Genomic DNA, 72089 nt, shown 5'->3' on the forward strand with positions numbered 1-72089 from the left:
GATAATACCAAAACATAAAGACATTCAATAAAACAAAAGACATAAAGGCCCAAAGCCATCATCCCTTCACCACTTCGCGTAGGATTTTATTTTTAAGGGTGTTTATGCCCGCAATCAGAATTTTTGTTATGTACTTGGTCCTTAAGCTGATTAACACCTTCTTCTGCTTTACTGACTCATCACCGAGGCCACATCCACAGTTGATCCCCCCTGAATGTCTCCATATGCCTCATTGTAAACAAGCCAGACTCTTTATGACCTTTTGTGGAACATTTTAGTTTCAGCCACTTTGATTCTACCACCTCCATTGCAATCGTGTTTCTATGATCAACCATTCGTAGATAACTAACAAAAAACTCCTTCTGCATCCATCATAAATCACAAATATTAGAATTTCTAATCATAACATCCTAACTCAGTCCAATACACTAGTTCAAAGACACTAATTTCAAAACTTTAACCTCATAATTTCAAAAAGTTTACATTAGAATGAACTTACCAGTTTCGCGACTGTACTCTTGCAAATACCATAATATTCCTCATCATCTTCTTCTCGGCTCTCGACCTATGCTTCTTTTTTGATTTATCAACACTATCTAACACATCAAATTACAGATTCCTCACATCAAAGCACACCAAATAGTAGTGATCACCAGACAAAATCGACAAGAAAGCCATGTCATATGGTGTTAACTTCATGTTAGTCACGTCATTATTCACTGCCCGATTAATATTCTTCTTCAACATGCCCACACCGGCAGTAAACGTGAAATCTTGCAAAGGTATCTGACTTTTATTCTGTATTTAAAAAATATTACAACCACCAAATATCAACAAATGAATAACTCTATTCAAACATCATGGAAAAATAGCTTCCACCCACACTTCATGAACCTTACAACCCACCCAACATATTCATACACATTGTTTTTCCTACACACGGCTACTAACATATAGAACATCCTAAACGAAAGTACACATCAACAACATTCTGCTTGTTGTACCATGCCTATAAAGGTTTTGCATCAACGACCTCGGGACTTAACATACGCAAAACTAACATTCCCTACAGTCACTATATCATTAGTTTAAACATACACTTGTCTATTGACTACTTGTTTCATATTTTAACCCCTACACAACTACTACCACACTTGCTTACATGAAAACGAAATCATATTCCCAAAATACTTACAAGATAAGTGGGCCCGAGATACAACCAATTAAGTAACTTGGAGGATAAGTTTGTGATAAAATGGAAAGGTAAGTTCAATGAGCAAGACCTAGATTAAAGAGGGTCTTGAGTTAGTAGATGAAGTTAAAAGCTTTAAAGTAAAATAACTTGCAAGTAAAATAAATAATTCAAGTTTGACGGCTAAAATGTAAATACATAAGTGTGACATTCGTCAATTTCGGGTCACTTTTGTTATGTAAACCCGACTCGTTTGTAACCCGAACATTTCAAATATTTAAAATATTGGATTTTGTCATTTAAAATATATAAAATATTGGATTTTTGTATTATGCATTGTTTGACCATTTAAACATACCTATTTTCATGCAAACCATAAAAAAATCTTTATACCCAACCCTTCACTCCTTCCCTATATATACACACCCATCTTCTTCATTTTACTCTTGCTACATCTCCAAATTCTCTCTCAAACTCCATAGATTCAAGGTTGTGTTAATTTCTTAGTGTTCTTGAAGGTTTGACTTCCAAATGTCAAACCGAGTTTAATCTTTCATTCTAATTAGATTATATAATCTTATTAATACTTGAATATGGTGGTACAACATATATATATAATACACACCCCTTGTTACCTTTGGTAGTTACTTCTCCGACTCCGATTAGTTAAGTTTCGGACCTCGTAAGGCAAGGCTTCATGGAGGACTTCGAGTTCTTGATATATATACACTCACATAACTTGTTTGCACATATTATTTATGCTTAACTTCTTCTCATTTTAGTTGTTAGTCACATTTACAAGTCTTGGGTATGTGGAGACCATTTATGAACTCATTGTGAGATGAAAACCGAACCAAACCGAACTTTTGTTAAAAACACTTGTTGTTGACTTTTTAGTTGTAGAACTTAAATATTTTCATTTGTACATTGTTATACAAGATCTATGATATATGGGTATGTGGAATCCATCTATGAACTTGTTGTGAGAGGGAAACCGAACCGATCCGATTTTTACTCGCTTAAGACACACAAGTGTGTTTTTAGCTATCAAGACTTGTATATTTCTTTAAAAATAGTTTACAAACTGATTTTAATTATTTTCTTAAGTACTTGGAAATGTTGGATCCAACTTGATCTCATAACAAAGTTTGGACCGACAAAACCGAACACTCGCTTAACGTACGTTGCTAGTTCTAAAACAATAGATCTACATACTTGGTTAAGTATTATTATATTATAATGAGTTATCTCATAACTATTAATATTTTGGAAAGTTGACTTTGGGTTTGACCATTTATCAAGACACGAACCAACAACCCGAACACTCATTAAAGACTCGTTTTAGTATCTTTATCCCAATAGAACTTGCATTTTAGCATTTTCCCACCTTATTACTTAAAATTGGTTAAGTAAATATTAAGGTTAGATTCTTTCACCCAGTTTCGAGCAAACTTAAATTTTTAAAGGGTTATTATTATAAATTCTTAAATAGTTACATTTTAAATCTTGAACTTTAATTGTTTACTTTTTGCAACAATTATTTTATTTAAAGATCTTCAAGACATCCTTTCTAAATCCAAGACTTTTTTTATTTAGGCTTCATATGTTAAACCCGTCGTTCTGGAAAATCTTCAAATTACCAACCTTTCAAATTTATTACTTGAATGTGAGTACATTCATCCCCCGTTTTCTATCATTTGTTTTGGGGGTGATATTTCATATTTATTCAAATTAAATGCTTTATACTTGAGTCTTAAACCACAAACGTTATTGTATACTTTACTTAAATAAATGCTCGATTTGGTGTTCTATGCTAACATGATTACGTGCTTATGTGTTTACCGCTTTTGGAGGGTTGAATCATAAATCTGTGAACTATATGGTATTCTCTTATAGCATGGTGTCGTTCATGTATTATTATTAACGACCTCACGAAATCCGAATCTATTTGGTATTCTTTTATAGACGGTGCCGCTAATGTATTCTTATTAGCGACCTCATATTATCCAAATTATTTGTTGTTTTGTATACATGATTGTGGCTTTTCTTATTATATACATATTTTTCAATATCTATGAAGTGTTCACCAACCTTTGTGTTGATAAACTTTATTTGTTACAGGTTTGCATCTAGGTTGATTACGGAGTTGGAGAAGAAAACGTCACAAATACCTCTAAGATATTAACAAAAATGAACAATATTTGATTTGCTACATTTTGTTATATGTTGTTGTATTTGACTTATGAACCTTGTTATGTGACATTTTCGATGTCGTGAAATGAAATGAGTTTGTTAAATATTGTCGCCTAAATAGTGTCATGCGCTTATGAGCAATCGTTGCACTCCTGCATGTTCCGCCGCCTTTGGTCGGGATGTGACAGATTGGTATCAGAGCCTTCACAATAGGATAGGTGGTTAGACGTAACGACCTAGTATTGTTATGCTTAGGGTCCTATACGTGTGCTTATACGTGTTTACTCTATAATTGATTGTTCTTATCGCGTGTAATTTATTTATAAACTTGTTTAAAATTCACCAATATCCTAAATGTTCACATACACACACTTTCATAGTATTTCCCAGGTATCCTTACCTTAAAACGCAAAAAGTAGATTTTCATTGTGTTTTATGGATTACAAGATTAACTTGGATCCTGTTGTTTCAAATCCATTAAAGGTTGCGTTTATATCGGCTTTGTAGCCATCAGAGAAACGAGACATTATAAAACGACCATTTGACAAAAAGATTCCAAGAATCAAAGGTGATTTACTTACCTGGGATGGTTGAGTTATAGTGCTCGTTTTCCAAGCCACAAATCGCTATGTATATGTCAATTCTCTAAGTAGTCGAATGTGAGCGTTCTGGTCGCCATCCTAATTTTCGGTGTTAAAACAATAGAACTACGGTGGTTCGTGGACTAGTGTTTTGACATGACGTTGTATCTAGATTTAATGTGTTATTATCGTTATTTGAGTCGAAAACATGAAAAAGTCGCGGTGGTTCGTGCACATGTTTAGACTCCAACGTGGTGTTTTTATAAACTTTTTAGTGTTGGAATATCAAGTCATAGTGGTTCATGCACGATTTTCCGACTCTAGAAATCTCAAAATCTCAAATTTTCAAGCTTTAACCATCTCAAAATAATTTACTTTTGTCTTCGGTTTTGCTATTTATAAACAAAGTTTTATATTTTATCTAACACTAACATCATCTCCTCACTAACTCTAGGATTCACAATCAAAAATCTAAACTTCATCTCATTTTACTTTATATACCCTCATATTCATTTCTTTTTACCCAAAACTTATCCCATTTTCTTTATAATCTTTTAGCATGTCTCCACTAAGACCGCGCAAGAACTCCAACCTGGTGCTTTTATCTGCAACTAAATGGCCACTGTGATTCCCAAACTTGTAACCCAAATCCAAGCTACCCAACCCACACCCTTTGTTGCACCCGTTGAACCCAAACCCGCATCCTACTTGTACAAGCAATTTACTAGTGTCAACCCGTCCGATTTCCTTGGAACCAATTGGGCGACTACCTTATTTCAATGGTTCGAATCAATCGAGACTGTGTTTCGACATAGCAAATGCCCTGAAGCGAAAATTACAAATTTCGTTTCAAGCATGTTTAGAAAGACGGCTCTAACATGGTGGGGTAGTGTCATGCACCTCCAAGGTTTGGATACGGCTATGGCTCTTCCATGAGCCGATCTCAAGGCGCTTATGATGAAGAAATTCTGTCCCAAACACGAGCTTCAAAAGCTTGAGGAAGAATTTTGGAACCTAAAACAAGAAAGTGGTGATAACGCCGCCTACTCAATTCGTTTTCACGAGTTGAGCATCCTCGTACCTCACTTGGTTACCCCTACCAAACGTGAATGTGACAAATATATTAGGGGCCTACCAATGCAAATCCGGACTCAGTAATGAGTAGCAAACCCATGAATCTTGAGGACGCTATCAGTCTATCCGGTGCGCTATCGGAAAACCATGTGAAAGCGGGTACTCTAACCCTCAAGAAACCAAGTGAGAAAGCTACGCCCGAACCCGCACCTCAAGCCAAGGTTGAACCCACACCACAAGCCATCAATTACTTCAACTCATCCCGTCCCAACAACACCAACAAGAAACCCAAAAACAACTACCGAAACTTTGCCGTAACCCAACCACAACAACAAACCCAAGCTCCACCACAATCACGAAGACCCAACACCGGTACCCTCCCATTTTGCAATAATTGCCAACGTCACCATCCATCACATTTTCCATGTCGCCAATGCACCATTTGTAACTGTTTTGGTTATCTCAATACCTCATGTCGATGTGCACAACCAACCCAAAGCAACCAACCAAGAACCACTCCCCAAAATGACCAAAACCGTTATGCACCCTACCCACCAAACCAACCTCAACCACCCCGAGCTTGCTTCAATTGTGGAGATCCAAACCATTTCTGCAACAATTGCCCTCGCTTCACTTTTGCTTACTAAACTATGACCGTACCTTACTACCAAACCCAAGCTTACCAAGTCCAAACCTACCAACCCCAAATCCCTCAACTCAATGCACCACTCATCCAACCCATCCAAGCAATCCAAGCACCACCTCCACCTCCACAACAAGCACCTCAAGTCAACCATGGCAACCAAGGGCGAGCTTTTATGATGAATGCAAATCAAGCTCAAGTGTCAAACGATGTCGTGAACGGTATGTTTTTGGTGAACTATCATTTGGCTTCTATTTTATTTGTTACTGGTGCCGATAGAAGTTTTATTTCTTTGAAATTTGAGTCAAAACTTGCGATGACTCAAACTAAGCTTTCCTGACCGTTTTCTGTTGAAGTCGCCAATGACAATTCTATTACCATCAATTCCGTCGTTCGCGATTGTTCTCTCATTCTGTCCAAGCATAAATTCTCCATCAATCTCATCCCGATGCAAATGGGAAGTTTTGATGTCATAGTAGGCATGGATTGGTTATCTTTGCACCGTGCAAAGTCGTTTGTTTCGATAAATTCATTCGCATTCAGCTTGTAAACGGTAAAATTCTTAAAGTCTTCGGCAAAACTACTTCTCGAAGGTTAAATCTTATGTCGTGCGCCCAATCGCAAAATTACTTACGCCAAAAGTATGTTCCGTTTCTAGCTCTCGCGGTGAAAAAAGACAAAAAGGAAAGGAAAATCCAAGATATTTCCATTGTTCGTGATTTCCTCGACATCTTTCCCGATGATGTCACCGATCTTCCTCCCGTTCGTCCGATTGAATTCTGTATCGATCTTGTGCCCGACGCAATTCCCGTGGCCAAGGCTCCTTATCGTTTAGCCCCGTCGGAAATGCAAGAACTATCGAACCAACTCGAAGAACTTTCCTATAAAGGTTTCATTCGTCCTAGCTCTTCTGCTTAGGGCGCTCCCCTTCTCTTCGTGAAAAAGAAGGATGGTTCATTTCGTATGTGCATTGATTATCGAGAGCTTAACAAACCCACTATCAAAAATCGTTATCCTTTACTACGAATCAATGACCTATTCGATCAACTTCAAGGCGAAACTTTTTTTCCAAAATCGATCTTCGATTGGGTTATCATCAATTGCGTGTTCGCGAAGAAGACATTCCTAAAACCGCTTTCCGTACTCGATATGGACATTTCGAATTTTTGGTTATGCCCTCCGGGTTTACAAATGCACCCGCGATATTTATGGACCTCATGAACCGCGTTTGCAAACCATTCCTTGATAGATTCGTTATTGTCTTTATTGATGACATTCTCATCTTCTTTAAATCCAAAGCCAAACATGAACATCATTAGCGTTCCATTCTCGAGCTCCTTAGAAACGAACGACTTTATACCAAGTTCTCCAAATGTGAATTTGGCTAGAGAAAGTTCAATTTATAGGACATATGCTAAACGACAAAGGTATTCATGTTGATCCCGCTAAAATTGAGGCGTTAAGGATTGGAAAACTCCAACGACTCCCACGGAAATTCGATCATTTCTTGGTTTGGCCGGATATTATCGGCGTTTCATTTGGAATTTTTCTAAGATCTCCTTGCCTCTTACCTCTCTCACCCATAAGGGAAAACCATTCGATTGGGGTTCGAAGCAATATGAAGCCTTTTGTACTCTCAAGAACATGCTTTGCAGTGCTCCCGTTCTAACACTTCCCGATGGAAACGACGATTTTGTTGTATTTTGTGATGCCTCTCATCAAGGTCTTGGTTGTGTTCTCATGAAATGAGGTCAAGTCATTGCTTACGCATCAAGGCAACTTAAGGTCAACGAGAAGAACTACACGACTCATGATCTCGAACTTGGTGTCGTCGTTTTCGCTCTCAAAATCTGGAGACATTACCTTTATGGTACAAAATGTGTGCTTTTTATCGATCATAAAAGCCTTCAACATATTTTTGACCAAAAAGATCTCAACATGAGACAACGACGATGGGCCGAATTACTTAGTGATTACGATTGCGAAATTCTCTACCATCCCGGTAAAGCGAATGTTGTCGTCGACGCCCTAAGTCGAAAGGTTAATGTTAAATCAGTTCTGCTTCTAAGCGTTGTTGTTCAAACCGATCTCCAAATTCGTATACTCAACGAAGCTCACAATTTGCGGTATTCCGTTCATCCAGGTGCAGATAAGATGAATTTCGATCGTCGTGCTCCCTTTTGGTGGCCGGGTATGAAAAAAGACGTAGCGTTGTTTGTATCTAAATGTCTTACTTGCTCAAAAGTCAAAGCCGAACATCAAAGACCTTTTGGCCTACTCAAGCAACCATCGATTCCCGTTTGGAAATGGGAAGACATTGCTATGGACTTTATCACTAAACTACCCAACACCCAAATAGGCAACGATAGCATTTGGGTGATCATCAATCGTTTGACCAAATATGCGCATTTCATTATGATTCGCGAGAAGTATTCTGTCGAGTAACTTGCTCAAATCTATGTTTGGGAAATCGTGTGCCCGACACGGTTTACCATTGTCTATCATCTCCGATCGCGATGCCCATTTTACCTCTCATTTTTTGGCGTTCACTTCAAGAAGCTTTGGCGTTCACTTCAAAAAGATCTCAACATAAGACAACGACGATAGGCCGAATTACTTAGTGATTATGATTGCAAAATGCGTTACCATCTCGGTAAAGCGAATGTTGTCGCCGACGCCCTAAGTCGAAAGGTTAATGTTAAATCCGTTCTGCTTCTAAGCGTTGTTGTTCAAACCGATCTCCAAATTCGTATACTCGACGGAGCTCACAATTCGCGGTATTCCGTTCATCCCGGTGCAGATAAGATGAATTTCGATCTTCGTGCTCCCTTTTGGTGGTCGGGTATGAAAAAAGACGTAGCGTTGTTTGTATCTAAATGTCTTACTTGCTCAAAAGTCAAAGTCGAACATCAAAGACCTTTTGGCCTACTCGAGCAACCACCGATTCCCGTTTGGAAATGGGAAGACATTGCTATGGACTTTATCACTAAACTACCCAACACCCAAAAAGGCAACGATAGCATTTAGGTGATCATCGATCGTTTGACCAAATCTGCACATGTCATTCCGATTCGCGAGAAGTATTCTGTCGAGCAACTTGCTCAAATCTATGTTCGGGAAATCGTGTGCCGACACGGTTTACCATTGTCTATCATCTCCGATCGCGATGCCCGTTTTACCTCTCATTTTTGGCGATCACTTCAAGAAGCTTTGGGAACACGTCTCGATCTTAGCACCGCTTATCATCCTCAAACGGACGGTTAATCCGAACATACGATTCAAACGCTTGAGGATATGCTACGAGCGTGTGTTCTTGATTTCGGTGGGAATTGGGATTCTCACATTCCGTTCATCGAGTTCTCCTATAATAATAGCTACCATTCTAGCATTGATATGGCTCCTTTTCAAGCTCCTTACGGTCGTAAATGTCGATCTACGATTAGTTGGAACGAAATCGGTGAAGCTCAAATCACAGGACCCGAACTGGTCCAAGAAGCTACCTATGTGATCGATCGAATCCGTAAGAACCTCCTAGCCGCTAGAAGTCGTCAAAAGAGTTACGCCGACAAACGGCAAAAACCGATCGAATTTAATGTTGACGATCTTGTCCTTCTAAAAGTATCTCCTTGGAAGGGGGTAGTCCGTTTCGGAAAGAAGGGTAAGCTAGCTCCTCGTTTCGTTGGTCCTTTCAAAATCCTTTAGCGTGTTGGGAAGGTAGCTTATCGACTCGAAGTACCGCAAGAAATTGCCGGTGTTCATCCGACATTTCATGTTTTGAATCTTAAAAAGTGCTTAGCCGAGGGTAATCTCCATATACCTCTCGACGAAGTACATGTCGATAAGTCGATGGTCATGGTTGAACGACCCGTTGAGATCATGGATCGCAACGAAAAGAAAACCAAGCGTAGTCGTATTCGGTTAGTCAAAGTTTGATGGGAATCATAGCGTAGCGAGAAATTTACTTGGAAATGAGAAGACACAATCCAATATCCACATTTGTTTGCATCATCGTCGTCGTCTTAATTTTGGGACGAAATTTCCTAAAGTAGGAGATACTGTGACATTCTTCATGTAAACCCGACCTGTTTGTAACCCGAATATTTCAAATATATAAAATATTGGATTTTGTCATTTAATATATATAAAATATTGGATTTTTATATTATGCATTGTGTGACCATTTAAACATACCCATTTTCATGCAAACCATAAAAGAATCTTTATACCCAACCCTTCACTCCTTCCCTATATATACACACCCATCATCTTCATTTTACTCTTGCTACATCTCCATATTTTCTCTCAAACTCCATAGATTCAAGGTTGTTATTTTTTTAGTGTTCTTGAAGGTTTGACTTCCAAATGTCAAACCGAGTTTAATATTTCATTCTAATTATCTTATATAATCTTATTAATAATTGAATATGGTGGTACAACATATATATAATACACACCCCTTGTTACCTCTGGTAGTTACTTCTCCGACTCTGGTTGATTAAGTTTCGGACCTCGTAAGGCAAGGTTTCATGGAGGACTTCGTGTTCTTGATATATATACACTCACATAACTTGTTTGCACATATTATTTATGCTTAACTTCTGCTCATTTTAGTTGTTAGTCACATTTACATGTCTTGGGTATGTGGAGACCATCTATGAACTCATTGTGAGATGGAAACCGAACCAAACCAAATTTTTGTTTAAAAGACTTGTTGTTGACTTTTTAGTTGTAGAACTTAAATATTTTCATTTGTATATTATTATACAAGATCTATGATATATGGGTATGTGGAATCCATCTATGAACTTGTTGTGAGATGGAAACCGATCCGATTTTTACTTGCTTAAGACACACAAGTGTGTTTTTAGCTATCAAGACTTGTATATTTCTATAAAAATAGTTTACAAACTGATTTTAATTATTTTCGTAAGTTCTTGGAAATGTTGGATCCAACTTGATCTCATAACAAAGTTTGGGCCGACAAACCGAACAATCGCTTAACGTACGTTGTTAGTTCTAAAACAATAGATCTACATACTTGGTTAAGTATTATTATATTATAATGAGTTATCTCATAATAATTAATATTTTGGAAAGTTTACTTTGGGTTTGACCATTTGTCAAGACACGAACCAACAACCCGAACTCGTTAAAGACCCGTTTTAGTATCTTTATCCCAATGGAACTTGAATTTTAGCATTTTCCCACCTTATTACTTAACATTGGTTAAGTAAAAATTAAAGTTAGATACTTTAACCCGGTTTCGAGTAAACTTAATATTTTAACGGGTTATTATTATAAATTCTTAAATAGTTACATTTTAAACCTTGAACTTTAATTGTTTACTTTTTGCAACAATTATTTTATTTAAAGATCTTCAAGACAACCTTTCTAAATCCAAGACTTTCTTTTATTTAGGCTTCATACGTTAAACCCGTCGTTCCGGCAAATCTTCAAATTACCGTCCTTTCAAATTTATTACTTGAACGTGAGTATATTCATCCCCCGTTTTCTATCATTTGTTTTGGGGGTGACATTTCATATTTATTCAAATTAAATATTTTATACTTTAGTCTTAAACCACAAACGTTATTGTATACTTTACTTAAATAAATGCTCGATTAGGTGTTCTATGCTTACATGATTACGTGCTTATGTGTTTACCGCTTTTGGAGGATTGAATCATGGTATTCTCTTATAGCACGGTGCCGTTAATGTATTCTTATTAACGACCTCACGAAATCGGAATCTATTTGGTATTCTCTTATAAATGGTACAGCTAATGTATTCTTATTAGCAACCTCATATTATCCAAATTGTTATTATTTATTTGTTGTTTTGTATACAAGATTGTGGTTTTCTTATTATATACATATTATTCAAAATCTATGAATTGGTCACCTACCTTTGTGTTGATAAAATTTATTTTATGAAATGTTACAGGTTTGCATCTAGGTTGATTATGGAATTGGAGAAGAAAACGTCACAAATACCTCTAGGATATTAGCAAAAATGAACAATATTTGATTTGCTACATTTTTTTATATGTTGTTGTATTTTACTTATGAACCTTGTTATGTGACATTTTCGACGTTGTGAAATGAAATGAGCTTGTTAAATATTGTCGCTTAAATAGTGTCATGCGCTTATGAGCAATCGTTGCACCCCGACATGTTCCGCTGCCTTTGGTCGGGGTGTGACAATAAGAAATTATAGTAACGGTTTTTGAAAAGTATGTTTACTCGACATCGGGTCTCGGTATTCTATTCATTTGTTTTACTTAACCTTTGTTAAGTAAATATTTGGGTAAGGTTGTAATATTGCAAGATCCTTTGTTAAATTGATACCAAAACGAGATTTTACGAGTGTTCGGATTTGTCGGTTCGAGTCTTGATAATTGGTCAAGTTCGAAGCCGAGATTCCAATGTATTAAATGTTATGAGATGAATCAAAAGAAACTTAACCAAGTGTGTAGTTGTATTAAGAAGAACCTCGACGTCCATTAAGCGAGTGTTTGGTTTTGCCGGTCCAAACTTGTTATAAGATCAAGTTGGATCCAACATACCAAGTGTTTTGAGAAAACAATTAAAATATGAGATTCGGTGGCCCAAAACACAACTAATGTGTCTTAAGCGAGTGAACTCGGTTTAGTTCGGTCTTGGTTCGGTCCTTGACTTGGAATAAGACCGAGAATTGTTACCACATACCCAATACCATAAAATTATTAAAATGAACTTAGAATTTATAATATACAAATCTTACATGTAACATATTATTAACTCATTTTAAATATAAAGCATCCAAACGAGAGTTCGGTCTTGGTTCTGTTCTTGACTCGGAATAAGACCGAGGATAGACCACATACCCAATACCATAGAACTCATTATAACAAACTTAGAAATGAAAAAACTCAAGTCTTACATACAATATGTTAACAATAAAGTATTTACACAAAACTTCGGTTTCGGTTCGGCTCTTAACTCGGGATGAAACCCAGAATGGTGGCCACATACCCAATACCATAGAACTCATTAAAATGAATTGGAAACTATAAACAACATTAGTAAGCTTGCATAAATTAAAGTGTTTAACAAGGACTATAATAGTCCTTCATGAAGTCTTGCCTAACAATACACATAAACCGATATGGCCGGAGAAGGGAAAGCCAAGGAAACAAGGGGAGTATGCTTTAGACAAGTTATAATAACAAGCTTTAATTAACAAGAATTAGTTAGAAATAAAGATTAGTCGTGGTTTGACCTTGAAGAGTCAAACTATCACGAACTTGAAGAATGAAACACTTGGATCTTAGATTGAAAGAGTTTGGAGAAGAAATAGCAAACCAAAATGGGTGCATGTTTTTTTTATTGTGGAAAAAGTATAGTTACTCATAAGGGGTATACTTGCATTTCATTGGTTAAAATTTGTCAAACAATGCACAAAACAACAAGAGGTGTTTGACACAATTAGTCCTTTTAGTTTGTTTTAGGTCGTTTTTAGCCATAAAAAGGTGTTTTAACGTACCGAAGATGATGTTTTCTTGATCCGACATTTGTGTAACATAAACGAACATAAAACCCAACATTTTATTAATAATGAAGTATCCGAAAGACCAAAACGGGCCGGGTTTCCAATACAAAAACAAATATAAGTGAAGCCGAAAATGACGAATGTCACATATGTATCATTTAATTTTTACTTCCAACGAACAAAGCTCGTATAACCGGGATAACCTAATGACATTGTGTTAAAGTCACTCTTATACGCCCGCAATTGTAGATAACATTGGGTAGCCTATGTCCATTATCCATTTCATAGTAAAACCCGTCAGCCAAAGACTCGCTACAGTAAAAACCTGGATATGATCTTATTCGAATTTGAGATATTACGGGCTTAAGGCCTCAAGCCTAAATCTTCATTTATTCTTCAAAGTCAATTACTCTAAAACTCATTGGACACCTATGTACCATTAAAATTTTTTACTTGCAAAATGACAATAAAGAAGCTCTTTAATTATTTTTTTGATTAAAAAAGCAACGATTCAATTCGTCGCGATGATTCCAAAAAGCCCCCACACAATAAAAACGAAATGGAAAGAAAAAAAAAAAAAAATCACTAAACATGCCTTTTACATACCGAGCCTCATGTGAAAAATAACAATATATCATGCCTTTCTCACCAGGAGGATGCATTTTCTTCATATTTTTTCAAGTGGATTCGAAAAACGACTAATTCATGCCTTGTTTTGAGCAACCCCACCACGACTATAGAAACAAGTACATTAATTAAATACAAGAAAAAGATGTGTTAGGGTGAGACTATATGTTGGAGTTAAAGACTCTCGATGAATTCATTATATCATATTACGGCACATGGAACTTGTTAAATTCCCGACTCTTAACCCATTCTTTTTAGCGCCCTCGTCACTTGAGCCGGTTATGGTCTACCATCCGTTTGCGCCGCCTATCCCTTCACCTTACTCCCATTTGCGGTCGCTAACAAGCTTGCACTTGGCCCATTGCGGCCATGTTCGATGGTTCACGTTATGGCTCGCGTGAAGGATGTGGCAGCGCCACCCTGGCTAGTGCCATGGGTGACGCCCCACACCCGATAGTCTAAATTATATAATAAAAAAATGGTTGCCTATATAACTCATACTGTGTTTAAAATTTTAGGTATGATTTTTTGGATTCTTTTGGCATGGTATGATACAGACAAACACCGTACGTAATAATTTAAAACACAACGAAATATAATTTAGGCATAAAATTTAAAACATAACGAATTTTAACACACATTGTGACGTTTTAAATTTAAGGACGTTTTAAATGTCATGCCTAGAATACATATAATTGTGTTTGAAACCCATGTTACTCGTTTACAACTTCATATAACATGATTATAACTCATCAATCCATTTACAACTCATTAACTTGCTTACGATTTTACTACAACCCACTGTTTAACCAGCCAGTGCCGATAGGCAGGTTAAATGTTCATGTTTCGATTGCATGGTCCTAAATTTGAATTAAAAGTTAATGACTTTGACACGATATCATGGGCGAATTCGTTTTTATAAACTTCAACCGATCAACCCGACATAGCCTTAGACTTCAGTCACACGCTTCCTTTATACGGTCAACCCTATGCATTTCTTGGAAAACATGACCATAATCAAATTGAAAACGAACTTTTAATTTTTTTTATTCTATGGAATAGATTATCTATTTGTTTGTTTGTTTTTTTTATTTTTTATTATGTATATAACATATATATATAATTTACTATAAAACGACTACAATAAAGCGGCAGGTAAACGGGCAACAAGCTGCGCCGCAACCCCCCTTTTGGATAGCAAAACCAATCCTGCTAAAAACGAAGCTTTGGGACCTAGAAGCTAAAGAGGTTCCATTTACGACACGCTGAACCCTACTCAAAAATTTCACCGTCTCTGGAGCCAAAAAACCAAATGTATCAAAGGCAAATGGTAGAAAAACATGTTGATTATCTAAATAAGCTTTCTCGTGTTTAACAACTTTGTCCGATTCAACCTTTAATTAACCATATTAACCAACACTGGCTTTTATTCTTCCCTTACTACTAACATGCATTATTCTTTCAAGTGAGCACGTCTAGTTTAAACAGGGGCGTCTCCGAGAATTTATATATCTCGGCCGAACCGAAATAAAAGGCCATATGCCTTAACGAATAACAAAATACGTAAGCTAATTTTTTTATAGAGGACGGTTAATGTTATAACAATAAACATAGTAAAAATATAGTAGTAATATAATGCCCCAATTTTAAGGGTAAAGTTTAATTGAAACAAAACTAAAAATGGTGAGTATGTAAATAATAATTTAATAATGAAATAATGAGCATAAACTATTTTTATTATTCCTTAAAACTTCATTTTGAAATCATCCCAACCTCGATGTCTTTTTTGGATTAGTAGGTTTAGGAAACAACTTATAGATACTAGGTGTATGAATACGTTAATGATGAAAACTAGGTATTTCGCAATCTCAAATGGTGGAATATGACACTTTATCACGTTTTAATGCTTTCAAACTAGTAATGTTACTAACAAAAATTATATATGAATTAACAGCATCTCTTAATTTATAAAGACACAATAATTACGCATTAATTGGTTTCAAATGTCATCCATTTTAGCGTGGATTCATATGTAAATACTTGCTACAAATCTATACTATTGTTTTTTTAGAAATCAAGTACAAGGGTTAGTAAAATAAGTTGTAAAATTTGAAGGTTAATGCTTGTTTTGTTTAATTAATATTTATTGTATGTTGAGATTAGAGATTAATATTTACTGCATGTAAAAAAAATAATAAAATAAAATTATTGTATATCTAGATTAGCGATGACAATATATTAATATTAAAATAAATCAGGGACCAGTTTTTCCATTTCTCTTAATTTGATTTGCAACAAATTCAACATTACGTGTGCCTCGTCTTCTCCGGCCGGGCCTCTAATATTCCGGCGCAAATGAACTTTTCTGGCGAGTTTTCTACAACCAAAATTAAAGGCCAAATCGACCAATAGACAACATCTTTTAACTTAGGAACATTTATCGATAAATATATATATACATAAAAAAGTTTTGGCCCCCAAAAATTATGTGCTCCGGCCGAGGGTGCGACTCGCGCACCCTCCGGGCCGGCCCTGAGTTTAAACCCTAGGACTAATTAAACCGTTGAATGAAAGTGATAATAACGGCTATTCGCAAGGAATCTAGTATACTAGCAACAAGGGTCCGTAAACCATTTATTCATCACCCCTTTCTCAATATTCAAAATTACTAAGGATGTTGTAGGAAATTTGAATTTGACAACTATATATGGTGTGCTGGATTTTCTTGTGATTTCGTGTTTTGAAATAAAAATGCAAAAATTAATGTAACATTAGGTGCTGAAAAACATAGGAAGCATTAGGTGTTCATGTCAACAGGAGAAACGAAATTTTGAAATTTGCTACAATATATGACGTAAGTTACAAATAATATAAATGAAGAGATAATGGTTTTGTTTGTATCATAGATTAATTGACCTTTTCTATATTCAATTTGCGATTGCAACAATACCAAATGGAAACGAAGAACAAAGTGATGGTGAAATCGTTAATAATTGCACAATGTTTATTTTCTGTTTATGGTTGTAACTTTTGGATTTTGTGTTTTTTTTCCAAAGAATTATTTAGGACGTACGTTTTATATCAATTGACCGTAGTATATGATCAACAAAGATTTGAAATCACCATCGAAAGACTCTAAAAATGATGCTATGTTGCTTGATTAAGCTTTCTTTAACAACACAACACTCGGGTGATTAGTGTGTAGAATAGGTTGTTGATCAGTTTTTCATGTAAGTAATAGAAAACATAATAAATATTAAACCTATAAACCTGTTATAGCATGGAGAGTAGTAATCACAGCAGAGTATGGATGTAGACGACATAATTGTCAGCTTGATCGAGTTCCCCTTTAGGATGTATAGTTAAGGATGGTGTTAGGGTTCTTGAGAGGAACCCTGTTTAGGAGAGAGGAGGCACACAAAATTATCATGAGTGTGTGATTAGGTTATGATCGATGTTATTATCTCTCTATATATATACACCCAGGGGAAACCCTTTATTAGTTAAATTATAGATAATATGACCCATCAACAATTACCAAACTAATATATAATAATGTATAGTTAATATTTTGATCTATTATAATATAAATGATTATAATGGCCATATATAAATATATATTATTATATATTATTCTTACATTCTCCCACTTGGCCGAGTAATCATTTATTATGAGTATTAGATAAGCCTGATCAGGAGTTTACAAAACACTCATTTTAACTTTAAACTTAAACTGGAGCAGAAAATACAGTCATTGAATTGAACATCAGCTCCAGACCCCCATTAATCATACTGCAATATTTATTTATAACCTAAGTAGTTATGATCAAAATTGTCAAGTAAGCCCTTCAGAACGTTTGATTTGTATATTAATTCGTCTATATGTCATTATGCATGCAGAACATAGTAAGAGACGTACAATTCAAAGCAGATGAGGAATTTTAATAGTTAATCATTCATAGTATGATATGCAGTTGCGCATAGTCATCAATAACCCGTCATTATTATAAGCGCTTACATAATATTTATGGGTGAGACTTTTAGTTATCGGATCCTTAAGCATATCTTGAATGTATTCGATACGAAAATTTAGATTCCTCAATTTGTTCATAAACGAATAATTAGTTTCATATCGGAATTTAATGCAGCACTTCTCGAACTGTTACTGTTTGAGAAAACATGGTAGCTGACTTTATCACAGTAATTCTTCAATATATAATTTATATGGAGTTAATAAACTTATGAATCCACTGATAAATTTCAACAACATTTATCGCTAATTGCGTTGTGATTGATCAACATATTATATCATTATAACTTAGATTGTTGTTATCAGTTTATTATGACTCCTCCATTGGATAGATTTATCTGCTGACATAATAATATATCCCGAAAATTACATTATGTTATCTTTTAATATAGCAAAGTTTAGAGTAATCAACGGTTTGAGTTCTCACTTTTCTTTTTAAATTATCTCAAAATGTTATGATATCTATCCTGTAAGGGATATCTCTAAGATTTATCATACCAAAGTATGTATGAATAATGCTTTGATTTATGTAACATATACTTGTCAAAATAATGTAATCTATATAAGGCACTACTAGAAAAAACGTCTTTAACGACACGCATTGCGTGTCCTTAAAGGATACAGATGACAAGCAAATGTGTGTCGTTGAAGCCCCAGTCATAAATTGAAGATGACACGCATGTGCGTGTCATCTTTTAATGACACGCATTTATGACACACATTTACGACCAGCGTTTATGACATAGAATTACGACAAGCCATTATTCGTGTCATGGTTTTAAATGTTTTAAAAAAAATAAAAATCAGTATTTTTATTTAAGTCACACTAAATAATAATTAAATTATTATAATACAAAATAAAATACATATATAGAAAAACATTCCATTATAAAATGTAGACATCATAAGTCAAATATGTTAACAAATATTTCAAAGTTAAGAAAAATATTGTTAGTAGATACAAACTATCACCGGAATATAAGAGTCGCCGCAAAACTTGACCATTCTTTGCAAATAATATCAAAATCAACATCCTTGTATCCATCCTTACTTTTCCCAACCTGAAAAAAAAATTAACAAAGAAAATGTTAGAACTCGTGGCAAACAAAATCAATTCCTTTATGTCAACGCATGACATCATTAGAGTTTTAAATATAAATAAGCTATAAAGCGTGACATTAACACATTTTTAAAGCAAATTAACTTAACAAGAATGTCAGCTCTCAAAACAATTAGATATTATTTACCTTTTTTCTTCTTTCTTCGATTTCATCTTCTTCCATGGAGCCAACGAATCATCATATTCAACTCTTGCAATATCTTCTTCATTGTTGCCTTTAGCCTAATTTGGGGAAATTATTTATAGACCTCACATTTGGTATTACCATGGTGCATAACCATTGTGTATAATATAATAATTAAAACTTTATCTTACCTGTGTTTCTCCCACCGCCCTTGGTTTCCCACGAATTGTTGGCTCAGGAAATGAATCCACCCTTTGTAAGTTAGGAAGGGAACATGATGATAGTTTGCCCCCTAGAGTTGCATATACAATGTGTTGCGTGTCTTTTTTATCCCTTTCCTTCTTTGCAATAGCAGCCTTGAGATTGGCAATCTGAAACAAGACATAATTTTTAATCTAAACAGTTTCTTAAATCAAAACAAAGATACACAAAATACGGGGAAAAGACCATGTTCTTCGCAGGTCTTTCACATCTGCACTATCTTTATGTACTTGCGTAGCACCAAGTTCAACAGTCGCCACCAACTCATCAAACTTAAGTGTAATGAGTGTTTCTCCAATAGCATTCAGTTATGGGCTTATGTGAACAAACATCAGAATCTTAGCTTGCCCGCCTAACAAAGATATAAAAAACTTAAAGTTCGCAATGAAACCATAATAAAGATAAAAAAGGGTTTGAAGCTTTACAGAAAACTTTTACTCGAGTGAATCTTAAGTAACTATGTGAGTTTGTTGTTTCTATTATGCATATGTGAATTCTTTTTATCAAGTGAACATAAAAACTCTAATTTTGATGCTGCACTTTCTGTACAGCAGCTGCTTAAGCTGGGTTTTGACCCTTTTTAAAGCTGAGTTAGATCAGCATGTTCAAATATAAAAGGTAGAAAACTCAGAGAGCTTTCCGACCATATAAAATTCACATTTATTGGAGCTACAGTTAATTTTATACAAATTTTATACACGCATATAAGAAGCATTCAATGTTGTGAAACAGCTTGCTGAACTTTGACATTTTCGAATCCCCTTACATTCCGAATTAGATTCTCACTTTCAAATATGAAACACAGCAGACTCGAAATGCTTTTTAGCAATATAAAATGCAACATAAACTGAGACTAGCTTGATTGTCAATATTTTTATTTTTATTTCTAACAACTTGTTATCTTAGATTTATCAACTTCAAAACGTTGTTTTACATTCAACGACCACTACTATGACCTGAACCACTTTTTCTAATCGTATTAAGCTCATTATGAAGACAAGTGTGAGGTTTTACCTAGCTAGTCAACTTGAAAATAAACATATTTTTACAAATAACTAAGCAACGGCTAATCATTTAAGCATACACTTCACTACTTATTTGATTGAGGCATTTACACAAACACCTTATGTGCGCATTCAAAATAATCATCATTTCCTAAGCTGGAATGTATTCTCGATTGACAACAAACACAATTAGAAATTAGAATAATGAATATTTGTAACAAAGAAGCTCATATTGTAACTAAGCTCTAAACATCAGTCTCTCAAAAATGCTCTTAAATCACGAATCAAGCCCTAAATTATAATCAACAACACCACTAGTTAAAAAACGAGATTCAAAAATCAAAATTGTGAATAATCGCACTACTAATTCAACATTGTTATAAATTTAGGGTTTAACGACTAAACAAAACCTGGATCAAGGGTTTGCCGAGAATCTCAACAAGGGGTTTCCCCTGAAATCGGGAAGAAGAAAACCGGGCTGGGATTATGCTGACTGCTCGACTCCAAAACATGGTGGCAGATCGGCTATAATAAAAGGTGCTTTCTGTTGTGGTTGATGACGGTGTCGATTGTCTTGCAGGTCTCTCCATTTTTGCCTCTTTGAGATTCCAGGGTTTAAATTTGGGGAAAATGATAGTTATGTTGTTAAAGTCCTTCCTCTTTAACCTTTTAGATGATGAATCAAGAGTTTGAATTTGGGGGAAATGACATGGCGGTATTTGGAGAGAAATAGGGCAGGGTTGAAATCTATTATTTTGAAAAGATGACTCACATACATGACACGCACACTTACTTTTTTAATTTATGACACTAGTTTAATGACACACAAAAATGGGTGTCATAAATCTTCTAATTTTTTAAAAATATGACTTTTTTTAACGACTTGCGCAATTTCACGTTATAAATCAACGCATGTCATTGTGAGCATGTTAATGAAACCCTTTTTTCTAGTAGTGAGGACAAGTTTGATTTAACCACTCCCACTCATTTTAAGGTAGGTACATTAATCCACTTGGTTGTTGATTAACATATTGTATTAAGATTTCATCATATTATGATGTTGCATAACCCATACACGGATTTTATTGACTTATAGACTAAATGTTCTTTGACCTTCAGTTTATAACTCTTAGTTTGTTTTATGAACATAAAATATGTAAGCCAATTGTTATGGAAAGTTGTTTTAATGTTCATCTAATGTAGTTCCAAACTATTTTAAGCTACTTGAACAATGACGATGCTCAAAGAAATATTTTGTAATATAGGTTAGAATATTCTTTGATGATTTATTCCCACTTGAATATAACTTTTAATAATCAATCATGCTTCTTAGTGTCTTAACATTTGTGTAATGATTTAGTTTAGTTAGGAACACCCTTATGTGTTTCAACAAAATCTCAAATGTTATTATGACTTATGGAGTCAATTTTGCTAATAATAGCTTTATTCCATTTAGAAGATTGATTGATATTAATGGTTTAATTAGAAGAGGCCTGATCAGTAAGCTTTCCAACATCCATTTTAACTTTAGTTAGGGAGGTTACATAATCATCAATGTTAGTAGGTTTTAAAACCTAAATGTTCTCCTGAGTTGATTATTGGGTAATTTTAAAAGTCTTAGTTTTATGGATTAGCTCTCTGTTAGGTTGCTATCATTTTTAGGATTCTAAGTGTGTAAGAGTTGGTGCAGTATGGTGTACAAGAGGTGTAATTGGAGTTAAATTTGGAGTAAAATTTAATGACTCTCTCCCCCCTGCCGCTTGTACTTCTAACAAGTCATTAAAAGGACTTTTACTGCTCCCACAGACCTTAGAAACCTTTAGAAAATTAGCATGCTTAGGGTCAATATTTCTGTTAGGTTGCTATCATTTTTAGGATTCTAAGTGTGTAAGAGTTGGTGCAGTATGGTGTACAAGAGGTGTAATTGGAGTTAAATTTGGAGTAAAATTTAATGACTCTCTCCCCCCTGCCGCTTGTACTTCTAACAAGTCATTAAAAGGACTTTTACTGCTCCCACAGACCTTAGAAACCTTTAGAAAATTAGCATGCTTAGGGTCAATATTTAAAGACCAACAGATTCTAATAGAGAAACAAGTTATTGATGTAAGTCGGCGTAGTTTCTCTTGTGAGGAATATTTTAGTAAGGAATCAGAGTATGCAGTATGCCCACATTTAAGAAACAATGAAACTTTTGTAAGAGTAGTAATAAATTCTAAAGAGATAAGTTTTGATGGAATAGTGTTGTGATGGAGCGGTGTCTTGTATATGAGGTGTAATTGAGATAATATCAAGTTTTCACTCCCCACCTCTTGCAAATCTTGCAGATTATGATCAAGACACTTAATGCTCCCACTAATCTTTAATGTCTCTAGACAAACTACATAAGGAGTTTCAATGATGTACGTGATGTGGGAATATGTCATATATATGTTAGACTTGATTTGATTTCATTAATGTCCAGATGTCATAATAAACTTAGGTACATATTAGAAGAAATCGTATTAGGTATATATGAATGGATTTCTTTAAAAATCATGGACCATATAAGTCAGATTAGATAAAAGTAAATAGCTTTTTAAATGAGAAAAGAATTATGTCTGAATATTCCGTTTTGAATAAGTTCCACGAATGTCAGTAAAATGTAACTTATGGTGGACCATACTTATCCTTAAGCCAAGTAATGTTTAGGGCATCAACACATGATTAAAATCACTAAGAATGAGATTAGATGAAATTCACCCTCATCAACCATGTCATGATTTCTGATGAAATTTGGTTTTAATGGATGAATTTTATAAGTCTCATTTGTCTTTTATTAAATTTTTATTTGCATGATAACAAAAGTTGTGAAAGTATGTAGTATTATCTAATTCTATTTAATAAATGTTTCAATCTAGATATTGATAACAAATAATATGAGATTTTAAGGTAAGAGTGACTTTATGTTGGCTATGCAAACCTCACAACTGTCATAATGTAGCTTAAGTATTGATACTAAATTCTGAATGATCTCCAGAATATTTAAGGTATCACAAAACATAATTAGAAGACAGTTTTTCATGGTTATAATAGCCTTATCATTTAAATTTTGTCACCAACACTCATGTTAGTTATTTGTTGATATTAGTAAAGAAACTTATAGAACTAGACTTAACCTATCATGTTAATTTGAATATTAGGATTAGCAGATTTAAATATCATTAATATACGACTACTGTTTTAGCCAGATGTTCTTTTGAATTATGGATAGCCTTGTTACTTATGCCTAATATAATGACATATTTTTTACAACGAGACTTCTCTTTAGAGAACTTAAAGTTGGAGGTAATACTTGTATTTTGTCTATGAACCTTAGAATTATCCTCTTTAAGGTTTTAATGGTGGTGAGTTGAATAAAATCTTATGTTCCACTGCCATATTCTCTTCTTTTACATGTGTTGCTAATCAACATACTCGTTTTCCTTTTGTACTTATGAGTATTATAGTTGATACTTAAGGCAACAAATTGTAATAATAAAAACTTTTAGTATGTAATGCATTAGAAAAGTGTAGTTATTTCCATGTGTGAGTCCTTAAATTTATGGGTCATGGTATTGTATATTATGATGTATTCAGTAACGTCATTTAACCTTATAGTTAAAACTTTTAAGGAGTGCATGAATCTTAGGAGTTATTTTGATTAGTCTTAGGAAAAACTAAATCTAGAATAACTCTAGTGATAGCATTTATTTATATAAGTTCTTAATTATCATTATCGTAAGAGACATTTTGATTGACTCATTCTATTTGTTATGCTCCAGTTTTCAATGGAATGATTGTTATTATAAAGAGCAGTAGGATAGTCATATTATGCCTTAAGGGATAACTAAAACTGAGAAGAGCTAAATATTATTGAAACTCTTTATGATGTAAAACTTATATTATGTTTTAATATTAGAGTGGATGATTTAGATGAGATAGTTATTTATAGAATAAAATTATAGTGAGTAATGTTATGGGATATTAAATAATACATATTAAATTTATGATCATTAGCTTAATGAAGGATCATTAATGTGAGGATCATTATATTTTATTGAAGATGTGATATGTCAATTATTAACATCAAACAGTTCTACTTAAACAAAAAATAAATCACCTTTGGGCAGAATTAAAATTTATTTAAGTATGTGTGCAAATCACTTGTATCCCACACCTTTGGGAAGAAGTGATACAATTATTTTAATTATGCACATGCTGGTTTTGCTTGATAAAATGTAACACATCACCTTTGGGAAGAAGTGAAACATTTATATCATGTTAGGCAAAAAACTAACAAAAGCTTTCAGTTAGACTTGAATGATATGGTAAATGTAACTCATCACCTTTGGACAAAAGTGTTACATCAAAAGTTCATTCAAGTTAAGACTTTATGTTTTGTAAAATTTTATAATATTTAATGTTTACAAAACATTTAATTAGTTAATAGCAGAAAAATGTTTAGAGTAAGAATTTTTAAGTTTCTGGTAAAACCTTTTTTTTCGGAATTAGTTCTCGGAAATTTTGGGATCCCGAGAATTGCCTGTTTCCGGCTTTTAGCGGGTTTTTTAGTAATTGGGTGCTTACATGATTTTATGGAGTTTTTAGAAAAAATGTTGATTCCGGTATTAGTGAGTTTTCGGGTTTATGGGTTATGACCCCAAACCATTTTAGAAACTCATAAACTCTTAGAACACATAAGCTATTTTAAGCCCATAATACATGATTTTTAAATAACCCGTGAACCCGTAAACTGGTTTAAGCCCTTAACCCATGATATTTTTAAACTAAATTAATAATGATAAGATTTGGTTCAAATCTTCTTAATGATTAACAATTATATTTCTTTCCTATTTTAGGGGAATTCAAATCTTTTAAGAAAATATTAAAACTTCTAAGTTATCCAAGATTTGAATAAATATATCACTAAATAATCATTAACAAATTTTAATCTAAATTTTGAACCAACATATGTATAAATTTCGATAATAATGATGAACACGAAGAACATCATCGAAAATTTTAACATTTAAACATACAAAAAACCTGGAATCGAAATCTTTAAAGATGAATTTAACAGATTTCGAAAATATTAGGGATTACTAAATATGAATTTTAGCAATTTTAAACAGTTTAATTTATTGTTTCCGTAATAGAACATGAAAAAGAAACAGAAAAAATTAGGGTTTATCAAGTTTTAGTCCATGTCTTCTGGTTCAATTCCAGATTTAGGGAAAACATGAAGAACTGATTAATCAACATCACTCTTATGCCACATGTTGATCAGTTCTTCATGTTAGTAATAGAAAACATAATAAATATAAAACCTATGAATCTGTTACAGCATGGATAGTAGTGATCGCAGCAGAGTATGGATGTAGACGACATAATTTTCAGCTTGATCGAGTTCCCCTTTAGGATGTATAGTTAAGGATGGTGTTAGAGTTCTTGAGAGGAACCCGGTTTAGGAGAGAGGAGGCACACAAAATTATCATGAGTGTGTGATTAGGTTATGATGTTATTATTCTCTCTATATATATACACCCAAGGGGAAACCCTTTATTAGTTAAATTATAGGCAATATGGCCCATCAACAATTACCAAACTAATATATAATAAGGTATAGTTAATATTTTGATCTATTATAATATAGATGGTTATAATGGCCATATATAAATATATATTATTATATATTATTCTTACATAGGCTTCAATCCCTACGGAGTGCAACATTTAGTCGTTAAAAGAAAAACATCTAGAGTCGGGTCTCGCAAGACGCTAGTCTTGACATCACCAAAACAGATCCACCCCAAAGTACATACATAACCCAATTACAAATTAAAACCCGCCCAATCGTCCCATGATAAAGAAGGGCCACTCGATCGATTCTTAAGCCAAAGATAGCTTAATGCGTTGATATCTCCTATTAGGTTCGTCACCGCCACCGCTTTTTCATTAGAAGCCATGTCGTTCCTAGCTTTCCATGCCCTACATATTCTCCTAGTTCCACTTCTAAACTCAGCAGTCTTAACCACTTCCATGCCATACATATTGCCCGTCCATCATGAATAGCCGATTAGAAACATCACACCTTTTTTTCCCCTTCAACCTGTACTGTGGGGGGGCTATGGCAACAACAATTTGTCTCTGATCCATTGGTCAAGCAAGATCGATATTTTGAACCCCCTTATACAGTCTGTTTGAAAAGCGATCGACTCCAAGACCATCAAATTTCCTTTGTAAGACCCAAGAATGGATCAATTACTATATGATATCAAGATAAACACAATGATTAGACGGAAGCTACGCATTATAGTGATTCAAGAATGATCTATTGTCTGTCTTGATTTTATCTTTGATTACATATTAAGCATTTGATTATACTTATTCTTGTTCTTATGATTTCCATACAACTGATCACTATTTTTGGTTGAGAATATAACAAATGCCATTTGTGACTTAAGTAATTACTAGTGGGCTTACCCGTGCTCCGGGACGCGGGCATGGAATTCACAATTTTCGGTACATGTCATTGGGTTATTATGTTACATTTGTGACTAAATTTTACAGGCTCGTTATGTTCTATTTGTAGCTAAATTTCGCGCAAGTCCATAGTGCATATTTCTACTATAACACCATTCCCATATATGGAATAATCACTAACATTGTGATGTATGTCCCAACATACTCCATTTCATAATCAATCATCAAACACCAAATAGTCTCCTTGTATCACTATAATAAGAGTAAATCAACATCCTGGAAAAAAATTCAATCTATTCATTTGGTGTTAGGTCACAACTAAGCAGAGGGCATGTATATCAAACAGACCACCTATAATATAAGAAACTAAGAATTAATATGCTGCAGGTAACCATAAAAATGCCAAAAATTAACAAAAAAAATAATAAAATGAAATATTTGTTTCAAAAACGTAATTGAATGCAAAAATAAATGTTGTCGCCACGGACAGCCGGAGCTGCCGGCAACGGCAACGCAAAAGCAAGATGTTCAAAGACAGTCAACATAGACTGCCGGAGCCAATGACAACGACAACCAAACATCCACTTCTTTGTTTCTATCTCTAAAATCACCGTTCAACCGCTAACGTCAACACTCACCGGAAAAGGACTAGACATAAGACAGAGATACAGAAGGCGACATAGACGTAATTACGCCGTCGCCACGAACGGCCAGAGCCGTCGACAACAGCGGTGACTGTTGGTTTCTCTCTCTACCATCACCATCCACCTAACCAAAAGGTTCACAGCCAAAAACAGAGGACAACATTGCCCACCGCCGTGACAGACGTCCGAAACCGTCGGCAACGACAGACGATCGTCCAAATGTTCGTTCTTGCTATAGAACCACTGTTCAAGTAATTTGTCTCTAGATTCAATGTGGAGATAAGATCTAGATGGGTGAGAGAAACAATGTTAGTGGGTTTGTTGCAACAACATTTAAAAAGGACAGATGTGACATAAGCTGACATATTAAAGATGCTTTAAAAACTTGTAAATTATGCATGAAATGTAGGAGCAGTAGAACAGTAGTGAATTGTGAGTGTCTAGCCACTTTCAAATTAATATATATATAATTTCCTTTTTTTTTACTATGTGAGAGCTTTAGAAACAAACCGAACGTTGTCCTCAGGGAATTTAAGATGAATGACATATGATACACTAATATGATTTTTTATAAGTTCCAAAGCAAAGAATTTGGAAGGAAACAAGTGGAATAAATGGAACTTGCCACATTGGTGGTATATAAACCTTCAACTGGTTTATAAGGAGGATCAGTCCTTAGTTATCATTTTCCTTAGATGATAGGCATAAGTAAGACCTAAAGGGTGCGATCATCTAACCTGCACATATGTCATATGTGCGTGGAAAGTGGGGGCACTTGCACATAAGATTAAGATGTTTAGTGTGTGATCGCAAGGCACAAATGATTGCTTGATGATTTAATGCATTTTTGAGGAAGTCAATACTCATATTATTGTTGTAGCCTTTAACAAATAGACATGTTATATACAAGTATAGTACTAGTGGAGTTTTAAATTGATATTGAATTTAGCAAGTTGCATGATATCATTTAATTGACTGGCTTATCAGATGTGGATTTTTTATTGACAATGATTTTAGAAAGTTGCATAATATCACTTAATTGAATAACTTATAAGATGTTGATTTGAAAAAGGGTAAAGGGAATCAACTTGCACAAAGCATATATTCGATAAAATTGGGCAATGGTGACCTTAAGACGCAAATGATTAGTTGGTGTTTTAATGCATTTGGTTTTTTTGAACAACCAACAAAATTAATTTTATAAAAAAGAGAATAACCCGTACTAGCAGGCCACTAGACCCGGATTAAGCCCAATACACCAAAAATATAAACCACCAAAGATTCTTCCAACTCTAATTCTAAAAAAAAAAAAAAAAATACAATGTCACTCCCAAAAATCAAATCTAGTCGAATCATTCCATGAGAGGCTTGACTTCTTAGCCCTATTCTGAAGCCACAGAAAGTTAAGTCCTTTGATTTCACCAAATACACTTTCCAACTGAACCAGCTTCCCTTCAAACACCGCCTCATTCCTCGCCCTCCATATACACCACAAGGTAGTTAGGCATATCGCATGAAATACCTTTGCCTTGTCTTTAGGTATGTAAGCTTCCAAAAGGTCCCGAATTGAAAAGGCAAAAAAATTCGGTACCCGACACCAATTAGTAACCTTACCCCAAATTTCTTGTGCGAACCTGCAAGAGTTTAACAAATGTTCCGCCGTCTCCTCCTCCATACCACAAATCAGGCATACGACCGAATCAACCGCAACATTCCTCCTAGCCAACGAAACTAACAATGGGACCCTTTCCATTTCCGCTCTCTAAGCGAGAATCTCAAATTTTCTTAGTACAAAATGACTCCATGTGAACACAAACTCACTGACCGGTTCCCGCCCATATTCCAACCTCTTTTATAAACTTCTAACAGAGTATCAACTGCTTTCATCTAGACACCATGCCAAACTATCATCTCCATGTTGTAACTGAATAGGTTGGCACACAACCAACATGTTTATGAGCTGGTCAATCTCGGCGGCTGTAGATGGGGATCTTGTCTGATACAAAAAGGAAATTGGTTTGAGGTATTTTATTATATGTCGTGAATTGATTACAATGAGGATGACAACCATTATTTATATAATGCTACAATGAACTAAATATGGAAAAACAACTATTGATGGCTGTCAAATGGAAGAATGGAAACTTGTTAATTTCTCTTCTAAATTAAAGGGATATGATGTCATTGACCACCAATCTTGCTGATCCCATAAAATATTTTCTCAATCTTCTCTTTAACACTCCCCCTCAAGTTGAATTGTGGGATTTCCAAAATTCAACTTGTTCAGACACTCGTGTAAGGTTTTTTCGTTAACAGCTTTTGTTAAAATATCAGCAAGTTGGTCTTCTGACCGGACAAACGGAACTATGATGACCTTTGTTTCCAACTTTTCTTTGATGAAGTTTCGGTCAACTTCTATATGTTTCGTTCGATCATGTTGTACAGGATTTTCTGAAATTTGAATGGCGGCTGTATTTTCACTCATAATTTTGCTACTTTCTTGTGGTGGATATCCTATATCAGTTAGGAGCCTTCGTACCCATAGCACTTCAGTTAACCGCCTTGAAATCCCACGAAATTCAGCTTCTGCGCTTGAAAGGGCCACCACCTTTTGTTTCTTGCTTCTCCATGTAACGAGATTTCCACCTACCAAGGTAAAGTAACCTGATGTGGATCTTCGGTTGCCTTTATCTCCAGCCCAATCTGCATTGGTGTACAATTGAGTTTCTAGATTCCCATTGTGTTTGAACAAGACTCCATGTCCAGCCGTCCCCTTAAGATATCTTATAATTCTTAACACTGCTTCCATATGAGCAATTTGGGGTTGATGCATAAACTGACTTACAACTCCCACAACATATGCTATATCGGGTCGGGTATGTGAGAGATATATCAGCTTTCCAACCATTCGTTGGTATCTTCCTTTTTCAGCCATATCTGCTTTTTCCTCCATATAAAGTTTTTGATTTAAAATCATAGGAGTTTCTGCTGGTTTGCAATCAATTATACCGGCTTCTGCTAGTAAATCGAGAACATATTTCTTCTGGTGCATGAAGATCCCATGTTTTGATCTTAGAACTTCAATCCCAAGGAAATATTTGAGTCTCCCTAGGTCTTTCATTTCAAATTCTGTAAACAAGTTCTTCTTTAGTTTGGTTATTTCTTCTTTGTCATCTCCTGTAATAATCATATCATCAACATAAATTATTAGGCAGGTTATGAGATTGCCTCTACATTTGTGAAACAATGTATGATCTGAGTTACTTTGTTTGAACCCATAGTTTTTCATGGCTAAAGTAAACCTCCCAAACCATGCTCTAGGAGACTGTTTCAATCCATAGAGGGATTTCTTTAGATGACACACTTCTCTTTCTCCAAAATTGTCCGTGAATCCATGTGGAGCTTCCATATAAACTTCCTCCTTTAGCTCTCCGTGTAAGAAAACATTCTTCACATCAAACTGAAGTAAGGGCCATCCTTTATTTGCCGCTACGAAAAAAGAACTCTGATTGTATTAATTTTTGCAACTGGAGAAAAAGTTTCAGAGTAATCAATTCCGTATGTCTTTGTATAACCTTTAGCTACTAATCTAGCTTTGTATCTTTCAATAGTTCCATCGGGTTTGTATTTAATTGTAAAAACCCACCGACACCCGACAACTTTCTTCCTTTGAGGCAAGACACATTTCTACCATGTGTTGTTTTTTGTAAGAACTTTCATTTCTTCTTCCATTGCATCTTTCCAATGTTTTGATTTTAAGGCTTGTTCTACATTAGAAGGAATATCCTCAGAATACATAGATAAGGCAAAAGCCTTGGCTTCTGTAGATAGATTCCCTCTGGCTATGTTAGCCATTGGATATCTAGATCCCCTAGACTCCTTTTCTGGGGAATATCTTTTAGGTGGAACTCCCCGATTTGCTCTTGGTGGCAATACATATCTTTCTGATGTGTCTTCTTGTGTGGGAAAGCTTTCTTGTTCCTGCATACTCTCACCTTGCCCTGACGTGTTATTAGCAGTTTCAATGGGATCGGGTATAGGACAAGAATGAACATTACTTACCTCAGGCATCAGGTTGGGAGCGATTTCTTGGGTGACACTGACGCTAGGGTCTTCAGGTTGCATGGAGAAAGGAGGCTTATTTTGGGTACCGTTGTTCCTTCCTTCGTCGTATGTAACGTATCTCAACCAACTCAGTGTGTCAAGACATTCGCTCTCCCCCTGACCACCACTGTTTTGGGAGGCATAATAGTACTCAGTTTCAAGAAAATCACAGTTCATAGTAGTGAACATGTGTTTGGTTTTTGGATTATAGCATCGGTATCCTTTTTGAGTTATTCCATACCCAACAAAGACACATTTCTCAGCACACGGGTCTATTTTAGTTCTATTTGATTTTGGTATGTGAACGAAAACAGTGCACCCAAAAATTTGTGGTTCAAGAGTAAGAACAGATGGAGGTTTGGTATATTCGTTAAGAAATTGCAAAGGGGTTTTTGATTTTAGAATTTGAGTGGGAAGTCGGTTAATAAGATATGCGGCCGTAACAAGAGCTTCTGGCCAAAAAATCTTTCGAACTTGTGATTCTATTAGGAGAGCCCGAGTTATCTCTAACAGGATGCGGTTTTTTTGTTCCACGACACCATTTTGTTCTGGAGTATGAGGACAGGTGGTTTGATGAATTATCCCTTTAGTTTGGAAAAAGAATTTCATATCAGAATTAACAAATTCGCCTCCATTGTCAGATCTAAAAACCTGAACGTTTTTTTGAAATTGGGATTGGATCATGGTGTAAAAAATGATAAATTTATCCAAAACTTCAGATTTATTTTTTTAATAAATACACCCAGGTCATACGTGTGAAATCGTCCACAAATATAACAAAAAAATGAAAGTTTTGTCCCCCAATGTTTGGAGCGGGACCCCACACATCCGAGTGAATCAATGAAAAGGTAAGTCGACCCTTGTGTTATTTGGTTTGAATGTTTTTCGGTGACTCTTGGCTAACACGCAAGTTTCACAATGTGACTTACAATTGGAAAGAAATAACTTTGGAAATAAAAGATGCAAATAACCAGTGGATGGATGCCCCAGTCTCCTATGCCATAGACATGCTTCTCATTCTGTTGTTCCATGAGAGAGCATTACAGTACCACTTTGAGTCACCTCGTCCACTTAGTACAACCCTTGTCTTTCAGTGCCACGCCCAATTATCGCTCCCGTCCTGATATCCTGTAAAATACAAAAGGTGGGTTGCATGAGAACTGAGAAATTCAACTCCTTTGTTACATGAGTTATCGATAGAAGTTTATGTGATAAGGCGGGAACATAAAGACAATTAGAGAGCTTAAGTGTCGGTGGAATTTCAATAGTCCCCCCATTTTTTACATTCATTTTCTCTTCATTTGCCGTGCGTATATGTGATTTTGTTGGTTTAGTTGATGTGGCAAAATCTGATAAATCATAAGTCATGGTATCTGTGGCTCCATAATCAAATTTCCATGACTGTTCCCATCTCATATTATAATTTTGAGCCATATTTGCCAAACCACTAATAATAGAACCCCTTTTGCAATTTTGAAAATTTTCTTTTATAAAATAAACAAAAGTCATGATTTTTAATATTTCAGATTCTTCAGGGGTTGGTTTGTAAATATGTGAAAAATAATATGGGGGTTTCGAGACATTATCTCTCTCACCCCCTGTACCTGCGCTCATTGAAAAATATCCATCATCTTCATTTTCATTATGTGCCGCCGCCGCTATTCCGCCAAATCCGGTGGGATTTTTCCGATCAACACTGGTTTCGGCATTTTCTTTGTTGCTCGCAGAAGAGGAGGCTTTGCCTCTTTCCGGTCCGAGATTCTTGGTGCCCTTCTTGTGGCCATCAGCCCACCAATCGGGGTAACCGATGAGCCGAAAACACTGCTCTTTGGTATGTTTTGTCATGCCGCAATGATCACATTTCAGATGTGTTTTATCCTCTTTGCCCGACGACCCAATTTTTTTTCCTTCAAACCGACGGTGCCCATTCGTTACGAACCCTTATCCTTCTGTTTCGGTGGCAATTAAACCCGCCACTATGCCCCGTGTGTCATTGATAGTTGCTCCCAGAATACTTTGGTGAGCGGCTTCTTTACGAACAGCGGCGTATGCTGCCTCTGCAGAAGGGAGAGGTTCCAACAGGAGTATTTCCCTTTTAATGGGTACATATCTCCGGTCTAGGGCATTTAGAAATTGAAAAAGTTTTTGTTCTGACCTGATTTTTGAGTATGTCTTGATGTCTTCTGGACATTTCATGGGATTTGGATCAATCCTATCGATCTCTCCCCATATCCCCTGTAGCGTGATCCAAAAAACCTCAAGAGAACTGTCATTTTGTTTGATGTCGTTAGCCTTGACATGAAGGTTGAATGTCTGTAATTTGTCTATCCCGCTGCTGTAAGTGACCGCCAGAGCATCCCACAATGTTTTCGTAGTGGGATACTCGGTTAGGTTGCCTGCGAGTGCAGGTTCGATATTTTGAATGAGCCATGAAAAAACAATTAGATCTTCTTGTTCCCATTGCTCATATTCTTCACTGTTTTGATCCGGAGGATCCGAGGTAAGGTGTGACAACAGGGTCTTGGATTTTCCGCCTATGGCGACTCGGATTATTCGGGTCCATAGCGCGTAGTTTTGATTGTTGAGTTTGAGATTGATTTGGAGATTTTCGGATAGCTTTGGGTTTTGAGGTTGGGAATTAAGGCCACGTTTTAATAAATTTGCAAGTTGTTGTAATAAAACAGAACCTGAGTTACCGTCTCCGGACATGGCAGCTCGGTTTAGAGTTATCGGGTTGGATCGATTGAGAAGAAAATTAAAAGGTATATGATGAGCAAGCATTCTTTGATACCATGATGCAAAAAGGAAATTGGTTTGAGGTATTTTATTATATGTCGTGAATTGATTACAATGAGGATGACAACCATTGTTTATATAAAGTTACAATGAACTAAATATGGAAAAACAACTATTGATGGCTGTCAAATGGAAGAATGGAAACTCGATATTTGCTCTTCTTAAATAAAGGGATATGATGTCATTGACCACCAATCTTGTTGATCCCATAAAATATTTTCTCAATCTTCTCTTTAATATTGTCCACCCCCACGTACCACATACTTCCCCAGAATACATCACAAGCCGATACGATACCGTACACCATTTTTTTTTTCTAACGCAAACAACAACGTGAACCGAACCTGAAACGAACTTACACCACACCAAATATCTATCCAAAATAGCATACCTCTACCATCCTTCACAACATGTCGAATCAATTTTCTGAATTCAATCCCAAATTGGTTCAGATCACGTGAAATATTGACAGTGCTCCTCTAGTGCCCCGACATGGAGATCTTAAAAGGAATGCTAGACCATGATCTATCCGAGTAGTGTGCAACCCATATGCAATTCCGCCACAAACCGTTCTTCTCTTTCTTAAACCTCCACCACCATTTCGATAGCATTGCTAGATTAGCATAATTTAAATATCTGACCCCGAGCCCCTTTTCTTTAATGGTGCCTTCACTTTATTCCATGCCACCTAATTAATTTTCACTTCTTCGTCCGATCCTCCCCAAAAGAAAACACGGCGAATCCGATCAAGCTTCTCTAGCACCCCATCTGGAGCTTTGTACAAAGAAAAATAATACGTCGGTATGGCATTTAAAACTGATTTATGATAGTTACTCTTCCTCCAATTGACAATCTCTTGGCTTTCCACAATGACAAACACTCACAAAACAAATTCACAATCGGATCCCATGCCTCCAAACGATGCATATCCCCCCCCACCCCACTTGTAGTCCTAAATACTTAGATGGAAATTCCCCAACTCGACATTTCAATACAGTGGCCAATCATGTTCCCCCACCTTAACCCCATAAACCCATTCACTTAGATCAGCAGCTTCAATAAACTCATTAAAAGCAGCCGCATACGATGCCACAAACTCTGAATTTTGACATTCGGTCATCTCCCGGGCCTCATTAAAATCCGATCTATTGACCAACGCAACCATAATAGTTCTTACGACAATCTCCTCCTCTCGCTCGGATTGTTAGGCGCATAAACATTAATAACTTTTAACACCCTTCCCGTTGCTTTAATAATTCCTTTAACTACCAAGAATAGTGTGTGTCTAATAACACCATTTTTAATAAAAAAAATGAGGGGTCCCAGACACACATGCGACCTCCCGATCTACCCACAGTCCCGGCTGACTCGTAATCAAATACCCCTCTTCCCCATATTTGACTGACTTGGAAATAAAGTGTACTAACCAGTTTCGTTCCTGAATTACGACAAAATGAGCCCCATGGCAAGTCTTCAGGCCCGGATCCAGTTTGATTGTCACACCCCGACCAAAGGCGGAACATGTCGAGGCGTAACGTATTGATTGGACAGTAGCTCAAAAGACACTAGATAAAGCGACAATAAATATTTAATATCATTAACATTAAACACGTACAAAAATTCAATAATTATAACAATTACATCATATTCTTGTATGTTGAATAATATCCTAAGGTCAAACTATTGTCTTCCCATTTGAATAATATCAACTACTTGTACCTGTAACATGTATGAAAATAGAGTTTGTCAACACGAATCTTGGTGAGAATACATAAGTTTTAATTTTTACATATATATATATATATATATATAGATAAATCACAATTCATATGTATATGATGAATATTACAATTCTTTTAAAAATGTAAACAACTAAATAGATGTGGACTCGTTCTTATTGATACAAAATCAAAGTACTTATGTAAATGTATGATCATACTAGATGAGGATAGATAAGGATGAGATACCAACCACCAAACATAAATAAACAATTAAGCACATAGAGCATTATCATAGATCATGCAATAATCGCACATAAACATATATTGAATTGTGTTGTGAATAGATAAATAAGTAAAAATGAGTAATTTAAATAGGGTATACATGCCACCCCTAAAAATTAAAAGATGAAAAGGGGGGGGGGTATGTAAACTCATCTTAGAGAATAAGAAAATGAATAAATACGTTAAGATTGGTAGGAGAATAAGCGTCGCGCTCTAGAGGTTGCAAAGTCAAATCCTAACAAGTGTAATAACGGGAAATACTACAAATTAACAGATGGACTAAAGAGAGAAACGAGATATGAACGGGTAGTGAGCATATAGCATATTTTATTTAAAGTTTAAGATTAAAAAAAAATTCTTATAAATTAATATTGCATAAAATATAACTGTTTATAAAATATTCGTACTTATATTATTAAAGCGGTAACAATATATATTTATGAAAATGCCATTTGTTTATAAATTACTTAGCCAAATTATTATGTAAAATAATATCATATACCTTAATTTAGGTATTCTAAATAAACAAAATCCTTTTAAATATTCATTACAAAAATCTTAATAAACTTTTAATAACTATTATACATATATTTATATACATATAGATATACGTATATCTATCTAGTTTTTTTAACCGAGATTCAGAAAACAACTAGTCATTATGTTGGTTTTATTAAGATATAAATTATTTATCATTTATTAAGGTTTTAATTCATTAGAATTGATTATTTTAACAAAATACCAAAAAAATAAAGGCAAAACGAGGTGGCAGGTGGTCGAACCCGCGACCTCCACCTCGGGATTCAAGTGTCTTAACCAGTTGAGCCATCCAACATCTTGCAACAATACCCAGAACCCAAATAATATAAACATAACAAACATCAACAGATTTGGCTAAGAACCCTAACGAATTCAACCGATCCATATATGTTAATGTTTATCCAACAAGCCTTAGGGCTTTTAATCAACACAGTAACGCGATTCTAACCATGTATACAATTACCTCTAATAACGATCAGAGGTGGGTGAACGAGATCAAGAATGATGGCCAACGGTTTAGTGATGAAAGAACGAGTTATAAGGAGTGAACTGGTCTAATTAAGTATAGGGGTTTAGGTCGTGATAGCTTGAGTGAGTTATGGACGAGTTTAATTGAAATATAAACAAGTTTATATAGGGTTTTAGGAATCGAATGGTCCGCGGTTCGTTTTTGGCATTGAGCTGTCAATTGGTTGTTGATTAACACAATTAAGGTATGATTTGGACGCGTTTTTGATCACTTAACGTTTATACAAAGTCAATTCCGTGATTCCAGACCTTAATCGTGGGTCATGAAGCAAAAAAAAGTGTTGGCATATTGTTCGTCCTTGACGGTGGGAGGGAAGAAGAGAAAAAGAGAAAAAGAGAAAATAAATAAATAATATTTATAATTTGCATATTGATCCTTGATGTTTGAGTGTGGAGACATAAGTGATAAAAAGAAATGTTAGAGGGTGGTTTTCGGGTTTTAAATTTGATGAATGTTACAGTATTCAAAACTTTTTGAAAATTTCGTTTCGAAATTATAGAAAAACATAACATAATGAAAGAAGGTAATTGTCAAGAGATTATATATATATATATATATATAAAATATAACACAGATCTTTAGATGACCCATATAATGCTACAAACGAAAGACATGATAAGGACACTTATATATAGGATGTACCAACGGCGTATCCACCATACTCTTATCACATCGATATTTGTACCGTTACCCAAAATCACCCTAGGTTCCGAGTTATGACGCACAACCGTATTCACCATGAGTTCCATGCGAGGATTTCGATAATTATGCGTGAACTCATACTTATTTAGATCGTCGCATGATGCACATGGTTCGTCCCGTTGTGCGGGTTTGAAAACATGGGTAAAACAAAACTCCCTTTTTTTTATATTTAAATAGAATCATTTGATCAAGAGCAATGAACATATATATAAATATGAGAAATTTAATGATCATAAATAACTAGTAAATAATCTTGAGAATAATAACAATAATAATAATAATAATAATAATAATAATAATAATAACAATAACGAAGTAGTTGGAGTTAACCATCGAAAGTAATAATGACAAAATAGATAAAGGAAAATTTGAAATTATATAAGTGATTTACACAAACGATGTAGAGAATATACTTGAGATGACAACAAAATTCACGCAATAATAAATAGGTTCACGCAACAAACGAATCACAGGGCTTATGAATATAATAATATATGAGGTTTGAAACCAAGATTATAAAATCGATGAGATGAGGCAAGAGTACCATAAGAAGGTGGTGAGTTTGGAAGGTTTGGGTAGCCATGTATTAGATATCGAAATAAAATTTGTACATATGACTCCTATTAGATAACTATGTACAACACATGTTCATAGCCCCAATTTCCAAACCGTTTGTAGGAAATCGGTCATAGGTAGTTTATGATACAAATACGGGACTATTAGATAACTATGCACATCACCATGCACATAGTCCCGGTAAATAACCGGTCATAGACCACTTAAATCATGATAATAAATTGTGTAACAATAAATAGTGCAATAAACAACAAGATGAATAAATGAGAGATTGAATACCATTATAAATAACCATAATTTTTATTCGTAATAAAACTGGAGATTTAATGAAGTTAATATATTAGATTTAAATGATAAGAACTAAATAAAAGAAACGTCTTTTGCATAGCCTGTCTTCATAAAGGGTTAGGCTTAGACTTGGGAACCGTTGATGTAACACACTTGTCCTTGAGCACCTTGAGTAGGTTGGTTAACTTGATGTTGGTTGATTGGGATATGGTTGACTTCAGTTGGTTGAATGGGTTGGGCTTGAATTGCTTGGATCGGTTGAGCTTGGATTGGTTGAAGTTGATTTACTTGGGCTTGGTAAGCTTGATATTGAGTGGCTTGAGTTGGGTAGGATTGAATTTGGTTCATGTGTGCTAGTCTTGGGCATGCATTGCGATAATGGCTAGGGTCTCCAAAATTGTAACAAGCTCTAATAGTTTTGGGTGCTTGAGTAAGTGGTTGAGTATAAGGTAAAGTTTGGGGTTGGGTAAGAGGTGAGACAAATGGTTGCATCATGAGTTGGTTGCGTTCACGGCATGTGGTAAAGATGTGACCAAATTGATTGCAATGGGTGCATTGTCGACAATTGGGTTAGGCGAATGGTGAAAGTTACACGTATCACATAATGGGTGGGGACCTGTGTAGGGCTTCTTTGTGGGTTGGGCTTGTGATTGGGCCAATACATAGTTTTGGGAATTGGACTTTCTTTTATTGTTGCGGTAATGAGGAGAGTTATTTTGCTTGAAGGGTTCGGGCTTATAAGACTCAGTTTTGGAAGATTCGAGCTTGGGTTCTTCGGTGGGCTCGGATGCAGGCTTATTATTGGGCTTCTTGGAATTTTTCCGCGTCAAGGTCCCGGCCTTAACGTGGTTTTCGGTGAGTGTAACACCCCGTAACCGCAGCGGAAACGTAAACGGGATGCAACAGACACCTCTGATATCAACCACATTGTTTATAAAGAAAACTGAATGCATTAATATACTTCAAATTACATTATCTTGTATTCCATTATCGTCTAGGTGATACACACATCATACAATACGATACATAATTCTATTTATTATAATGTATCCTAACAGTCCGCACGCAAATCTTACACACATCAAGCACTTAGCACGTAAGCAATCACTTCATCTTAGTTGTACTTGAAAAAGCATGTGAGAAAACGGGTCAGCTACGAATAGTTGGTGAGTTTCACAATTTGAGTAAACCATGATAAATCCATATCAAAATATAATATTATCTGGGGATATTGTTAACCCAGTACTGTACTCATTCCGGGGGCAATGTTAACCCAGAAACATGATGTAATTATGCTGAGCCCACAAGCGAAACCTCTGTCTGGGGACACTGTTAACCCAGTACAGTACTCATTCCGGAGACAATGTTAACCCAGAAACACTTCTAGGGACATCTGAGGACACTGTTAACCCAATACTGTACCCATTCCGTACGATTCCCGTATAATCAAATATTTATAAATACACGCAAATCCATGCGTTCAGTATGTACTTAAACATTTTATTAGTAACATGCTTTCCGCCCCGGGAAAATATTTGAAATCTATTCAGAAAAAGGGGCTCGTGAAACTCACCTTAGCACATGCAAGCAGGTAACAACAATCATTATCAGTTAACACGTCCAATCTGTAATATGATCCCTACGATCGTTACTATACACTCATTATTAATATAACTTTAACCGCGTTAACCGGTACATCTGGGGACACTGTTAACCCAGTACTGTACCCGTTCCGGGGGCAATGTTAACCCAGAACACTTCTCCGGACTCAGATTGTGATTTCGTTTAGAGTTCAATGGTCAAAATCATTATTAATCGTTTTTCTCGTTTTGCGTGTCTAGCACGGTTATCCGTTTTTACGTTTCAAAAATGAGTTTGGTCACACACGACCCGAAAATAGTTGTTGACTGATAATTTAGTTAGAGTTGTGAAATTTGAGCTCGGTTTAGACGCCCCGATTGGCCGCGGGACCCGTTTCCGTCTTTAGCGTACCGGAAACTGTTAAATCGGACAAAAATTACTCAAATCATCCGAATTTTTTTCGGATGATTTATTTTTACTTGTTTAACTCATTTATATGAAAATAGTTCATTTTTAGGGTTTTTATACACCAGTCAGCTCGCTTAAGCGAACTTCACCGGTTTACGCGTTTTAACTTTAAAAGTTTGATAATTAGCACAAATAATTATCCGTTTAATCTCGGATCTTGAAATTTTGCACCAATCACTTTTTGACAGTGGGGAATTTTATAAAAATATTTCCAGAATTAATTTTTATATTTAATATTTATTTATCTATTTTTAAACACCATTTAAACACTAAATATGTCGTAAATACCAACCGATCTTAGAAAAATCCCAAATTTTTCCTGGATGTCCCCTGCCATCCACATAGTCCCCTGTAATTTCTCCAGAACCAAAATCTTCCTTTACATGCCATTTTCACTAAAACCGAGCTAGTAAACCCTAGATCTTGTTTACCGAAAAGCCTTCTTAGACTTCTTCAACTGACCCCAAATTTTGTGTGTGACTTATACATGATATAAAAAGCTTATCTACAATTTTCCAGAATTTTTCATGATATTTCATTATTTTTAACCATTTTTGGCCAAAACCGAGCATTAAATTCACCAAATATTCATCCTTTATCCAAAAATTACCAAAAATTCACAGAACTCATATTTTCATATGTAGAACATCCCTGTAAAATTTCATGACCCAACTCTAAACCATCAAAAATCTGTCCCAAAACACATACACCGAACATAACCGAATATACCTTTCGTTTTCCGCCACTACAAGCTACAAACTCGTCTTTCCGCCTTATCTACCACTAAATACAGAACCTACAACCAACATACCACAATACCAAGCAAGTTACGCTCACGATCAAGCCTCTTACACTATAGTTTCGATTATGATTCAAAAACAAAGATTTAAACCGTAAAAATTCGTTTTTGGTTCGTTTAACTCCTTTCTTGGACCAAGATCCCTTGTATAACCCGTATACATCACTTGATCATGCAAGAATCGGTTTTCATCATTGAAACCTCATTTTCTTACAAACCAACTCAAGAAACGAAGATGGAAACGTGATTAACTCGATTTTTTACCTTGTTTTCTTGCTAAAAACTCTCGGTTTTGGATCATGATCTTGAGAGGATTCATGGATTGTTGAATGCTTGTTTGGAAAAAAGAAAATAAAGGATAAGGGGTTTCCCCCCCATCCGATCGGAATTATGTGGGGGTGGGGTGGGAACCACCTCTTCATTCTTGGCCACTCATTTGGATATCGGATATCCGGATAATGTTTTGGATAATCTGGTTCAGTTCGTTTTCGGTTAAATGTTTAATTCGGCTTAAAACGAGGCTAAAACGGTCGTTTTTCGGCTTAAAAATGAAATTTATATAAAACCGATTTAAAAACTTTAAAAACTTAAACCATGACATTTATTAACTTAAAACATCATATCATTAATTATCGCGCATCTTTTTCGGCTTGATCGATCATCTCTTGCTCGGTTTGGTATTAAAGGTTTCGTTTAACACACCGACGTACTATTAAATCGAAATCCTTTTTCTGTGCTTTAATCCACTTATCCCGAAGCTTTAATACTTCGTAACATCACTAAATATCATATATCTCGTCTATAATTGAACACTCGATTCGTTCGGGTTTCAATAACTATCGATCGATTAATCGCATATTCAATACGATGAATTATATATTCACGTACAATCAATACAGTGAACCATGTATTCTCGTATAATTACCATGGTAACTCATGTACCCGACATAAAATATGACGTAACTATCGTCTACCGGTTAGGGTATCCCTGGTTTCGTCGGAATCGTTACATTCTCCCCCCCTTAAGAAATTTCGTCCTCGAAATTTTACACGCCCACTATCCCCTTTCGAGAGAAAGGTGGGGGGTTTTTCCTTCAGAATTCACCCTCGCGTTACCAGGTATAATCTGGTCCTCGCTGTGAATTCCACTTAATCTTAATCAATAAAGCTTGGTATGTCCAAACTGTTTAGTTTTCCCGTCTACTATCTCTACGGAATTAGTTATGATATCAAGCATGTCTTCTATGAGTACCTCTATTACTAGTACTTTCGTTGCCTCATCGCTTAGGCACTTTTCAATCCGTATACATGGCAAAACATTATGTATAGTACTTAGCCCCTGGAGTACTTTAATCGATAAACTACATGACCAATCTTGGAGATAGTCTCATGAGGTCCTGTATATTAAGGAGCTATTTTCGGTTTTGCCAAACCTCATATCACCTCTCTAAGGTGATGCCTTAAAAATACCTTGTCACCTCTTTCCGGCGACAATGGTTTCCTTTGAATGTTGGCATAAATCCTTTGCCAATCTCGCGCTGCTTTCAACTTATCTTAAATATTATAAATCCGATTGGTTGATTCTCGAATCAATTCAAATCTTATGGCTTGATTGACGCCCATTTTCAATTTAACAAATTGGTGATAAATACTTCACCCATAGAAAGCTTCAAGCTCTTGATGCTTCCTTCCCCGCCTTCCAATATTGGAAGTAGGATGACTATTTCGATCTGAGATAATTGAAAATGGTACTCCACGACGAGATACCATTTCACCAACATGAATTTGGGCGAGAATTCATTGTGGTAATCGACATGGATTGGGATGAAATGTGAGGATTGGTTAATCGATCCGCGATTACCCAATTTACCTCATGCCTTTGATATATCTTGGGGATTTGCGTCCCGAAACCCATTGTAATTTATTCCCACTATCATTGGCGAATTTTCTGTCGTTGTGGCGTTCCCAAGGGTTTTCGGTATGCAGCCTTATCTCTTGCATAACATAAATTTTCACCAACATACGTAACCATATCTTTCTCCACACTCGGTCATTAACAAAATCCTTTCAGATGTTCGTATCATCAATAGACTAATCCGATCCCGGATGTATGGAATATTTCGATCTATGCGCTTCGTCCATGATTAATTCACGAAGGTCATGGAGGGTCGGGATCCAAACCCGATTTTTGAAGTAGAGAATTTCGTCCACGCGCTGTTCGACATTCTTCTCATTGCCGTAAAGCTCCTCCCTTTCCAATTGTTCCTCTCTCAACGCCTCACGTTAAGCGACTCGAATTAGGTCCGAAAGGTTCGACTGAACTATCATCCCCAGCGCTCGCACTCGCAATGACTTAACCCGACCTTTCCTACTCAAGGCATCGGCTACGACGCTAGCCTTGCCGGGGTGATAACGGATGTCACAGTCATAATCGCTTAACAACTTGACCCATCTTCGTTGCCTCATATTCAGTTCTTTCCGATCGAATATGTGCTGCAAACTTTTATGATTAGTGAAGATGGTGCACTTCGTACCGTGGAGATAATGTCTCCAGATTTTAAGTGCGAAGATAACCGCTCCCAGTTCTAAGTCATGAGTAGTGTAATTTTTCTTGTGTACTTTTAACTGTCGGGAAGCATGGACTATAACCATATTATTCTGCATTAACACGCATCCTAACCCTCTACGCGATGCGTCACAATACGCAACAAAACCATCGTCTCCATCGGGGAGACTTAAAATCGGCGCTCGGCACAATTTTAATGGTTTCTACCTTATTTGGGTCTATGTGAAATCCTTGTTGCTTTACAACATGACCAAGGGATTATGCCTTCTTTATTCAAAATCACATTTCGAAAACTTAGCGTACAACTCTTCTTTCTTTAACACTTCCACAATTTTCCTTAACCGTCGTTCGTGCTCTTCTTTACGTTGCGAATATATCAAAATATCATCAATGGATGCTATGACAAAATAAAGTTTACAGACTCGGTTCATGAGTTCCATGAACACTGCCTGCGCATTTGTTAGCTCGAACGGCATGAATAAGAATTCATAATGGCCGTAGCGAGTCCGAAACGCTGTTGTTGCAACGTCTTCCTCTTGGATTTTTCATTTGGTGATAACTATATCTAAGATCAATTTTCTAAAAAATAAATCGCCCCTTGCAGTTGGTTAAATAGATCATTTACTTCGAAGAAGTGAATACCTATCCTTGATCGTCATTTTATTCAATTCTCCCTAATCAATACATATCCTAACACTTCCGTCCTTCATTTCCCAATTAAAACTGGTGCACCCCATGGTGACTAACTAGGTCGTATAAAACCTTATCCAACAATTCTTGTAACTGATTGGATAATTCTTGCATCTCGGACGGTGCAAGTCGGTAGGGTGCTTTAGCAACAGGTCCAGCTTGAGGCATTAAATTGATTCTGAATTCGACCTGTCGGGTTGGCGGTAACCCAGGAAGTTCTTCTGGGAAAACTTCTGGATATTTACGTATCACCGAAACATCTTCTATTTGTTTTCTTTTAAATACTTTGGCAATCGCGTTTGTTAAATACACCACGTTTTCTTGTCGTAAATATTATAGCATCTCAAGATGAGACTAGAGTGGTAACATAATACCGTACACTTTTCTCTGTATCTAATCGCTTCATCGTCCGAAGGAGAGCTTCTAATCATCTTCTTTTCATATTTGATTTCAGCTTCATGTTGAGTTAGCCAATCCATGTTAACTATTACATCAAAACTTCTTAACTTTACTTGTCGTAGGTCAATAAGGAAAGGATTAATCGTTCCGAATAATAGGGCAATTCCGAACAATTTAGTTAACCATTAGGGATTCACCGTTAGCGATTCTACAGTATAGGGTTCTATAGTTTCACTAATCGGTATCTTTCCAAATGATAGGAGGTTAACAGGAACTAACTTCTATCGACGACCATAACAATATCGCTGAAGCCCATTGATTTAAAACTACAACGTACTTAATACCACCTTTGGTTCATGACGTGCTTTATTCGAATTACTCACAAAGGCACGGCTCCTTGCTTGATCAGAGGTTGATGCTTGTCATGAGGTTCGTCTTCCAACGACACCTTGGTTCAATTTTGGGCAATTTCTCTTGAAACGTTCTGTACTGCCACATTCATAGCAAGTACAACTGTTTGGCATAATTTGATTTCTTTGGATGGATTATTATTGAAGTTGTTGGGTTCGGAGTGGTTGTACACGAATGGGTTGGGGTTGCCGGTTCACATGGCTTCAATTGGTTCTACAATTGGGGCATTACTTCCATCTTTACCACACCTGTGGCCTACTATCACTCGACATTCTTCTTCCTGCCGATAACCATATTTTCCACATTTAGGGAAGGACCCTTCATGCGGTTCATGTTTTCACACCAGAACTAGTCTTGGTATAATTCTGGATTGTAGGGCATACCTACTTATTCACAAGTCTATTTTGCACTATACCTTTATCATTTCTCTTCTTTAGCACTCGACATCTCACCTAACATCCTTCCATTCCGCTTCCCATAAAGTCGAATATATCAATGCTGGCTTGTGACTCAACCCTTCCAAATGTTGTATATTTTACAGGGTTGACTATACTCCTTATCGATGGAGTTAGTCCCAATATAGCGCTCAATTCGCTTAGTTTCAGGAGTAATTAGCCATGTTACCAGACATGACAATTCCTTCAAACGATTAGCGTGTTCTATGTGATCAGCACACAACATTTCTATCTTCCATAACTCAGTTTCCAATCTCTGAACTTAATTATTCGAATAAAAGTGCTCTAGCACAAGAATTTTAAATTCCGACCATATCATCTGAGTAATAATTTTCTAACTGTAATTTTGTACCATCGTGTTCCATCACGATACAACATAATCTACCAACATATCTGTAGCATATTTCACTACACAATGTTCTAGACTCTTACCAATATCCTTAACCATTTCGATCTTTTCTATCCACTCGCTAATCTATTCCTCCCTTTACCATCAGTGGACTATTAATAATTTTCTTAACACAACCAATAAACATATCATTCATACCGGATCTAATTCATTACGACTACCATTCATGTTTAGTTTATAACTAATACTTGTAGTCGTAACAGTATTCGGTGGTACAATATCACTCTTAGTAATAACACTAAGAATTGAAATATTCATAATCATGTGATTGCTCGATCTATAATTCTGCGATCACATTTGCATCAACACTAGCAGTGATCTGTGATACGACATTCGGTATCATCATCTGCTATCTTTGAGCAATCAACTGAATCATATCAATCTCCATCATTGGAGTTACTCTCTTTATGTCATTCTGCCGTACTCATCCCGTACGCAGTAATCAATACTAATCTCACCGTATAACTCGTTACCAGCTCAATCATAACAGCAGGTACACATACACACCAAATATTATCATACATATTACACATACCAGTATCTAGTATATAAGTCCCACAAGTATAATAACATATGGACTTAACCTGACGTCGGTTAACGTTTAAATATGTTTCATAATCCTTGTCACCAACTGACATATAGATCTTTCTCAACAAAGGTTAATGTTTAATATACTTGATTTCAATATCCTTCTGCATGTCAGCATAACCGATACATGCTCACCGTGAGCACCAAACGATTACGTACCATGGAGTTGTAATATCCGTGTCTATTCGTATATCCGGCATACACGGTATACCACCTACGAACGAATAACCAACTATCCTATAATGATTTCAACACCTCTTTGTGTATGGGTAATCATTCTATTCGAGTATACATGGGTATAGGCATCTAACGGATGTAAGGTTAACATAGGGAGTTGCAAGGTTTAAGGTAATCGCGCAACATGGGTTGCCTTCAAATATTATTAATTACTATTAGGGGAAACTCTATCACTTGCTCAGTCAATGTCCTCAGGCGTTCTAGGTTTGCTAAAATCAGTAATTCTCGATCTGGATGTGGTATGTCTCATATGTTTGAGAGTGAGCAATACATATATATATTTCTATATTATTTTTATCTGCTAATTTATTATCTATTTTATTATTATTATTTTATTTTTATTTTAATGGAACAAGAATGGGTTCAGGTACAGGTCCGTCCGTACGTGAGGGTCGGCGGTTCGGGTGAACATATGGGGTTATTAGGATATACGGTACCGGTGTTGGTACGGTATGGGATTTATCAATTTTGGTTGGGAGTGACGGTTACTAGATATTTCTGGTTAATGTCAAACAGGAGATCTAACTTGGTACTATCATAACTATAGCCCGATAAGTCAGACTTATAATCAACCGATGCTCTAGAAATTTCAGCATCCTCGGTACTTTTTTTATTTCATCCCCCGGTTCCTTATCCGGGTCCCATTTCTCAATACATGTACCCACAAGATATGTACATATATATATATACACATTAGCACGTATAAATAATATTATATACTTTACACATATGTTGCCATTTTCACCTATTAATGTACCCCGTGACTTCCCCTGAATTCCCTCGTGCAGACAAGTCTGTTATTATGTTCCGGACCATAATAACTCACTTGTCCATCCAAGTTCATCCAGATCTCGTCACCATATAAATTATTAGTTGATATTCAGATCCTATAATACTTGAGCTACTGGTTATATTTTAGGTATCTTTTAAAGACATCCTAATTCTTTATAACCAATGGCTCTGATACCAACTTTTGTAACACCCCGTAACCGCAACGGAAACGTTAACGGGATGCAACAGACACCTCTGATATCAACCACATTGTTTATAAAGAAAACTGAATGCATTAATATACTTCAAATTACATTATCTTGTATTCCATTACCGTCTAGGTGATACACACATCATACAATACGATACATAATTCTATTTATTATAATGTATCCTAACATTCCGCACGCAAATCTTACACACATCAAGCACTTAGCACGTAAGCAAATCTTACACACATCAAGCAATTAACAGATGGACTAAGAGAGAAACGAGATATGAACGGGTAGTGAGCATATAGCATATTTTATTTAAAGTTTAAGATTAAAAAAAAATTCTTATAAATTAATATTGCATAAAATATAACTGTTTATAAAATATTCGTACTTATATTATTAAAGCGGGTAACAATATATATTTATAAAAATGCCATTTGTTTATAAATTACTTAGCCAAATTATTATGTAAAATAATATTATATACCTTAATTTACGTATTCTAAATAAACAAAATCCTTTTAAATATTCATTACAAAAACCCTAATAAACTTTTAATAACTATTATACATATATTTATATACATATAGATATACGTATATCTATCTAGTTTTTTTTAACCGAGATTCAGAAAACAACGAGTCATTATGTTGGTTTTATTAAGATATAAATTATTTATCATTTATTAAGGTTTTAATTCATTAGAATTGATTATTTTAACAAAATACCAAAAAAATAAAGGCAAAACGAGGTGGCAGGTGGTCGAACCCGCGACCTCCACCCCGGGATTCAAGTGTCTTAACCAGTTGAGCCATCCAACATCTTGCAACAATACCCAGAACCCAAATAATATAAACATAACAAACATCAACAGATTTGGCTAAGAACCCTAACGAATTCAACCGATCCATATATGTTAATGTTTATCCAACAAGCCTTAGGGCTTTTAATCAACACAGTAACGCGATTCTAACCATGTATACAATTACCTCTAATAACGATCAGAGGTGGGTGAACGAGATCAAGAATGATGGCCAACGGTTTAGTGATGAAAGAACGAGTTATAAGGAGTGAACTGGTCTAATTAAGTATAGGGGTTTAGGTCGTGATAGCTTGAGTGAGTTATGGACGAGTTTAATTGAAATATAAACAAGTTTATATAGGGTTTTAGGAATCGAATGGTCCGCGGTTCGTTTTTGGCATTGAGCTGTCAATTGGTTGTTGATTAACACAATTAAGGTATGATTTGGACGCGTTTTTGATCACTTAACGTTTATACAAAGTCAATTCCGTGATTCCATACCTTAATCGTGGGTCATGAAGCAAAAAAAAGTGTTGGCATATTGTTCGTCCTTGACGGTGGGAGGGAAGAAGAGAAAAAGAGAAAAAGAGAAAATAAATAAATAATATTTATAATTTGCATATTGATCCTTGATGTTTGAGTGTGGAGACATAAGTGATAAAAAGAAATGTTAGAGGGTGGTTTTCGGGTTTTAAACTTGATGAATGTTACAGTATTCAAAACTTTTTGAAAATTTCGTTTCGAAATTATAGAAAAACATAACATAATGAAAGAAAGTAATTGTCAAGAGATTATATATATATATATATATATATATATATATATATATATAAAATATAACACAGATCTTCAGGTGACCCATATAATGCTACAAACGGAAGACATGATAAGGACACTTATATATAGGATGTACCAACGGCGTATCCACCATACACTTATCACATCGATATTTGTACCGTTACCCAAAATCACCCTAGGTTCCGAGTTATGACGCACAACCGTATTCACCATGAGTTCCATGCGAGGATTTCGATAATTATGCGTGCACTCATACTTATTTAGATCGTCGCATGATGCACATGGTTTGTCCCGTTGTGCGGGTTTGAAAACATGGGTAAAACAAAACTCCCTTTTTTTATATTTAAATAGAATCATTTGATCAAGAGCAATGAACATATATATAAATATGAGAAATTTAATGATCATAAATAACTAGTAAATAATCTTGAGAATAATAACAACAATAATAATAATAATAATAATAATAATAATAATAATAATAATAACAATAACGAAGTAGTTGGAGTTAACCATCGAAGGTAATAATGACAAAATAGATAAAGGAAAATTTGAAATTATATAAGTGATTTACACAAACGATGTAGAGAATATACTTGAGATGACAACAAAATTCACGCAATAATAAATAGGTTCACGCAACAAACGAATCACAGGGCTTATGAATATAATAATATATGAGGTTTGAAACCAAGATTATAAAATCGATGAGATGAGGCAAGAGTACCATGAGAAGGTGGTGAGTTTGGAAGGTTTGGGTAGCCATGTATTAGATATCGAAATAAAATTTGTACATGTGACTCCTATTAGATAACTATGTACAACACATGTTCATAGCCCCAATTTCCAAACCGTTTGTTGGAAATCGGTCATAGGTAGTTTATGATACAAATACGGGACTATTAGATAACTATGCACATCACCATGCATATAGTCCCGGTAAATAACCGGTATAGACCACTTAAATCATGATAATAAATTGTGTAACAATAAATAGTGCAATAAACAACAAGATGAATAAATGAGAGATTGAATACCATTATAAATAACCATAATTTTTATTCGTAATAAACTGGAGATTTAATGAAGTTAATATATTAGATTTAAATGATAAGAACTAAATAAAAGAAACGTCTTTTGCATAGCCTGTCTTCATAAAGGGTTAGGCTTAGACTTGGGAACCGTTGATGTAACACACTTGTCCTTGAGCACCTTGAGTAGGTTGGTTAACTTGATGTTGGTTGATTGGGATATGGTTGACTTGAGTTGGTTGAATGGGTTGGGCTTGAATTGCTTGGATCGGTTGAGCTTGGATTGGTTGAAGTTGATTTACTTGGGCTTGGTAAGCTTGATATTGAGTGGCTTGAGTTGGGTAGGATTGAATTTGGTTCATGTGTGCGAGTCTTGGGCATGCATTGCGATAATGGCTAGGGTCTCCAAAATTGTAACAAGCTCTAATAGTTTTGGGTGCTTGAGTAAGTGGTTGAGCATAAGGTAAAGTTTGGGGTTGGGTAAGAGGTGAGACAAATGGTTGCATCATGAGTTGGTTGCGTTCACGGCATGTGGTAAAGATGTGACCAGATTGATTGCAATGGGTGCATTGTCGACAATTGAGGTTAGGCGAATGGTGAAAGTTACACGTATCACATAATGGGTGGGGACCAGTGTAGGGCTTCTTTGTGGGTTGGGCTTGTGATTGGGCCAATACATAGTTTTGGGAATTGGACTTTCTTTTATTGTTGCGGTAATGAGGAAAGTTATTTTGCTTGAAGGGTTCGGGCTTATAAGACTCAGTTTTGGAAGATTCGAGCTTGGGTTCTTCGGTGGGCTCGGATGCAGGCTTATCATTGGGCTTCTTGGAATTTTTCCGCGTCAAGGTTCCGGCCTTAACGTGGTTTTCGGTGAGGGTACCGGCTAAGGTGATGGCATCATGGAGGGTTTGAGGGTCACGACTTAAGACAGAATCTTGGATTTGCATAGGCAAACCCGAGATGTACTTGTCGATTGAACGTTCAAGGTGAGTGACCATGTGGGGGATGAGAATGTTCAGTTCAAGGAAACGATCGTTGTAGATGGTGTCATTACCACTTTCTTGTTTCAAATTCCAAAACTCCTCTTCCAACTTCCGAAGCTCATGTTTCGGGCAAAACTTCTTGAGCATGAGTTTCTTGAGCTCATCCCATGGCAAGGCCATGGAAACCCCAGCGCCAAGCGTGCGCTTCTCTCCGTTCCACCAATTGAGGAAATTCTTCTTTAGTACGCTAGGGGCGTAAGTGGTTTTCTTGTCTTAAGGACATTCACAGTGGAGGAACACGCTCTCCATTTCTTCGAAGCATTGGAGGAGAATAGTAGCACCGTCGATACCGAAGTATTCGGGCGGGTTGGCACTCTTGAATTGTTTGATGGAGCAAGCAATTGGGTTCGGAGTTGTGGATGATGTAGGAGCATTCACAGTTTGGAGTTGAGAGATGATTGTTGGGAGGGCTTCCACGATTCCCTTAGCGATGCGGGATGACATGCTACGGCCCGAGTTGCCGGTGCGATGGTTATTGTTGATAAGGCGGGAAGAAGACATGCTACAATGACGACACGTGAAAAGTTTATTATGTTTTGGAAAAAAAAATTTGTATAACTATGTGAAATTTAGAGTTTTGTGAAAACTCATGAGAATACAAGATAAAAATTTTTAATAACCTTAAATTAGAATACAAAATAAAATTTTGATAACCTTAACTTAAAGTATTGATGAAATTGATAATTTGAAAAAATATTCATTCTTAAAAATTTAAACAAAAATCTAATCGTTGATTTAAAAGTGTGATCGTCACATGACCAAGTTTGATACAATGAGGGTAGTAGATTCGTTTTCGTTTGGTGTGATATGCTTTGGCTTAATAAGTTCCACACCCTTACTAAACACTCCAGGAAGGTAACCGGGTCTCGTGGTTGATTGAGATTTATGCGTATTGCACTTCCTTAGGCTCGCAAGCCTTGTTGTTAAGTGTTCGGTAAACAAGTGTGTCACTCTTACAGTTTACTACATATCCGTCACACGAATCTTCCTTAAGGAGAGGGGAGTGAAAAGGCGGGATTTCTTAAGGAATTTCTTATATATATATATATATATATATATATATATTAAAGTTGGAAAACAATTTTGAGAGTGAGGCATAGCCTCGGATTAAGTGTGTACCTTTGTGTACAAGACTAATATTAAATCATTAAATAGTATTTAAGCTACTGCAATCAATAATATAATTCAGGGTGCAAACACGTAAAGGCATATCACGTTTAGGGATCCTAAGCATGCTACTAGGTCGTTATATCTAACCACCTATCTTATAGACTTCGGCTCTGATACCAATCTGTCACACCTGGACCAAAATCGGAACATGCCGGGGCGTAACATATTGATTGGGCAGTAGGTCAAAAGAAACTAATTAAAGCAACAATAAATATTTAATTTCATTAATATTAAACGCGTACACAAATTTAATAATTATAACAATTACATCATATTTTTGTATGTTAAATAATATACTAAGGTCAAACTATTGTCTTCCAACTTGAATAATATCAACTACTTGTACCTGTAACATGTATGAAAATAGAGTTTGTCAACACGAAAGTTAGTGAGAATACATAATTTTTAGTTTTACATGTATATATAGATAAATCACAATTCATATGTAAATGATGAATATTACAATTCTTATGAAAATGTAAACAACTAAATAGATGTGGACCCGTTCTTATTGATATGAAATCAAAGTAATTGGGTACATGTATGATCATTGTTGAGTCAAGATTTGACCTAAAAAATGATCATAAGGAAGATTGGAATCTTCTCAACCTCCTCAGAAATCGCTAAGTATGGAACCGGGCACACCTGAGACATCCGAGCAAGGTTTTACTTAGCCGGGCATGATATCTTGCCTACCGGGCAAGGTTATCTTCAAGAAGTCTTATTTAGTGAATACTCGAGCAAGGTTCACAATTTAGTGTATACCCGGGCAGGGTTCACTATATCAAGCAAGTTTGTTCGTCATAGCCGAGTAAGGTTTTCCCCGGGTAAGCTCTTGGCTAACCAAGCTCATGAAACCAAGTGATTGGAAGACTGGGAAAGGTATTCATTAATAACAGTGGTCTGAGGAAGCTTGATGTAAGCAATGATATATTCCAAGTAACATCGGGTAAGGTTTAATTCTAGCAGAGTACAGTGCTACCGAGCACAATTTGCTAATAAGCTATTTCATAGAAAGGAGTTAAGGGACCATGGAAGAACAAGGTTGCTCGTAAGATCTTACCGGGCAAAGTCTGATAAGATCAAGGAGATTGAAGTCTACTCGGTGAAAGTAAGAGTCTACCCGTAAACTGTTTCCGAACACACTTCAAAGTTGCCAAGTCTACCAAGGAAGGCAGAGCAAAAAGTCTACTCGGAGATGATTACTTCTACAAAGCCTACCCGGAAGACTTAGTTTACACTTAGCATAGATTTGAATATGTAATTTGAATATGTACGTTATATTTAGGGTTTCTAGAAGAAATGACAGCTGTAAAGGAGGTGTCAGGCCTATAAAAGGAATATTTAAGGCACGCCTCCTAACAGCGGCTGACAACAAGACTCATTAATTGTGAAAGAATATTTGTAAGTGACGGCTGTTCCTAGAATCGTACGGATATAACTTTCCCACCAAGAAACCCTAGATAGATTATCATTTGGATGATTTATATTATATAAATGGAAATCTTTTGAGTGAATCTTGTTTGTTAGTTACCTTTGATTAATTGTTCAGCAACAAAATCGTTTGTTACTGATTCCGCCTTTATCAAACGGTTTTCTTTCTTAATATAGCAACCCGTCATTAACTCTCTTGTCAACACATCATTGTGTGAGTTATGACTTAATTTGTTAACGATCTACCAACAATCGGGGACCTGACAAGTGGTATCATAGTTGGTCACTGCTATTTTAGTAAGAAATTATTTGCTGATTGAAGATCTGAAGAACAACGACGTAAGCAGTACACTGTTCCATTAAAGAGTGACGTCAACTGCTCTATTCTTCATTTCATTCCAGATCTACAACTTTCCGGTGTTTTCTCTTCCTTATTTCAATTAAAGTTTAAATTTTTTTACTTTCTAATCTTGTTCTAGTCGCACTAGATTCATCAGATCTGAAAAACCGGTTCTCAGATTTGATTGTTTTAAAATTCTTTAATTGACTGATTTTGATTTTCAAAATGTCTGGTTACGAAGAACAAGAGGTGTCTACTAATAAGATTCCTAGACTCTATGGACAGGAAAAGTTCACAAAATGGAAGGTCTTATTTGAAGCAACTGTTTGCTATAATGATGTGGATATGTGGAATTCAATCAAGAATGGTCCACAAGACAATACTGAAGGTGCTAATGCAACTGCTGCTGTACGAGACCGAATGAGGAAAGTGGATGACAGGGCCTTATCCATAATAAAGCTAGGTCTGTCATGGGAAATATTGACCAAGGTTGCACTTCACTTCACACCACAGCTAAGGCTATGTATGATGCAATCCTTGAAATGTTTGAAGGAAACACTGAATTGAAGAACATCAAAAAGCAAAGGCTCAAGCAACAACTAGAGAGATTTAAATACAAGGATGGAAAGAGATTGAAGTCAATCATGGAAAGATTCTTAGCAATTGTGAATGAAACCACTGACTATGTCATGACTGATTTTGACTTGAATACCAAGCTTCTTAACTCAATGCCTAAGGAATGGTACACTGCCTGCAAATTCATCCTCCAAAAGCCCAATTTCAATGATTTGAAAGTTGATGATGTAGTGTGCTTCCTTCAGGCTGCTGAAATTGAAATGATTTAAAATTAAATGATCAAAGAAGAGAAGCCATGTTTTCAGTTCACTAATGCTCTCATTACACCAATGGGCAACTTGTCAACCAAAAACCAACAACAGATTACCATCATAGAAGAACTAGTTGAGCGTGGTGTTGATACACCTAAATCTTTTGTTGGTGGTAGTACAAGTTACCATGGAAACCAACAAAGGTTCACTGTCCAACTTATTGATGATACTGATTCTGCCTCAATGGCTAGTGGACATGTACCTTACACTGGCGGAGGAAGTGGCAAAGGAATTGAAACACAGGCTTTTCTCTCCATGTTTACAGAATCATACAATGCTTTTGTAGCAAAAAATCTGATTCATACCAGTGTCACCCAGGATGACCTTGAGCAGATAGATGCTGATGATTTGGAAGACATGGATTTGAAATGGCAAGCTGCCATATTGGCTCTTAGAAGCAAGAGGTTGTACAACATTGTTGGTAGATCACTTCTATCAGGGCCTAATGAAAGAATTGGTTTTGATAAGTCAAAAGCCATTTGCTATAACTGCCAACAGCCTGGTCATTTTGCCAGATAATGTACATGCCAAGAAATTTTCAGATGAACCAGTATCAAAATCAGTCAAGAAATCAGCAGCATCAATATCAACAGATCCAGCAGAGAAACAACAATCCCAACAACAACTTCAACAACTATAATCCCAATTTCAACAACTTTCAACAGCCTCAAGTGAATAATCATCATAAAGTTGTGCCTCAGAATCAAAACTTTCAAAGAAACAACAACCAAAACCTTCAAACTGTTCCAAACAACTCAGTCCCAACCAATCAAAGTCAACCAAGAAATCAAGGGAATGTAGCTGTAACTACACAGCATGAGGGTAGTTTTGACTGGAGCAATCATGAAGAAGACATTGATGATGATATCAAGAGGGCAAATGTGACTTTTATGTCATTGATTGAGAAAGAAGGTGGATCATCATCTCAGGTACACTCTGCTCCTACTGTTGATTTAAATGAAATTATCAATGAATTGAAAACTAAAGTAGGCAAGCTGGAAAGTGAGTGTTTTAGGAAGCAAAGTATCGTCAATGGATATGAGACTAGTGAGCTGATAAGTGAAGAAAAGATTAAAAGTTTAGAAGATGACTGCATAAGCAGTTACAGAGCTCAGAAAAGATACACAACTGAGATTGATGGGTTGAAGAAAATGATTGTTGAAGAAAATGTGCAGAACACAAAACTTCAAGTTGAGAATGAATTTTTGAAGAACTTGGTCTCCAGAGAAAACATATGTGGTATTCTAAACCAAGTAAGTGAGAAAGATATATACAAAGCAGTTCCACCACCATTCAACAACAACTTTATGCCAAACGTTGATAAAGAGAAAAGAGATGCATATCTACAAAAATTCAGAAATGTCTTTCATGAGAAAGAAGAATTTGTTGATTTGTACAAGAACGTTGAGGTGAATGAATAAGGTGAATTTGTGGTCAAGGAAGAAGTAAAAGAAGACAAGTCAATTGGAGTTCAAGTCTCTGAAGATGACTTTGATACTGATGATCTCAATCAAGATGATTTGAGTGAATTAAGTGATCAAATAATTGATGAAGAGATCAAGGCTGCTGATAGAGGTAGAAGAGTAAAGAAACCAGAATTAATTGACAAACTTCCACTGTATCCACCTGTCACACCAAGAATGAAGAAGCAGAATGAAAGAATGAAAAGAGAGCATGTGTCTTTTGACATCTGTGATAGAAAAATTTAAGCTACAATGTAGTGAGGCCTCCAAGCAAGGCTGTGTTGGAAAGAAAAAAACAAAACAACAAGAAAAGGGTGACTGAAACTGTTGATGTTGAAAACTTTAATCCTGTTTATCCAGTCTTTTCTAGTCATGAGGTGTTTGATATTGGAGAAGTAGAGACTTTGGAAGAATATGAGAAAAGGCAGTCAAGATATAAAGAAAGTACTGATGAAGAACCAATGATTATGGAGAAGACTGTATTTGTCAAAAGTAAAACTAAGATAATACATTAAGATTGAGGAGTTTGTACCCTTCTCAATTGATTTTGATGGATTGAAGAATCAGAAGACTCTTGGAGTCAAAGCACCTAAGCCAAGTGAAAGGTTCAAGAAAGGAATTGAACATGAAAAATACAAGGGAAAGGTTAGGTGTAAGAAATGTGATGAATAGGGTCATCACACTGACTCATGTAATGAGTGATTCAAATTCAAACCCTTTCATGTCCCAGATGACACAAAGTATGGACAAGACTTTGTTTTGTACAAGAAAAAGTATGAAGCATACCTGGGAAAGGGAAATGTGTGTGAAAAGGAAGCAGTGTGTGAAGACAGTTTGAAACCATCAGTAGAGACCAACAAAGAAAAGAAAACTGATGAAAAGTCGAAGAAACATATAGCTGAACAAGCTAAAAGGATCAAATCTCCTAAGAAGAATGAGAAAACAGTCAAAAAGAACTTTCTGCCCATGAGAATCAGTCCCAAACGGGACACACAATCAATCAAGTCTGATGGCTCTCAAAATCACCCAGAAGTGACAAGACAAAGATCAGAGGCATCTTTCCTAGAAAGAAACCAACTGAACTTACATGTGATGAAAAGTTTCTGCCAAAACATGGTTATGAACCTCACGGATTCATTTGGAAACCTAAGGTTGAGGCTAAGGTGGATAAAGTTGCTGATGTAAGAGATTACTCAGAAAAAAAGATTATGTAGTTCAAGAACATGACAATGCATCAGAAGAATCCCATTGCACAACCTCATTTGTTAAAACTCCAAAACATGGTTATGAAACAGATAATTCATACATTATTGAAGTCACTCATGAAGATCCTGAACCAACAACACTAACTTCCAATGCTGCCACTGAGATTGAAACTGATGAGCTGCAAGTTGAGATAGCTTGCACTTCATCACTAAACTAATCAAATTCTTTCTTTTGTGCAGGAACAGTCCACTCCACTAAATGACATATGGTACATGGATAGTGGATGTTCTAGGCACATGACTTGTGACAGGAGGTCACTTGTTAATTATGAAGAAAAGTTTGAAGGTCCTGTGGCATTTGGAAGTGATGAGAATGGTGAAAAGATTATTGGAAAGGGAATTTTAACAAATGGAAAGGTTTCATTTGATAATGTGTTTCACGTTGAAGGTCTCTAGTATAATCTGCTAAGCATATCACAAATGTGTGATAAGGGTTACAAAGTTGGTTTTAATGACTCGAACTGTTTCATCTTAAAACCTGAATTTGTAATCCCACCTGAAATGATTATGATAATGGCCCCAAGAAATGGCAACCTATATGAACTTAATATGAAAGAAGTTGTTTCAAGGGGTGGTACATGTTTTGTTTCCAAAGTCACTGAAAATGAGTCAAAATTGTGGCACAGGAAACTATGTCACGTGAATCTGAAGAACATGAACAGAATTGTGAAAGGTAAGAATGTCATTGGCTTACCCACAAGAGAGTTCAAATTGGAAGATCATTGTAGTTCATGCTAGAAAGGCAAGCAGCACAAATCCTCTCATAAGACAAAGCTCATCAACTCAATTGATCAAGCACTTGAATTACTTCACATGGATCTTTTTGGTCCTGTGAGTGTGCCAAATATAGGAAAGAAAAGATATTGTCTTGTGATCATTGATGATTACTCAATATATACTTGGGTTTATTTCCTAAGCACAAAGGATGAGATTGCAGAGCTGATTAAGGGCTGTGTGAGAATGATTGAGAACAAACTGAATAAGAAGGTTAAAATGATGAGAAGTGATAATGGTATTGAGTTCAAAAATGGAGTAATGGAAGAATTTTGCACAGAAAATGGAATATTTCAACAATTCTCTACTCCTAGAACTCCTGAACAAATTGGTGTTGCCGAAAGAAGAAACATGACACTTATTGAAGTTGCAACAACCTTGCTAGCAGATGCGAATCTACCAGTTACATTTTGGGCTGAAGCCATTAATACTGCCTGCTATGTTCAGAACATGGTACTTATCAACAAAAGGCATGAAAAGACACCATATGAAATTTTCTATAATAGAAAGCCTTACATCAAGTTTTTCAAGCCTTTTGGATGTAAATGTTTTCTTCTAAACACCAGGGATTACATGAACAAGTTTCAAACAAAATCCTTGGACTACTTCTTTGTTGGTTATTCTACATACTCAAAAGCATACAAAGTATATGTGAAAGATCATTTGAATGTTATTGAATCATCTGACATTGTCTTTAATGAAAATCAGTTCAACACAGTTGATGGTGCAACATGGCTGTTTGATCATGAGAAATTGATAAGGTCTTTCAAGATTTATCCTGAAGACTTTGATGATTCATTCTACAAGACCAATGTGATTGAAGAGAAAAAGAAGAAAACATTGGACTTGGAAAAGTTATGGAAGAAGGTTGCTAGTCAAGAAAAGGAGTATACATTTATAAAGAATCCCTCAAGTGATATTGTTGAACAAGTTCAAGACATTGATCAAGAGAACAATCACAGTCCAGAACAAGATCATGCAGATGTCAATCAAGACAATCAAGAAGTGAATATTGATTAAGTTCAGGATAAAGGAAACCCAAGCAACCAATCTAATGAAGAAGAAGTTGTAACAACAACAAGATTTCACGACATGTTTTAGAGGTTGAATATAAGAAACAATGGTGCATCCACTTCAAGACAAAACAATGAAGAAGCACCAGAGTTTCATGATGCTGAAACAAACTTGATCATTGAGGAACCAGAACTCAATGAATCAAATCTTGACAAAAATATGTCTGCAGATATGAAAGTTCAAACCCCTTATGTTGAAAAGAATCATCCTTCTGAAAAACATCATTAGAGATATATATGAAAGAGTTACAAGAACTCATTCTGAATCTACAAACATCTGTATGTACTCCTGCCTTCTATCCCAAATAGAACCAAAGAACATTGTTGAAGCTCTTAAGGATAACAGTTGGGTAGAAGCTATGCAAGAGGAGTTGGCACAATTCAGAGATCTACATGTCTGAGATCTTGTAGATAGGCCAAGAAACATATTTGTAATTGGAAGAAAATGGGTTTTTAGAAACAAAAGGGATGAGAGGGGTATTGTGATTAAGAATAAAGCTAGACTTGTGGCACTAGGATGCCTTCAGGAAGAGGGAATAGACTTTGAGGAAGTCTTTGCACTAGTTGCAAGACTTGAGGCTATCAGGATTTTTCTTGCATATGCTGCCTCAAAGAACATTAGGGTATTCCAGCTTGATGTCAAGTCTGCATTCCTAAATGGAAATATTGATGAAGAGGTGTATGTTGCTCAACCTCCAGGTTTTGAGGATTCAATGCATCTAAATAGGGTGTATAAGATAAACAAAGCCATATATGGATTGCATCAGGATCCTAGAGCATGGTATGATGAGCTGTCAAATCATCTTCTTGAAAATGGTTTCCAAAGGGGAGCCATTGACAAGACACTCTTATACAAAAGAAAGGGATCAGATTTGCTGCTGGTATAAGTCTATGTAGATGATATTATCTTTGGTTCAACAAATGAACAACTGTGTATTGAGTTTGAAGGGGTAATGAAATCCAAATACAGCATGAGCTCTATGGGAGAGATGAACTTCTTTCTGGGACTGTAAGTTCAATAGAAAGCTGATGGGATATTCATTCACCAAACTAAGTATGTGCAGAACATTTTGGATAAGTTCAAATGTCTTGAGTACAAAACAGCTTCAACTCCAATGGACACAAAAGAAAAGATGATTGCTGATGAAAAGGGGGAGCCTGTGGATGAACATGAGTATAGAGCCAAAATTGAATCTCTGATCTACCTAAATACTACAAGATCTGACACTATGTATGCTGTTTGTGTATGTGCAAGATTTCAATCAAGTCCAAAAGTTTCTCACATGAATGCAGTCAAGAAAATTTTTAGATACTTGAAGGGAAAACCAGACTTGTGGATTTGGTATTCAAAGAACCAATCTTTTGATTTGATAGCCTACACAGACAGTGATTATGATGGATGTAACATGAGCAAGAAGTCAACCTCAGGTGGATGTCAATTTCTGGGAGACAAGCTGGTGTCATGGCAATGCAAGAAGTAGACCACTGTGTCCATATCTGCTGTAGATGCTGAATACATAGCTGCATCTGCTTGCTGTGCCCAAGTTCTCTGGATTCAAAACCAAATGCTGGACTATGGTTCGAATCATCTGAACACTCCTATTCTTATTGATAATACTGCTGCATATTTTACTTTTAAAAATCCAGTTCAACATTCAAAGACTAAGCACATTGAAATTAGACATCACTTCATAAGAGATTGCAGGGAAATAGGTTTGACTGAAATGAAAATTGTTGATACAAGTGACAACTTGGCTGACCTATTCACCAAGCCACTTGACAGAACCAGATTCAACTTTCTTTTCAAAGCCCTGGGGATGATCAACTCAGATGAGGTCTGATTGAGGATGTGTGCTTAGTGTGTGTCTCTATATGCTGATTGATTATATTGTTTAAGGTCACACACTGAATGTTGATTGAATATGTTTGCATATGTTACTTATTTTGTGTTAACTAATATGTGCTTTTGTGATCATTTGTGCAACTTAGGTGTCATTAATGCTTATAATTGCTTGTTAGTTAACTGTATTGATAGTATGATAAGTAGTTTGAATTGTCTAAACTGATTACCTGCTTGTCTGATATCATGATTAAATGTTTGTTTATGTGTGTTATCTGATCATGTGATATTATTAGGATAAGCTAGACTAGAATGTTAGTAATGTCTGCTTGTTTTGATGATGTTTCTTATGATTAAGATTTGAATATATTACAACTGTTTGTATCAAAATATGTTTTTGTGTCAAAATTAAATGTTCAAATGAATTTTCAAATGAATTTTGCATAATCACTTTATTTTGGTTAAAACATGAGCAAGTTGTTAATGGTGCAGAGACATGATAATATTATTCAGTGTAAGCTTTAAAGAAGCTTAAAAAGAAAATTTTCAATGAAAAGTCTCAAAGAGTTACATTTGCTGAAAATTATGTCATTTACTAAAGTTGGAAAGGCATATACTTGTATATGATTGGTCCTGTCATCTGTTCTCAGAATTGATAGGATAGCCATTAACCTGGAAAACTGAAAGCATTTAGGGCAATTGTAACTTCTTTTCTATTCTTTCACTTAAAATTATGTCAATAACTCTGTTTTGAAAGGACATGTACCCACATATATGTTTGGTCCTGTTGACCATTTATGTTCAAACAGGATAGCCATTTATCTATCCAATAAGAGATATTGGGGTGTTTGAATTTAAAACTGTTTTTGTATGAGAAATGATAGTACATTGACTACTTAGCCAATCATATGGATTTATTAGGCCAAAAGGGCACTTAGTACAGTCATTAATATGTATGGTTGCTTTCTCATGATGTGTAAAATCTAAGGTGATATAAACATAAAGAAACTGCTATATCTTATGTGGAGTTACATGGATGTCTATGCATGTTCCTATATATATATCTTTCCAAATGATAGGCAAAAAAGTGATTATCCAGTCATACACAAGCCTGTTGGTATTTGGTCACCAAAATGAAATGTCTGATTTAAAAGAATGACATAGAACAACTGTGAACAGCATAATTTTTAAGTATTTTATCAACCAAAAGTTGATTGATGTTCACAAAACATTTTGAAAGAAAATGCAAACATGAGGGTTAATTCTAGAACTACAAGGGTGGAGGCAATCATATAAGTCCTTTAAACATCCTGAATGAAATGCCTGTAAGTCCGAATTGCGTGACATGTAAGTCCAATGTTCAACCTCACATATGTTTGTAAATTTGAAAAGAAAAATTCTCAAAATTTTCTACAAAAATTATTCTGTCATTAAAAGTTTTTGACCAAATCCAGGGGGTCAAAGTCAAATTGGGGTGATCTGGAGAAAGCAAAATAAGCCTTGAGAATAGATAAGGAGCATCAGAAAACATCATGTGTTATCCATTAAGAATAATGCATATTAAATGAAGTTAAATCATATCACCAAGGAAATGAAACTCATGTTAAGTCTAGACCTGCTGTTGACCTGTCTATGTTGTCATAATAATGCTGAGAATGAAGTATTGAGAAAGCTACTTAGTCAATATGATCCCATTTATTGAGATCTTTCAGTTAAACAAATAAATAGTTTTGAAAGGAATCATGACTGAAATTTGATCTCTTAATGCACCATTTCTTCTTAAACAATGATCTTGAATGAAAAATAAAGTTGAAAATTGGTTTAAGTCAAAAAGTGATGCATTTTGCCTTCAAAAGGTTGAATATGTATTTTCAGGCAAGGTTTGATGTTTTCAAACCTTCCCGGGCACAAAACAGTTGAATATATATTTTCGGGCAAGGTTTGATGTTTTCAAACCTTCCCGGGCACAAAACAGTTGAATATGTATTTTCGGGCAAGGTTTGATGTTTTCAAACCTTCCCGGGCACAAAACAGTTGAATATGTATTTTCGGGTAAGGTTTGATGTTTTATAATCTTTCCGGACAAGCTTAGTCATTTTGGACTAAGTTTATGATTTTCGGGCATGCTTTAAAGTGTTTACACTTTCCGGGTAGAGTGCACTTAATGTACTAAATTCCCGAGAAAGCTTGAAGTCTATGAATATGTGAACAAGCAAGCTTTCAACAAGATATTTCTTGTTTCGAGCAAGCTTTGCATACTATATGCTGCATGATGTATCGAGAAAGCTCTAGTTATATTAGACTTTCTAGCACACTTAGGTGTTTTAATGTTTTGTTTCATTCCGAGCAAGCTATGTGTCAGGTGTGATTATGATTATTTAAAATTACAAGTTTTTCCGGGCAGACCTTGCTTTCCGGGCACACTTTATATTCCCGGCACACTTTGTTCCCTCAATATACTTGGTAATTTCAAATTTGACATTCCGAGTACACTGTCTGCTAGATATCTTTTTCCGGGCATACTTTGTACTCAAGGAAGGCTGTTCGGGTATACTTTGCATATGGATGTTCGGGCACACTATGCATTCGGAAGGTTGCTCGGGCACACTTTGCATTAAAGTATGCTAGATTGAATGTGTTATTCTGATAGGGTTTATGCTAGATTAAGCTTTTTAATTTAAAATTGAGAAATGTATATGGGTATCTTAATTGATTCCTAGCAAGATTGCTTCTTTGATAGTTTTATACTTGATTATTTATCTTGTGATTGGATTCTCAAGAAATCTGGTATTTCGGGTAAGCTTTCTTTATTATCACTTGACTTTAAATTAGTTATCTTAACCGAGCAAGCTTAGTAAGTGGAAGGTACCGAGCAAACCTTGTCAATTTCATACCGAGCAAGGTTTGACACTTGGAACTTTAATTGAATTCTTTGAATGGATAAGTTTTAAATGTTTGACAACTAATAACTCAGTTCACGACAAAATGCATTTAAACCCCACTTTCAAAAAGTATATAAGAGGGAGTGGGAGATATTTTTCAACATTATTTTCTCTCTCTCTCTCTCCTTCCATTGCTTACTCTAAGAACTCCTAACCGACTTATCGCATTTGCATTAATCCAAACCCTAACTTAACCAGCCCTCTAATTCTGACTCGGTATGCAATAATAATATGTTTTCCGATCATGATTAGATGATTATGGGCTTTGATTATGTATTTTGTTCTCTAACTCTCTGTTTTCTGTGTAGGTTATAAATTTGTCGAGTATCAGGTTCTTAATGATATTTCACTCTTTCTTCTTCAATTTTATAACTTTAAATTGCTTAAAGTAAAGAACTTTTGGGCTAATTTCACTTTGAATATGTTTAATTATGTTTTTACAGATATAGATGACGAAGAAATTCCGAGATATTTCTTTAAGCAAAAGCACAATATGTGCGCTCTTTTGCAAGTCACACCAGCCAATGAAGAAGTTGCCCCAATTATACAATGGTTGGAACGTTCCAATATCTGGTTTGCTCTAACAGAGAATCCTGTAATATACCAGAGCCACTCTTTGGATTTATGGAACTCGGCAACGTTGATGGAAGATGAGAATGGTCGATGGATCGAAGCCACTGTTGCTAGTCATGAAATACGAGTGGATGAAGCTGTGATTAGAAGATGTCTACAACTGAATGATAACAATCCTAATCCGATCCATCTGACAACTGCTCAACTGTACAAGATTTTTGTTAAGTGTATGGGTTATCAGGGACACGCAAAAGATGGGCAATTCCAGAAGGGCATGTTCCTTACCCTGTACAGATTTTTGATTCATCACATAATACAGGGGTTTGCACCGAGGAAAGGGTCATGGGCCCTTATGAGCAGAGATTTGGCAAATGCCACAGTTGCAATATTGTTTAACTGTCCTTTCAATTTTTCACGAATTTTATTTGAAGGATTTGTGCAAAATTTGAAGAAGCCAATCAAGCAGAAGTTTTTGGCATACCCGATATTCCTACAGATAATCTTTAATCAAGAGTTGGAAATCTTACCAACTACTGGAATCACACATGTCCTACAAAATCCTGATACATTCAAGAGAATAGAAAATCTGGCTACCACTAGCAGATTTGATCCAGAGCAGGTGTTTGAAGTGCTGCCATGGTTGATGATTGATGACATTTTGATTCCACAACTGCATGTTGTGTTATCTGAAAATGAGGAAGTTGCTGGAGGAGATGGTGAGAATGATGGTGTTGATGACAGTGATGATGCTGAAGGTAATGATAATGATGGGAATGAGGATGGTGCTGCAAATTTGGGAGGAGAAAATGTCAATCTTGAGGTCTTTGCACAGCCTCAGGGGGAGCATCAAATAGTACATGAATAGCCACCACAAACACCACCACACTAACCTTTACCCATTGACCAACCTATACCAACACCACCTGTGTCACCACAAAACCAAATCACCCAATCCCCAACCCAAACCTTAACCCAAAGCCAACCTGAAACATCAACACAAACATCCCCACCACCACAAACACCACCAACCAACAGCCCAATACATACATATACTTTCATTCCTAGCCCACCCCATACCCAATCACCACCCCAAACAATTCCAACAACCCAACCTACACCTATCCATACCCAAACCATACCTCAAACAACAACTCAAAACACACAACAAACCTCAACCGCATCTGAATCATCCACACCACCCACTTTTACCATCCACCCAATAATTCTCAAACCACTAATCTAGACCAGTCTGTACCTGAACCTTTCTCTACCTCACCACCAATAACCCATCCTGCTAAAAACTTTCTATTCTAAAGAAATTTGGATATGATGTTGGAGAATGCTAAGTTAAAAGAGAGAAATGAGGAGGTGACAAAGGAGAATGTGTTTCTATTGGATAAGTTGGTCCGGGCAATGATGAAAATTCAAACCCTGGAGCAGGATGTTGAGAAGATCTCAGCTGCCCCAAAAGAGGGGGAGAATAGAATTGTGCCAACTGATGCTGAGATTAATGTAGACAATGCAGTGATGGAGGAGGCTGGTGATAGAAATGTTGATGGTTTGACATGCATTTTGAATGCTTATGATGATGAAGAGGAGAGTGAAGAAAGGAGGATAGAGGATGTTGAGTATGAAGCAGATTCATCTGATAACGGAGAACAAAATTATGATGTAAATGATGAAGTGATGAATGTTATATGGAGTGATGAGAATAATGATGAGGAGGGAGATGAAGAGGTGACAGGGAAGGAGTTGAAAAGACAAATGTTGAAGAAAATGTGGCCACTGATACATTGACTGAAGGACTGAATGATGAAAATGCTGCTACTGAGGAGCCAATTGCTGAAACTGAACAACCTGAGGGCTCCAAGAGGGGAGAGCATGATCCAGAACTAGAAGCACTAGAAAAAAAATTGATGATTATGAACAGTCTGATGATGAAGAAGATGTGCAGAGGAGATTGGAGAAAGGAATGGCAAAGGTCTTTGAAGAAAAGCCTGTTAAGGCAAATCTTGTGAAAGAAGTTATGAATGAAGAGCAGGAAGCTGCTGCAATGAGAGAATTTGAAAACATTATGAGAGAAACAAGGGACAGGGAAATACTGGCCCAAACCTTGACTCCTGAGGAGATAACAGAGCATGAAGCATTGATCAGTCAAGCTAATGTTGCCAAGATAATCAATGATGAAGAGGCTGATGATCAAGATGTTATTGAAGCTTTGATCAAACTAAAAAGAGTTGAGGAAGTAGACATCTCTGTGGCCATGGTGGTAAGCATGTTTCAACCTCAAAGTCAACCAGAAAAAGAATCAAATGAAACTGTTGAGCCAACAAATGTGAATATGGAACTGAATGTGGAAGAAGAAATTGGTGAAACTATTGCCTCAATGGCTGCCAAGAAATGGGCTCAACAAATTGAAGATGATATCAGACAAAACCCAAGTGAATGGGAATGTGTGGATGACCCCAAATATGGAAAGAAATATTCAAGAAAGAGGGATAAACCAGAATCTTTTAAACCAGCTGAAAAGGATGAGCCTGCCAAGAGAGGGAAGTGGGATGATAAGAACAATTACTTTGTAGAGACCCTTGATGATGAGGCAAGTCCAATAAGGGCAATACCTTTGCAAACTTTAAGGCCAAATGAACATGTGCAAGGAGTGCCTAATGTACCAATTCCTGAAGATCCAACTCCTAATGAACCTAAGATTGATGTAGTTAATGAAACAACTGAGGAGGAGGATGATTCTGATGAAGATGAAACTGATGATAATGATGAAGATGATCAGGGAAAATGTGCTGAAACTGCTAATGTTATGCCCCCACAAGTTACAGTGACTGATGGACAGAGGACAAACATTGAGCAAAGTCTGTTGGATGCTAAAAGGAAAAATCCTTTAATTATGAAATTGAGAAGCTTTGGCATAAGCTTTGAGACATTCACTGATTTGAATGATGATGAGCTGGAGAAAAGATAAATAACAGATAAATAACATAACGAATCATCTCCTGATTCGTTAAACATAAATAGATAAATAACATAACGAATCATCTCCTGATTCGTTAAACATCCTTAACGAATCAGGAGGAAACTAACTTAAGTCTTAGTTCGCTAAACATCCTTAGCGAACTAGACCTTACATTGAACAAACTAACTTAAAACAATAATATTTTATTACATTAATCAAAACGACAAATACGTTAAAGATAAATACAAAGACTTGAGACGCTAAACCGTGCACTAACAATTTGTTAACGATCTACCAACAATCGGGGACCTGACAATCATACTAGATGAGGATAGATGAGGATGAGATACCAACCACCAAACAGAAAATAAACAATTAAGCACATTGAGCATTATCATATATCATGCAATAATCACACATAAACATATATTGAATTGTGTTGTGAATAGATAAATAAGTAAAAATGAGTAATTTAAATAGGGTATACATGCCACCCTCAAAATTTAAAAGATTAAAGGGGGGGGGTATGTAAATTCACCTTAGAGAATAAGCAAATGAATAAATACGTTAAGATTGGTAGGAGAATAAGTGTCGCGCTCAAGAGGTAGCAAAGTCAAATCCTAAAAGTGTAATAACGGAAAATACTACAAATTAACAGATGGACTAAGAGAGAACCGAGATATAAACGGGTATTGAGCGTATAGCATATTTTATTTAAAGTTTAAGATTAAAACAATTTCTTATAAATTAATATTGCATAAAATATAATTGTTTATGAAATATTCGTACTTATTTTATTAAAGCGGTAACAATTTATATTTATAAAAATGCCATTTGTTTATAAATTACTTAGCCAAATTATTATGTAAAATAATATTATATACCTTAATTTACGTATTCTAAATAAACAAAATCTTTTTAAATATTCATTACAAAAACCCTAATAAACTTTTAATAACTATTATACATATATTTATATATACATAGATATACGTATATATATCTATTTTTTTTAACCGAGATTCGGAAAACAACGAGTCAATATGTTGGTTTTATTAAGATATAAATTATTTGTCATTTATTAAGGTTTTAAATCATTTGAATTGATTATTTTAACAAAATACCAAAAAAATAAGGCAAAACGGGGTTGTAGGGGGTCGAACCTGCGATCTCCACCCCATGATTCAAGTGTCTTAACCAGTTGAGCCATCCAACATCTTGCAACAATACCCAGAACCCAAATAATATAAACATAAGCAAACATCAGCAGAGTTGGTTAAGAACCCTAACGAATTCAATTGATCCAAATATGTTAATTTTTATCCAATAAGCCTTAGGGCTTTTATCAACACAGTAACGCGATTCTAACCATGTATACAATTACCTCTAATAACGATCAGAGGTGGGTGAATGAGATCAAGCATGATGGCCAGAGGTTTAGTGATGAAAGAACGAGTTATAACGAGTGAACTGGTCTAATTAAGTATAGGGGTTTAGGTCGTGATAGCTTGAGTGAGTTGTGAACGAGTTTAATTGAAATATAAACGAGTTTATATAGGGTTTTAGGAATCGAATGATCCGCGGTTCGTTTTTGGCATTGAGCTGTAAATTGGTTGTTGATTAACACAATTAAGGTATGATTTGGACGCGTTTTTGATTACTTAACGTTTATACAAAGTCAATTCCGTGATTCCAGACCTTAATCGTGGGTCATGAAGCAAAAAAAAGTGTTGGCCGACGGTGGGAGGGAAGAAGAGAAAAAGAGGAAAAGAAAAAAAAATAAATAAAAAATATTTATAATTTACATATTGATCCTTGATGTTTGAGTGTGGAGACATAAGTGATAAAAAGAAATGTTAGTGGGTGGTTTTCGGGTTTTAAATTTGACTAATGTTACAGTTTTCCCATGCGGCCCTTCCTTTCCTGACATCCGTATCGTCCCGCTACCTTCTCCGATTTCTTTTTCCGGCTCCGTGTAATCGCCACCATTCCCATCCTCTATGGGCATCTTTCACGGTGATTCATGCATAAACGAATCCTGGACAAACTCCCCTTCCTCGAGTTCGTCTTCCAATTTTTTACCCCCTCATCTCCACACTTATCATTTTTTGATCGAGCAAGATGTTCTTCAATACCCGGAATCCACATATTAATTTCTTCCATCACCCAAACGGTATACTTCTTTTCTTTCCACTAGACCCTACCTCCTCTTCCACACGTTTAAACCACTACGACACAACATACACAGTACCTTGGCGTTATCTACTTTCTCCTAAAAGAACTCCGACTTCCTAGCAACTTTCCTAAACAAGACCCCAACTTTATTATACACCTCCTTCGATCTTAACTTGACAGGAATCCCTTGGTTCAAAGGCAGGCAACCCAGCCAGGGCGGAGCTCATTACCATCCCACACATGAGTAGAGTCTAAGGTTTTTTCTCAATCCTCCTTCCTTAAAACAAATTCCCTTCGCCACCTTATTATCACCAAAAATCAATAACACATTCAATCCCCCCCACGTATGAGATACCGGACTGCTGATAACCCAATTCTATCAGCATCTCTCGTACCTTACACGCCGTTTGTAAGCATCTAGCTGATCCCACAACCGATCTTCCTACCCAACACGGAGGAGGCCCCGTCACCTCCTCTATGGCAATCTACTTCTTGTTGTCCTTTTGACGTTGTAAATAAGCTAACACTGCATCTTTATAAGATGAACCCACGAGAACATAGCTAGGCCGGAACACTGTAGGGCCCACCGTCTCCCTTGTAGGATTGGGTCTGGCCCTTCCACTCTCATTCCTACCAGTAATCGACGGAGCTTGTCTTTGATTCTTGCCATACTTCGCTAAAACCACCGCTAATACAGCCTCCCTGATTTTTACAGTGTTTAACTCCTTAAACATATTCTTCTCATCTTTAACGTCTATAATCGGATAAACCCAAAAGAATTGCCAAAGAAATCTTTATTTCTTGCCACATACGCATCAGACATGGATCCAAACTCCTTGAAAGTCGTCCTAAGATCATTT

General features: G+C 35.8%; 2 protein-coding genes across 2 annotated transcripts; both read right to left on the reverse strand.

Moving 5' to 3' along the window:
• Positions 1-28848: 28848 nt before the first annotated feature.
• LOC143563469 (uncharacterized) lies at positions 28849-29277 on the reverse strand. The gene has a single exon (XM_077051002.1). It carries the CDS (start codon positions 29275-29277, stop codon positions 28849-28851), a length of 429 nt encoding a protein of 142 aa, XP_076907117.1.
• A 4292-nt stretch (positions 29278-33569) lies between these two features.
• LOC143563470 (uncharacterized) lies at positions 33570-34337 on the reverse strand. The gene has a single exon (XM_077051003.1). It carries the CDS (start codon positions 34335-34337, stop codon positions 33570-33572), a length of 768 nt encoding a protein of 255 aa, XP_076907118.1.
• Between the last annotated feature and the right edge of the window lie 37752 nt (positions 34338-72089).

Source organism: Bidens hawaiensis, unplaced genomic scaffold (genome assembly GCF_021521415.1).
Source record: "Bidens hawaiensis isolate Kalapana, Puna unplaced genomic scaffold, B.hawaiensis_p1.1 tig00021492_1, whole genome shotgun sequence".
NCBI classification, from domain to species: Eukaryota; Viridiplantae; Streptophyta; class Magnoliopsida; order Asterales; family Asteraceae; genus Bidens; species Bidens hawaiensis.

Excerpts from the sequence above, each read along its gene's own strand:
- LOC143563469 (XM_077051002.1), bottom strand. The coding sequence starts at position 29,277 with ATGGAAAGGGTCCCATTGTTAGTTTCGTTGGCTAGGAGGAATGTTGCG.
- LOC143563470 (XM_077051003.1), bottom strand. The coding sequence starts at position 34,337 with ATGTCCGGAGACGGTAACTCAGGTTCTGTTTTATTACAACAACTTGCA.